This window comes from Crotalus tigris, unplaced genomic scaffold (genome assembly GCF_016545835.1).
Source record: "Crotalus tigris isolate CLP2741 ecotype Arizona unplaced genomic scaffold, ASM1654583v1 scf7180000023617.9722795, whole genome shotgun sequence".
Classification (NCBI taxonomy): domain Eukaryota; kingdom Metazoa; phylum Chordata; class Lepidosauria; order Squamata; family Viperidae; genus Crotalus; species Crotalus tigris.
In genome coordinates this window covers 8,336,184-8,408,272 of record NW_024100081.1, presented here as the reverse complement: position 1 = coordinate 8,408,272, position 72,089 = coordinate 8,336,184, and the positions used below count along the sequence as shown (strand labels likewise).

General features: G+C 38.5%; 1 protein-coding gene across 1 annotated transcript; it reads left to right on the top strand.

Annotated features, from left to right (window-relative positions):
- Window positions 1–54,630: 54,630 nt before the first annotated feature.
- Window positions 54,631–70,155, top strand: TSPAN1 (tetraspanin 1). Its single transcript, XM_039319917.1, has 8 exons — window positions 54,631–54,767; window positions 56,716–56,780; window positions 63,326–63,532; window positions 64,804–64,878; window positions 66,698–66,796; window positions 67,331–67,477; window positions 67,765–67,848; window positions 69,371–70,155. Exons 2-8 carry the CDS (start codon window positions 56,724–56,726, stop codon window positions 69,422–69,424), a joined length of 723 nt encoding a protein of 240 aa, XP_039175851.1. The 5' UTR covers window positions 54,631–54,767; window positions 56,716–56,723; the 3' UTR covers window positions 69,425–70,155.
- The last annotated feature ends 1,934 nt before the right edge of the window (window positions 70,156–72,089 follow it).

The following is a 72,089-nucleotide window of genomic DNA, read 5'->3' as shown; positions in this document are numbered from 1 at the left end:
CCAATGTCCCATGATCATGTGATCAAATTTTATGATGATTTTGCCCAAGAAAACCCCATTTACTTTCAGTTTTTGGCAAACCCAGCCCTACAGAGAACAATGGGTTTGCCCTTATCACTGCCATATTCACTTAATGACAGGAGCATATGCACTAATGACTTCTGCATTTGCATGATCAATCCATGTTACCACTATCATGACAGATGACCATACTGTAATAGACAGGCTCTGTTATGATTGTATGTGGTGGACTACTACATTTCCTTTGGCATGGCATGGAGCTCAGGAATGGAGCATCAGTTGCAGCATGGATTGACTCACATTATTATTATTATTATTATTGTTGTTGTTGTTGTTGTTTGTCAGCCAGATGTCGAGACTGGATTTGGCATTTTATCCAGCTATATTGAGTCCTTTTTAAGGACCTGCAATAGGCAGATATTATTTGATGGTGTTAAAGGATATAAACTATTCTAAGTAATGCTGCCTTTTGCAATTGGCTGATGTTGATTTTGTCAATACTGATGGTGCTACAGAGGTTTTGAAATTGTATCCAATTTTAAGGTACCTATTACTATTGGTACTATTTTTGCTTTCTTTCACCACAGACATTCCAGTTCTATTTGCAGGTGTTTGTATTTTGTGATTTTTCTCCAGTTCTTTCTCTTCTGTTCTGCTGTTTTCAGGTACTGCTGTGTCTACTATTCAGACATTTTTGTTTTTCTTATCAAGAATTGATAAAGGTAGGGTTAATGTGGCAGGTACTTGTTTGACTGAATTTTAAAAACCGGCACACTCCAGAATTACTCTGAGTAACTCATAATTTGACAGGCAGAATAACTTTTTTTAAAAGGGGGAAAGCGCAGATAAATAAACAAGTAAAACTAGAGGACAAGATTGCAAAACTGGCCAATAGAAACACACAACGTGCATATGGTCAGCTAGGTCTCCAAAGTTGGCAGAAGCGAAGACAGTCGACAAACCTGCTTCAAACTACATTCAGGTCCTGAGGAATAGATGCATTACCAGTACAAGTGCCTAAATTAAGCGATCTGATTGCAAGCTGTAGGAAAAGAAAGTTAACTGCAAAAAATGGTCACCTTTCAAAGCCAGGAATTACTATGTCTGCAATAGCTGAAATGAATTGTTGCCATTTTTAACTGTAGAGTCGGAAACTGGATATCTTGTTCTGGTTTTGCTTTGGGATTAAAATAAAGAGAGTTGGGGAATCTGAAGCCATTCTTGGGAGAGCCATCTTTCTTGACCTACAGACCGATACATAGGGGAGCTTTCCATGTAACATTCATGGCATCTCCTGCAACTGAAGCTGACATAATGCTACTTAAATTGACAGAAAGCAAATTTCTCCCAATGCCAGGTCCACCCCAAGGATCTTATGGACCTGACTGAAATTGCTTCCAAGAATGACAAGGAGAAAGCATGAGTCATATGTGGTGCTTGGCCCCATTGTGTCTGAGAGATGAAACCAAGGCGTACCCATGTATTTACCCTTCACTCACCATCACCAAATATAACAGATGAGCTCATGGCTTTGATGCTCTCGAGTTTTATTTACACGGAAGGTATAAATAAAAAAGCTGGCATTTAGACACACAGACACCATGCATTTCAGAGTGAGCTAACCCAAGTGGACAAAACTGTGGAGTGAATAAACAACAACAGGTACCAAAGGAAAAAAAATATCCACCAGCCTCTACAGAGAGTTTCCATTACCAGGAGCAAAGGTGAATCTACTAATACAGATTTGCAACAGCACCCAGACATATCTTGGCTGTGTGAATGATTTGTTGCCTGGAAAATGATGTAATTTTCAGTTAGAGCTCCTCATAAAAACAAGTATAATTCGCTGAAACACTTTTAAGTGAAACTATGTTTTTATCCTGTAACCATTATGCATCTTACAACCAACACTCTGGGCAGTAATTTTCTTAATACAAAAATATAAAATGCAGAAAAAGAGGTAGGACACATTCAGTTTTTTCAAAACTAAAATTCTATCAGGATATCCGAGTTCATGCTTTTATGCAAAGAGATCTTGTGGTGAGTATTGTAACTTTGGACAAATTATAACAATCTCCTCTATAGAGTTATGATGGTATTACTTCCAAACCTATTTCAGTATTTTGATCTGATGGAGGTATATATAGTGTTGCTGAAGGAGAAAATCCCTATAGAGACTAGGGACAATTGAAAAATCTGCTTTATGAGTTTTATATGAATAAATATTTTTCATTTTTCTAACTGTATAGGAGAATTTGAAATGCATATAGTTGAAATTCATTTTTCAGAATTTGTGACAGTTTCCAATAAAAATGGACACAAAAATGCAGATATTATAGGAAAGTAAGAACAACAATGCATATACTAACAGCAATTGACTATTGAAAAATATATGCATTCTAATTGCGGAAAGTGCAATAATAAATTGAATGGGAAATTCCGTGCAATATTACACATCCTAACTTTCTCTTTTCTTTGTTAAGCACACAGCATTAGGACACATTCTGTTCAACTAATACTTTTTGCCCAATAAGAGGTACAGTGTTGCCCAATAAGTGGTTCACTATTTAAAGAGTTTCCTTTTCTTGACTTTTTACACATTTATCATAACATAATTGCAAAAATAACCATAATTATATCATTATGATTTGTAAGAGATGACTATGGATAAGGATTCCTTCAGGTCAACTCTAAATCTTTGGAACTACAAGAAGTAGTCTTGGCAACTAAATGAAAGTACCTTACCACTGCTTTTTTGTGGGTTTTTTTTATTTTGACTTTCCAATTTGAACCCTTCTCCATTTCAATAATCTTGATGAATAGTAATAATAACTCTGCTACAGCTATGAAGAGTTGTAACTTGCTTGCAATTAAATAAAGGTCCCACACAAAATTCTGTAAGACTTATCATTTTTGATGGAAATAATCTCTTGTAATCCATTTTTTTCCTGAATTATAAGGGACTTAAGCATGGAAAAAGGTTAATTCCAGTCAGTAGCAAAGTTTGATATAAGGTGTGGCTTTTAAATTTGCAATTTAAACATCTCACTCAATAATTCCTTTCAGTTTATGCTAAGATCTTGCAAAAAAAAAAGTCTTGCAAGATAAACACAAGGAAACAGGTAGCTCTGGTTTAATATGTCTTAATTATCTTTTATGTAGCTCCTTCCTTGCCAACATTAAGCAAGATGTGCCTAGATTACAATCTACAACCGACATTCTGTTGCAAGCTAATGCCCAGCCTTAACATTTAGCAATACAAAGCATCAGAACTGTTTCTTTAGAATGACTTCCAAGTCTGATTTTCAAGTCTATTTTCCTTACCAATGTAGTGAGAATGCAAAAACTAATAAATAATTTGTTCTTGGTAAAATGTGATAAATTTAGTTATTTCATAGCATACTTTATCTATTCAAAGTATGTTCTGGTGTCCCTCAGGTGAGAAATAGCTGATGTTAAAATTTTCAAATCATAGTCCAGCAGAAATGTTTGTGTCTTTTTTGAGTTGTCAACTACACAACAAATTAGGTAACAATCAATAGGGAGGGACTTTGCTTTATATGTGCCATAGACTTCCTTCACAGTATAATTGATGCAAACTTAGCACAAAGTCATTCTATTGCCGAGTGGGCTGGCTTTTCTTAGCCTATCACTATGGCTGTATTACAGAATTCTCTGCCCGGCCACAGCGCCTAGCAGAGCCAATAGGAATGTGCCCTTGCAGCTCAAAAGACAATGACCTACCAGATCTCTTCTTAATCCTTAAAGAGCCATGACCTATTTCTTGCAAACACAAGCCTGTTTCTAGGCAGATTGCTAAGTATTGCAAGAAAGAGGTCAGCACAAAGCTGTATCAGATCCACCGACAGTTGCCCAACAGGCTGCTTCATTCTGAATACCAATTTTCACTTCAAAAGGCCTGTTGACAAGAAACAGGGCTCTTATATTTTGGCTCTGGCTGCATTTGTGGTATAATAAAGGTAATGGATCGTGCAGGTGGTTTTTCCTACTGTGGGACTTTCAGTATGTTTTTCTCTCTTCATATATTTTAGCTGTTTAAAACTACATTGAAAGGATTAAATAGAATACATTTTCTCATGGGATTTTTGTACAAATATTCAAAGGTGACCAACATTTTTGAAAATATAAAGTCAATTATGACCCAGATCTTATCTGGAGACCTACAGAGAAAATGTGACAAAACTTTTTTATATTAGGAAAACCAAGGGGTAGTTTTCAGTGGCATGCAAAATTATATAATATCCCCTGATTAGGAATAGATGACCTTATTTTCTTTGAATATGGTGGACTAATACTCCCATTAATCTAAACATCAAGAATTGTGGTCACTATGGTTTAAAATGCAAGATGTTAAATTGCTGGCCTTGACTTAATGTTAACAGGAAACTCTTCAAGTGGAAAATTCTCTTCAAATATATTTTTAAAAAGTTTGGTTGCTGCTTCTGCCTGAACTTGGAAATAAGATATTCATAGCTAGATCACTTCCTACCCTGAAAATGATATGCTTTCCTCAAAGCAAGAAATCTAGACAACAGCTGCCATTTAGGTTGTCACTTCCTCTTTGCCCAGATATAATCAGACTTAACAAATCATTTGTGCAGTGGGCAACCTCTGCCCTTAGACTAGGTCTAAAATGCAAGACCCATAGTTGCAATACCACACCTAATTCTGGGAATTGTTGGCTTCTTCCCATCTCTCAGATGAAGCATTTAATTATGCATCTTACTGCTCTTATAGATAAATGACTAGAAATATTAGAAAAGCTCCCCATTTACCTCCCCCAAAAGAGAAAAATCTGTTTTAAAAATGGTTGCTCCTACCTATGTTTATTCACTCTGCAACAATAAGAAAAGGATGAGGGGAAATGCATTAAGCTGCACAGAATCTCTCCTTTTATTCTCCATTCCAAATACACACCTACTTTTCCTTGATTGATTCAAGAAGATCCGGCAATGAAGAAGATTCAGTTGCTCCATCACCCCAAGACCAGGAACAAGAGGCTTGAGTTAGGATTGCAATAAATTCAAACTTCCTTGTTTTCAATGGGATGCTTTGCTATGCCTAGGGACAAGACATTGTTTTTACACTATATTGTTGTTTCTTCATTGATTATTGAAACAAAACAGAGTTCTCAGAACTCTGTTCTGCTCTGGATGCTCAAATAAATATCCATTTACTGCTGATTCACTGAGCAAAATACTCTTAATAAACAGATTTCCTTTAGGTAGATTGCCTGCATCTACAAGCAAAAGTATTCCTTAATCTCTGGACATGAAAGTTGACTAGAAAAGCAGAGAACCTAGTTTCAAAAGTAGTATCTTTTAATTTTAGATTTAGAGAATTTTTGTTGTTGTTGTTGTTAATTGCGAAGTCGTGTCCGACCCATCGCGACCCCATGGACAACATTCCTCCAGATCTTCCTGTCCTCTACCATTTTCTGGAGTCCATTTAAGTTCACACCTACTGCTTCAGTGACTCCATCCAGCCATCTCATTCTCTGTCGTCCCCTTCTTCTATTGCCCTCAATCTTTCCCAGCATTAGGCCCTTCTCCAGTGAGTCCTTCCTTCTCATTAGGTGGCCAAAGTATTTGAGTTTCAACTTCAGGATCTGGCCTTCTAAAGAGCAGTCGGGGTTGATCTCTTCTAGGACTGACCGGTTTGAACGCCTTGCAGTCCAAGGGACTCGCAGGAGTCTTCTCCAGCACCATAGTTCAAAGGCCTCAATTCTTTGGCGCTCAGCCTTTCTTATGTCCAACTTTCACAGCCATACATTGCAACTGGGAAAACCATGGCCTGGACTATACGCACTTTTGTTGGCAGGGTGATGTCTCTGCTTTTTAGTATGCTGTCTAGATTTGCCATAGCTTTCCTCCCCAGGAGCAAGCGTCTTTTAATTTCTTGGCTGCAGTCCCCATCTGAGGTGATCTTGGAGCCCAGAAAAATAAAATCTGTCACTACCTCCATTTCTTCTTTTAGTTCACTGATTCCTAAGATGTTGATGTTCAGTCTTGTCATCTCTTTTTTGACTATGTCTAGCTTGCCTTGATTCATGGATCTTACATTCCAGGTTCCTATGGAGAAAAAATCTTTACAGCATCGGACTTTCCTTTCACCACCAGATATATCCACAGCTGAGCGTCCTTTCGGCTTTGGCCCAGTCGCTTCATTCTTTCTGGCGCTACTAGTACTAGCCCTCTGCTCTTCCCCAGTAGCATATTGGACACCTTCCGACCTGAGGGCTCATCTTCCAGTGTCATATCTTTTTGCCTTTTAGTACTGTCCATGGGGTTTTCATGGCAAAGATACTGGAGTGGTTTGCCATTTCCTTCTCCAGTGGATCACATTTTGTCAGAACTCTCTGCTATGACCTGTCCGTCTTGGGTGGCCCTGCACGGCATAGCTTATAGCTTCATTGAGTTACACATGCCCCTTCGCCACGACAAGGCAGTAATCCATAAAGGGGTATAGAATTTTGGTACTGTATTAAATTTCATGCAAGCTCAAAAAACATAGATGGATTTTTCTAACTATACATCTTACATGGGAGGTCTGCCTGAAAGCACTCAGATATCATCCAGAATTTCTCAAAATACATATGCCACCAACACAAACATGGAATATGGCTAGTTGTTTGATGCAAGTTTTGTAAATTATCCAAAAGCCAAATGAGCATTCTAAAGACACAAAGGAGCAAATGATGCAATCCATCTGGAATCGTCTTTTCTTCCTAGTTATAAGATGGCAGTTGACAAACTGAGAAAGCAAACTGCCTTAGGCTGATACTTTTGGCAAGTTCAGGTTGGGTCTGTATATTAAACTTGTCAGAACTTTAGCAAATCTATAGAGCTGGAAATGAAGCCACAGGGAAGCTTCAAGATCAGAATGCAGATAGTTTTTCACTTAATCATTTCCAAACAAGTATTTGTTAGGATGAGTGACAATTATGCTGACTCAGCCCTCACTTTGTCTTTGTTTATCTTGCAGCCTCAATCTTCAAGCAGCAAATTGTAGCAATTCTGAAACAAAATTAGTCCATGGTAACACTTGAAGGTTTCTGCCAACTTGATATGATCCCAATGGAAAGTTACTATTTCTCTCTTGGAAGCAGGATAAAAGATGGCAAATCAGGCCCAACATTTAGCTCTCATCCAGACTGAAAAACTGCATTAAATTAGTGGAAAGTAGAAAATTCATTATTCCTCCATTTCAGTTAGTGTTGTGAAAAATTCTAAAAAAAAAAAATCACCCTTTTCTCAGGAATATAACTCAGGGAAATATAACAATATCAACTTCAACTTATGTACCTCTCATGAGGTGATGTGAATGCTGCAGATATTCACCTTCATGTTAAAAAGGGAAATCTGTCTTTAATTTTGAACAGTTGCAAGCAACATGAGCTAAAGCCTATACACGTGACAAGGTTCATTAGCATTGTTAAAAGTCTTGTGAAAAATAAATGGAATCTTCAAAGGCATGCTGTGAATCTACAAAGTACCAACGGACATTAAAAATAGTAACATAGCCTTTTACTGATCTTCGTGAAATCAACAGGCTAAAATTCAAAAGCAAACCTTTTTTTCTGCTGCATCCACTAGTTATTTAGATATGAATACAGACAAAATTTAATATGATTAGTTACAAGGAAACAAAGATTGTGCAGAGTTTTTTGTTTTTTTGTTTCTTAATCTCAGCTTGACATTCAGATGAGTTGCTGAATTCTCTGCACACACAGCCCTGAGAGGCTGTTTAGGTAGTTCTGAGCCCTCATCCCAAAATATCATCTGTTGCTTAGTGCTCTGATTGGCTGTGGGAAGAAGGACCTTATTGGTGGAAAATGCAGGAGGGAGAAAAAGTAGCTAGGATAGCAGAGTCAAGATAACAGTTGCTTGTTTGTAGTAACTATGCACAGAGCATACAGGAAATGCTGAGTGAAACCCTTTCAGTCTATGCATAATCAAGACTGCATAAGGACAAGAACACATGCGCCAGACTATACTGTACAGAAATGCACGCAGTCATTTGAATAGGTATGCTTATATGTGAACCACACATACAAATTATTACTGAAAATAAAACATGAAAGTTTGACAGGTACTTCCGTCCTTATTTATATTAAGCGTCCCAACATGGACAAGTCCCTGCAGTTTTTTGGGACAAGGTTTTTCAGAAGTGGTTTGCCATTGCCTCTCCTAGGGTCGAGAGTGACTTGCCCAAGGTTACCCAGCTGTGAGCAACCCAGCTGTGAGCCACATCAAAGGAGACAGGGAAATTCAGATTATTTAAAAATGTAATGAATCAATGGCTGTAGATCAGCCTTCCGTAGCTGAGGCTTTTCGGGGCTGGCACAGTTTTGTGAGTTCCTAAGAGATCACAAAAGCATGAATGTGTAGTCTACATGGTCTCTGCATGATTACATTCACTGCAATACCGTAGTAAATCAGTTCTATAATGTGTTCAAACAAAAGAGCTGGGAATACGGGAAACTGTGATCCTAACAAATACAGGCTGGGAACTGATTGGAAAGATTTTCTTGCAGACAGAAAACAAAACACAACAACAAAACCTGCTTAAAACCCCAATGAGCACTTCAGTACCAGTTGATCAAACATTTCTTTAGCCAGGATAATTTCCTCCTCTCTTCAATGATTTTGCCAATGAGTTACAACTTATTTGGCAGTGGGTTTAGATAAAGATGTTCGAAGGCTGACAGAGTAAGGAAGATTTCCGTCCCTCCCTTCATAAAGATGTTTAGCTTCATAATGCTAGAACATTTATTCCATCTCTTTTCTGCAGACAGGATCTTAAAAGGGGGGGAGGGGTGAAACAGTCTTTGTGTTTTGTTATTAAATGTTGATATTTTTATATATACATAAAATCTGCTTGGGGATCTTTGTGGCACTCGATGCAGGATCATAGTATTCTTTGGAGAGGAAAGGAATATTTGCCACAGCAACGGAACCAGGATCTCTCTCTCTCTTGCAAGATTCCTCCTTGGTCTGATTGAGAAGCAGAATCAAAAACCTGATAAATGGGTCTGTCTGTTGAAAGGGAGCTGAAGAGTAAATTACTGTAATAGAAAACGGCTTAAGTAGCAGTGTACGGTTCAACTCCTTTTACTGCAAAATCCATAGTGTTAATTGCTTATTGACTCTTTGGTGTGGTGACATCATCACCAGCCAACCAAAGTCTCTCATGCAAATGAAATAAGAAGTAAAAAGATAGAAAGAAGCTGAGTGGCTTTACCCAAGTCATGGATGGGTCTAAGATCAGTGCTGCAGTGGGTTGCAGGCAGGAGGGGCTCTTAGGAACAGAATTTTTGTTTTACTCAAGTAGTCAAGATAAAGCAAGAAAAAGTGGTGGGGGCTGCTAGGTCCTTATTGTCTTAACTTTAGGATTCAGGAGAATTTTGGAATTTAAAGGGATTTCTAAACTAGCCATCCAGATGTGAGTCACAGAAACAGAGGACATTTTTTTTAGGCTTGGGTATCCAGCTTACATATCGCACCCAGCTGCTAATAGGATGTATCAACCATTGTACATATATTCTCTTTTTTGGTTGTATTTTTAAAAAAGAGGGGGACAGAAGAAAGATATCTTGGACACACCCTGAACATCTGTATGTCGGAAGTCCCCGCTTATCTGATGGTAAGGTAGGAGCTTTGTTAGATGTGCAGCCCAGAAAAGGCGACATTGTAATGCTTCTCCATTGCTGTGCTGCTAGACAACATGAAAGGATTGATGCCCCCTTTTCTTGCAGTAAGGTAAAAGTCACAAATTAAACCAATTTATTTATGCCTCTTTCTAAGGGTGATGCCAGGACAAAGGAATAGAAATAGAAGCTCTTAAGAAAACTTAAGGACACTTTTTTCCCCCCTGTTCTACAGTATGGTCTGCTGCTCTCTCCACCTCTGAAAGTTACGTCTGTCCCCATCTCTGTCAGCTTCCTCTTTGGCCATCCCTCCCAATTGCCTCCTTTATATCAGCTGTCAGCAAGGAACAAGGAAATTTGGTTGTCCTGGTGAGCAAATTTTAGCTCCTCACAGGTGGTCCTTGAATTACCACCACAGCTGGGACCAGAATTGAGTTGCACCAAATTTCATCACCTTCTTTGCCGTAATTGTTAAGTGAATCACTGCAGTTGTTAAGTGAGTCATTCAGCTGTTAAGTGAATCTGGCTTGCCCCATGGCCTTTGCTTGTTGGAAACTGGCTGGGAAGGTCACAAATAACAACCACATGACCCTGGGATGCTGCAACCATTGCAAATACATGCCAGTTGCCAAATGCCCAAATTTTGATCACATGACCATGGAAATGCTGCAGCAGCAGTAAGTGCAAGGACCAATTGTAAGTCATTTTTTTTCAGTGCTGTTGTATCTTGGAGGCTTTATGAGGAGCACATAAAGCAAAATAAAATTATGCGGCCAAAACTCTAAGTAAAACTTATCCCAAACACACTGTAGACATACAACTTGGCTCACTTCACAATGCCAACACCTGGAAAGCCAGGTTTTGAAGCCTTCCAGAAGGCTAGTAGGATTGGGGCCATCCAAATCTCAGGGGGATTTAGGAGTGAGTGTGAAAAATGAAATTGATTAGGCTGCATTAAGGCAAGTTATTGAAATCAGCAAAGAAGTTTTGGACATTTTAAAGATTTCTCTCTCTAGTCTGGATTTTTCAACTTGGCTTTTTTGTAAAACCGTTCCTTTTTTTTTAGAGTGTTATGATGGTGAGCAACACAAGATGGATTGGGGGCAGTAAAACAAAGAGAGAGAGAGACACACACACAGACACACACGTGTAGATTGTAAAAAGGATGGGAATTATATGCAGCTAAGCATCCTACAGTTTGATTATAAAAATGGGTAGGTGGATGAGATGGAATCATTGGAAAGTAAACACTGCAAGAGAAATGATAGCAGCTCATGCTGGACAATAACCAGGAGAGAAACGGATATGACCACAATTCTGGATAGACATGATTATACCCAAAAGCAGATAATATGATCTAGCTGTCCTGGAAAAAAGGCTGCATAGTAGCATATGGTGACCAACGGATGACCAGTTACTGAAAGCAAAGATTCATATACTTCTGCCACAAATAGTTGGCTTTGGATAATTTCTCTCAGTATTATGGTTTAATTGGGTTCTCTTTATCTAGTTTTAGAACCTGTGTTGAGAACTGATCCCTTTTTAAATCATATGTATGCAGAATTATTGAAAATTCAAAAGGATTCACCATCTGCTAAGCACCACTATATTTCACACATCTTGTTTTGTCTGAAAAAAAAAATGTTTTTAATCCGGAACAAGAAGTGATAATAGAAGACTAGTTGGGAACTGGGAACTAGTTACAAAACTAGTTACAAAACAATGGAACTAGTTACATTGGTGTGCCCAAGGAGGAACATCAGAATTGCCAGGGTGTTGATTTAAACTGCAGGTAAGGAAAGCATCTTTATCCATTTATTACCCTGTGTTTTATTACTCCTTGCTTTAATTCCATCTTTTTCTTTTATTTAATTTCCACATCTTCCTACTTATTTAGTACTTGTTCTTCCGTAAGCAGGGGCTAGAGGACACAAAGCTTTCATTTTTGCAGAAATGAACGCATGAAAGAAATGTCAGGGTAGGAAGTCAAGCTGTGCATTGTAGCAGGTTGGTTGTGGCATGCACAAACTTTAGCACGTCTCTTTCAATACACGGAGAAAAATAATGTTGTAAATATATTGCAGGGTTGTGATATGTTGTGGGTTCACTTCTTATGGCATGAATAGAGAATATGTATCAATATGCTACAGAATCTTTGTTCCTGCTTGCTAAGCTCTCCACTTTACCCAAATTGTTTTTTGTTTATTTGTTTAATATTCCTTTAACATATGGGAATGGGAAGTATCATGCAGCAAAGCACCAACCTAGAGCATAATCTTGCCAGGACTAACTGTGGCCTCCAGTTGGAATATAAAATGGGTGGCTAGACACAATGGTTTGCTTAGATATGTGCTCCCCTGTGTGTTAAAAAAAAGGCAAAGATCTGCAGGGATGATAGCAGAGACCAGGCAATTTAAGGAAGCAATTTAATTAGTCTGTCTTCTATTAAATGGACAGTTTTGTGAGGGATCATATCCATCGTGGGAACCATTTGTAAGATTACCCAGAGCCTGATTTCACAATTTAGAATATGCCCATTGGTGCCAAAAATCTAGCTGCCCTTGTTTAGGTTATGCCATTAATATGGAAATTGTGTGTGACACAAAGGACATAGAAACATTAAAACATTTGGTCTACCATAAACTTTACTCCTATTGTTCTTGTTCTTTGTAGAAACAGGGTTACAGTTGCACAGTTAGGAGCTGCAGTGTAGGGGCGTCAGATAATCCAAGCAGTAACCATTCACAGTGGCATATGATTATTTCATGAAAAGGTCAAAAAGAGCCAAGAACAGGGTCAAATAGGTCTTTAGTACTTCACCAGCCCTTGAGGCAATTCCAGACTCATGAATAAACTCTTTTCCAAGTGTGCAGCTTTATAACATAAACTGCACACTGGGAAGACTTAAACCTCTTTCTTTTCCTGGAGCTCTGCCCCAAATTAAATTAAAGTGCTACGAGCTGTTTTAAGAGCCACTACCAAAAGCTTCAAAGGTGATTTTTATCATGAATCTCTTATATAATAATCAGCTTGGTACTTAGGCTCTCAGGTATACCGCTTCTCAGGAATGTCTCAGCTTTTTTTTTTTTAAGATATATGAATTATGGCAATCACAACCCACGTCTGAATTTGGGCTTATTAGTGCAATATTTTTTTCCACTGGAACTGCAACAGTAACACAACTTTATTCAAGAGGCATATTTGGGAAAAACATCACTTTATCTAATCTGTCTTGGCTACCAATATAGCTTTTGAACACGTCAAGGTGCTACTTTCAATGTTAATTATCTCCATGAAGAAAAATTATCCTGTGGATTTTTACTAGCAGTTCTCATTCAATTTGATGGGGACTTCAAAAGAAAATAAAAATTCTGTGAAATTCTCATAGATGAAAGATTGGGGCACTTTTGCACTTATATAGGTTTGAAGTATACAACAAACATTTGTGAATGCCTACTGTTCATCATGCAATAGCTCCCAGCATTGTGCAGTTGCAGTTCTGTCTTCTCAGGCCTCACCTATATGCCATTGAGAAGTTGGGAATTCCTCTTATTGGGTTTTTTTCCAATTGGGAAGCATAGTCATCTAAGGAGGCTTCCTAGTGATTGAAAGATATGTAACAGAAAACTTTTCTGCAACTTCCAATAAGAAGCTCAAAACTTCACCAAGAGAGAGAGTTAAATGAAATTCTGAAGTAACATTACAAGCTTTCCAGAGTTGTGGGTGCTTAATCACTGGAGTTTTTCAAGAAAAGACTGGGATGATAAAGTCTCCTGCCTTGAGCGGGGAGTTGGACCAGAAGACCACTGAGGTCCTTCTAGCCCTGTGATTCTGTGACGTCTATAATACGCGTATAAGGCAGGAAAACAAAAGCCTCTATTTCAGAGGAAGAAATGTATTAAAATGACAAGATATAATTTGGCAATATTAATGAAAAGTTATAAAGAACTCGAATGTAGCATATATGGTACTAGGAAAGGGTTTTGCCTCATGATCCTACCTTCAGATGTAACAGTTACAAGAAAAAGTGGTCTATAGTATTTCCTTCCACTGAAATCTGATGCCAATCGCTTTAATCTTCTTAAAGTAAGCTATTTTTTTTAGTCAACATTTACTCTACTGCATCATTCCCTTTATATACTTTGATATGGACTATCTACTGCTATTTTTTTGCATGCAATAGATTTTGGGTGGGGAGCACATAATCTAAGTAGACTGTTTCGAATGTATTAACTATCTTTGTTTCAGGTTAAGGAAAACCAATATAGAAATTAAATCATTAAAATATTAGGCTTTTAAAGAAAACTTTTTTGTTCCATTAAATTATTTTTATTTTTTATTTTTCTTTTATCCTTCCTATATTATGTTATAAATAAGTCAAGGTAGTGAATGTATATATAATAATCCTTCCTTCTACTATTTGCCATGATAAATTCTTAATATGAGTTAGCTTAGATAACCTGATTATTTAGTACAGTGGTTCTCAACCTTTTTAATGCCGCAACCCCCAACCGGTCGTAAGTCGAGGACTAAACCAGTTGTAAGTCGAGGGCTAAACCGGTCGTGAGTCAAGGACTACCCAACCAGTCATAAGTTGAGGACTTTCCCTGCCCGGGAGCGCTGCGCATGCGTGGTGCCGCCCCCTGTGCCGGCCAAGGTGTAGCTGGCAAGCGGCAGAGACGGAGCAGGCCGACCACCGGTTGGGCCACCAGCTGGCCTAGCCCAAGGGAGGTAAGGCACCCGCCAGAAAAGGGGAAAAAAATGACGGACAGCCTTGCTTGGCGACCCCGTGAAATGGTTGATTGACCCCAAATGGGGTCGCGACCCATAGGTTGAGAACCGCTGATTTAGTATCTTCCAGCTTTATGATTCTCTACAACCAAGAATAATGGAAGAGCCTGGTGAGCAATATTGAATTATTACAGATATGAGAAGAGTATGTGGGAGATGCCTCATGCACAGATTCTCAGGAGGCACAAGCCACCTCTTCAAGAATATTCTTCAACTAGACATTCTTGGAATTCTTAGGTAGGAATATGTGGAATAGAAAATTCTGGTAGTTGAAGGTCACACATTTGTGGACAACCAGAATGAGGAAGGCACTTTGTGGATTTTCCTTCTAATGTGCAAGACATTTTGTTTGTAGTGGGACAAGCGCTGGCTTCCCCCGGTCCCTGATTCTTCTGCAAGAGCTGCCTCACCTTATCTACATAAAATGTCCAATCCTGCCCACCCCTTTTCTCCATTCCTTCTGTGTTCAAACTAAAACGTTAAACTTCAAATTGAATCTGGCCTTCCTAAGTCGAAAAAGGGGGTTGCCCTGATGTAAAAGGGGAAATATAGGATTGAAGTTGAAGAAACACCTCCTTAAACCCTTTTAGAGCCTTCACACTTCCCTATCTCCTCACAATGTGCATGCATATAATCTCTCTTTCGCTCTTCATATCCTTCAATATAATTTCTTTTCATTTGAAAAAAAAGAGGTACACATCCCTTCTTTCTCACTAAGGTATATTTTCTGTTTCCAAGGAGATGCACAGAACAGCTATTTGTTTATTTTAAATCCAATTTATTTGCAACTATTTCTCCTCCCTGTATTCGTTCCTCTACTTAGTCCAAGCCAAAAAAGGCTGTGGAAGGCAGTGCAAGCAACTGGAGCAGGCAGGGCACACCTGTACTGCTTCATAGTGGAAAATGCTACCCTATGAAGGCTATACTATCAATGAGACATTATGGAGCATTCATATGACAAAACCTATGTCATTAAAAAATAAAAAAGAAAAGGCAAACTCATTCCTTTACACTGGGACAACTCAAGATGAATATAAGTAAGCTATCTCAGCACTGTTTTGTGAAGAAACCAAGGCAGCATCATGGGGACATGTTCTCTGAGGATAGATACAGAGTTTCCTGTTGTGGTTCAGAAAAGACCAGCAAAGACAAAATAGAATCACAAAATAAACAACGTATATATATAATCCTCTCTCATATTGTTAAATCAAATCTATTTAGGGCAGCGGTTCTCAACCTATGGGTTGCGACCCCATTTGGGGTCGATCGACCACTTTTCGGGGGTCGCCAAAGGTCGCCATTTTCTCCCCTCCGGGGGCGCCGCCGCGCATGCGCGCCGTGCACGGGCCCCGCCCCATGCGCGCTGCGCCGCGCATGCACATAACGTTTGTGTGACGGGGTCACCGTCACACAAACGTTGAGAACCGCTGATTTAGGGATTGTGTTTCAAGATAGAGAAAAGGTTAACTAAAATAGATTAATTTAGCTTCCAGATGCTAAAGAAGTTGAACAACCAAAAAAGGGGAAAAAAAATGAAATAAGAAAAAAAATTAATTCCAAGCTTTTACCCCCTGGCAAATGACTCTTAAGATGCTAAGAGATTTTTGAGTTCTATAGTAATGTAATAAGTTAATGAATACAAAATCATTCTTTTGTGTTAATAGTTTTTCCAGCAGACATTTTTTTTCCAAAGAAACATCACCAAACTTAATTATTTCTCCATTTCACTGCCAACTGAAATCAGCATCAAAGTGAAAAATAAATCCAGCAAAGATGCAATGATTCTTTGAAGTATCTCTTCATTTGCTCATTGGTCTACAATACTTAAAAAAATAAAGATGAATATTGATCAGTCTTTAGAGTTCTATAAATTGTTTTAATCATGCCCGGTCAATTTCATAATATTTAGATGGGCCTATTTGCTTCCATACTTCTACCCAAGAACACTCATTTGACATTTAAAATGACTTCTGGCTGTTTTTCACCTGCGACATGCCTCATGATGAAAGATTTTTTTATCTCACAGCTAAATTTTATATATTCAAAAACCAAGGGAAACAATGCAAACCGTTACATGAATCCTGGGTGCTTTCATTCTATGATTATAACTGAGGTGGGCATTGCTTAACAAGCCACATTTACTGGTTCTCCTAATTTTCTATTTATTATTTTTTAAAAATTATATTGCTCAAAGAATTTTTCAAACTTATGAAAACTAATTAATGTTAAAAAATGTTAAAGTGACTACAATTTTGAATTGGCCTAATAAAAGTATTGCCCTAACAGAATTCTGGATTTTTAAGAGGTGTTCTTAGATGATATCATTTTAAAATAATTATTCCTTCAACTTTAAAGAGGTCCAATTAAAATCCAGTTGTACTGGATACTTGGTATAGGCACTCTTCATCTATGTTAGTGTACCACTACCATCAGCTTACCTTATTAATTGTTCATTTTTAAAAAAATCAATATTTTAATTTGCACTAAAATGTCTACTAAAAGTTTTTTTCTCTGCAGCTATATTACAAGTATAGAGAAATGAAATAGAGAAATGAAAGTTTTGATAAAATTTTTAAATAGGTTCAAATAATAATGTATGCAAAATATGGTTAAATATAAATATATTTTCAATTTCCAAGGGTTCTTGTACCAACAGTTATGAATGGCTTATAGAAGATTTAAAACAAGTAGTAAAAATCAAATAAAACATGCTTCAGTAATCATTTTACTCTTGATTTCCCGTAGTGTTTTCGTTAGTGTTAAACACTTTTTAGTCTGATTTTTAAGTTACAAAATTTCTATTACTCAACAGAAATTTTCAACAATTGAAAAATATAAATTGAGCTTAACATTTGATTGAAGGAGAAACGGAGTATTCCAAATTGCCAATTCTTACTTCAATCATGTTATACCCACCAATATGGGTAGTAAATATAAAAGTACCAATAAAGGAGAATATTGTAGCTCTGGGTCGAAATGACAGCCCTTGGCGCTCTCTGAGCTTGTTTGTTTTCTTGCAGATGTTTCATTACCCAAACGTGGTAACATCATCAGTGCTCGTAAGGAGTGATGTTTGCTGTCAGTTTATATTCTAGTGCAGGGGTAGGCAATCTTGGCTCTTTTATGACTCGTGAACTTGGCTGGCTCAGGAATTCTGGGAATTGAAGTTCATGAGTCATAAAAGAGCCAAGGTTGCCTACCCCTGTTCTAGTGGCTTGCCCTGTCAGTGTTGGTAGGGGTGGTCTTTGAGAGGCTTTGGTTGGGCTGTTCACTATTGGCTTCTTTGGCAGTTTCTTGATTGTGGTATTGTTTACCTCTTGAATGTTGGTTTGATGTTAATAAAAGTTATAAAAGTTACACATATGCTAATCTGCTATTAACTGCAATTTAACAACGTATAAGAAATACAAACAAACTAATCTGCTAACTGCAATTTCTTTTATAGGTTAACTTCAATTTCAAACAATGTTCATAATAGACAAGCAATGGTATCAGCAATGGTATCTGATTCAACCTGGAAATAACACCTTCGTACTTCAATGCCCAATCCTGTCAATCAGCAGAGTGGACTTTGACCTCTATATTCCCTCTCTGCATACTGAGGCACCACCTCAATATTTAAATAATTTCAGGCATTTTATTTTTCCCAAGAAACAAGAATCGATTACTAATAGAATCCTAGTCCATTACTGATGATCAGGAATAATTTCATTAACATCACTTTTTTAATAGAGCTACTGTAGCCGGGCAACAAAATAGAGCAACGAAAGCAAACTGTTATAATGTTCTCTTTCTCTACTTCTAGCTAATGACATCTAGATGTTTACATGACTGATACGATAAATTCTACTTTTCACTAGCTTGTTACCCCATCTGAAAAAACATAGCAAACTTGGTTATTGTTTTTCTAGTTGCCATAATATGGTACTTAGCTATGGGCTAAGCCAGGGGTTGGCAACCGTGGTTCTTTTATGACTTGTGGACTTCAACTCCCAGAATTCCTGAGCCAGCCATGCTGGCTCAATAGAAAGGTGGGGAGGAAAGAGATTCCTACTGAAAATGTTCATCCAGGTTATTTATCTCTACATCCATCTATGCCAGCATTCTGGGCCACATAGTGGCTAACTGGATGCATTTTAGAAACCCTTCAGCCTGGTCTTGAAGATGACAAGAGCCCGCATTTAAGACATGCTACCTATGATTTAGGGACAGTAAACAGCCACTGATAAGCTTAATACGTCATTGCCAAGCCAGTCCCTTTATAAAACCAAATTGACTACCATTATCATGTCTGTTTTGGAAATTTCTAGGATTTCATTCTGTATGATGAGAAAAGTATTTTCTTCTTGTTGATCCAGCATATCTGTGTGATATTTTACTTCTCTAGTGACTATAGGATAGCGATTTACTTTCTTTCAGTTCCTGTGATGTCTGTTTGATTTAACACCTATTGGGTATTATATGAACTCGTCTTTGCTGACAAACCATCTTGATTTTATCTGAGTCATAATGAAAAGATAAATTGGTCAATTGCTATGAATAAATGGGTGGTGTCTCAAAGCAATCACTGATTCAGTATTGTTTTGCAGAAAATAAAGCTACTACTGTATCTAAGGTACTGCAACAGTGTAATATTTGTTCACCATAACTTATCTGAAAATGCTTTAGCTGTGGGGAGATATTTAGAAGGTATCTGAGATCAGGAAAAATAGTACGAACATGTGAACTCCACCCAAGAATGGATGGTTCTTTGTCAGAGTTAATTTTCTTCTTATATTATATCTTACTTGTTAACTGCATCAACTATTAATATTATACTGTATGAATATATCTGACAAGCCATTTTGATGAAACTCTTTCAAACAATACTATCTCACATTTATTCGACGTTACACACTTTCTGAATGTGACAAACCTGTTCCTTTTGGTCTATTACAAACACAGGGAGTTCACAAAAATGTTTGTATCACTAATAATAAGTTACTTCCCTTACCTGAAATGGGTTTAGTTGTTCAGAACTGTACAATTTAATTACTGTAAAAGTAGATCTAGAAAGGATTGCTTTTATCCTATCGGGTAATTCTACTCTGAATGATAGCAACCATCTAACATTCCAGATAGTAAAACTTTTATATCAACTGATAATTGTCTTTTTTTAAATCTAAGAGATATCAGCAATTAATTAGAGATCTTTTCCCTGAAAAACAAACATATTAGGACTGAGTGATGATAGAGAATTTAAATTTTGAAGATCTTTCTTCCTCAGTATGAGTCTCTATATACTGCAGATTCCAATGTGCAAAAGAAAAAAACAAATTACACTCTTCTGGTTTGTCAAGAGAAAGGGCACACTTGTTAAACTGCTATTGTTAAACATTAGCTACCACCATTCCTTGCTACACATTTTACTAGTTGGGAATAATATTGTGATAAACGCCAACATCTACAGGCCCATGGCTTACCCATCCCTAATACTTAGACATGCTATGATTATTCCTAGTATCTGTAGGATTTCATCTAAAAACATCATACTAATTTCTCAACAGCAGTTTCTCATAAGATTATCTGGAAAAAAAAAAACGATTCCCAGAAAAATATACAAGTATGAGAAACAGCATGAGTAGAATTTAATAAGACACAGAATGAATGGTTGAATTAGAATTAGAACAGGCTATTCTTTGAGAAGAGCTCAAGAAAAGTTTTGTATTTGTGCTTTTAGTAAAAGAGCAAGTATGTGTGGCACAAGCATACATTTGCTTAGTGAGGAAAAGATGCAGAACAAAAGAATATTTAACAGCAATTTATTATAAAATGTTATTTGAAGAAATGGTAGAGCCATTAAAGGAACTTTTTAATAGTATTTTGTTGGGAGCAGAGGTACCTCCATCTTGGAGAAGGGCTTTTATATTGTTGATTCCAAAAGAAGATCAAGATCTTACCCAGCCTAAGAATTATAGACCTATATCTCTTTTGAATACGGATTATAAGATCTTTTTGAAAATATTGGCAAATAGGTTAATCATGTTATGAAGCAATTGATTCATAGTGATCAATCTGGATTTATAACTGGAAGATATATGAAATATAATGTAAGACAAATTATTAACTTAATTGAATACTTGGATAAGAATAATCAAATTCCTGTGGCTTTGATATTTTTGGATGCTGAGAAAGCCTTTGATCAGTTAGATTGGCAATTCTTATTGAGAGTTGTAGAGAAAATGAACTTTGGGGATAAATTCTTATATGCCCTTAAGGCTATATATCAACAACAATTGGCACAAATTATAATTAATGGTGGATTAACAGAGGCATTTAAAATTGAAAAGGGTACAAGACAGGGATGTCCATTATCGTCATTGTTATTTGTTTTAACAATGGAGATTTTATTAATTAAAATCCACGAATCAACTACAATAAAAATAAATAAGAATGATTATAGGCTGAGAACTTTTGCTGATGATTTGGTTGTGACATTATCTCAACCGATTCAATCGGTTATGCAATTGGTGGAAATTATGACCCAGTATGGGAAAGTTTCTGGTTTTAAGGTAAATAATAATAAGACTAAAATATTACCTAAAAATATGACTATGAAGGAAAAGGAAATTTTAGCTAAATCTACAGGTTTTGAAATAGTGAAAAAAGTTAAATATTTGGGTGTATATATTACAGCTTCTAATGGAAAATTGTATAAAAATAATTATGAGATACTATGGGTAAAAGTGCAAAAGGATTTAAATGATTGGAAAAAATTACAATTATCTTTGCTGGGAAGAATTTCAGCTGTTAAAATGAATGTTCTACCAAAGTTTCTTTTCTTGTTTCAAATGATACCCATTTGAATTTGGATGAATGGCAGAAGGGTATCAATAAATTTATCTGGGCAGGGAAAAAAACAAGAGTAAAGTTTAAGATTTTACAAGATCTTAAGAGGAGGGCTTAAGGCGCCTAACTTGAAATTATATTATGATGCGGTGGCCCTAACAATGATTAGTGACTGGGTTAACTTAACAAATAAAAATTTACTGTCTCTTGAGTGATGGGACTTATTATATGGATGGCACGCATATTTGATTTATAATAAAAAAGTAGATCAGGCTTTCAAATTCCATATCTTAAGAAGTGCCTTATTGCGTGTCTGGAAGAAGTACTATTATAGGTTAAATTATAAAATACCAATTTGGGGGATTCCTGGACACGCGATAGAAGGGGTATCTAGGGGTGTGAATTTGGATAAGATCTCTTATAAGGAATTACTTCTATTGGTAGGGAGTGATTGGCAATTAAAATATTTAGTTGAGCTAAAGCAAGAAAATATTATATAGTCTTGGTTTCAGTATAATCAGTTAGTGGTTAGGTGGAGTTTAGATCAAAAGGTTGGTATTACTTTAGGGGATGAGAATTTGGTAAAACAGATTAAAGATCAAAATTGGGCCCATATAAAGAGAATTTATAATGTTTTAATAGAATTGGATTCTGAAATGGATCTAATTAAAGATTGTATGGTAAAGTGGGCTCAAAATATTCAGGAACCGATCCCGTTGGATACATGGGAGATAATTTGGATTAGAAATGTAAAATTTACACAGGCTCAAAGTTTAAGCTGTCTTGTACGTATTCCAATTTACAGCCCAAATGTTGGAGATGTGGTAGCTTGGATGCAACCTATTTTCATATTTGGTGGACTTGTAGAAATATAAAAGCTTTTTGGATTAAAATTTGGTGGAACATTCAAAAGATTTTTTTTAAAAAAATAAAGTTTACCCCTCAATTATTTTTGTTGGGTATTATTGTAGATCTTGATGTTAAAGAAACTAATTTGATGTTGAACTTAATAACAGCAGCAAGGTTATTGGTAGGGCAATATTGGAAGAAAGAGTCCTTGCCTACTATAGAAGAATGGACGCTTAAGGTGTCAAATTTAGCAGAAATGGCAAAAATTTCTGCCTATTTGAAGGATCATACACAAGAAAGATATATTTTGGTTTGGAGAAGATGGATAGATTATATTCAGAATAAATATGGGATTAAAAAGTTTCATCTAGTTTATGAGTAAATTTTAGATTAGTACTGATAGTATAATAACTCATTTTAGATTTGGTATTACTATGGTTTAATTAATATTGACTTGTTTATATTATTCTTTTTGTTTTAATTTGCTTATATTTATCTTAAATGGGAGTTAAAGTATTTTATGGATTTGGTTACTTATATAGTTGGGTAATGTTAATTAGAATTTGATTATTAATTTGTAACCCTGTACTCAGCTCTGGGAAGTGGGGGGAGGTGCTGGCTCAGGAATTCTGGGAGTTGAAGTCCACGAGTCATAAAAGAGCCAAGGTTGCCTACCCCTGGTATAAGTGATAAGTGGAAAATCTTTTTCCCATTATTTGTAGAAAATTGGAGTAACAATCAATAAAGTAAAATCTTGCGAGAATCACAAATGGTCAATCTGACCATTGCCCTTGCCTGACAATTTATGTTTGTATTGCCCTCAGAGAGGTTTCAATCATATTAGACAGTACGTTGTGGGCTTACTTTTGTACCGAAAAGCAACCCAAGAGCATCTTATTAAATTGCTTATGTCTGGAAAACTGGTCAGCTTATCTCCATCTAGGAGAAGAGACAGTATTTAGAGACAACATGCTGATGAAGTCTGTCCCTGCTGTGCCCCCAAGAGGCAAACATGAATACGGTTTCCATCCTTCAGCATTCAATCTAATTTTACATCATCTTTCTGCTTGCCAGGCCCTGGATGTCATTATCACATTAAAGCTTTCATTTTCTTCAGCAAGTTCAATCTGGGATTTTTGCAAATTACATTGTCCCCCTGTGAAGCTTGAATGCCTCTGAAGTCATGTCAAAGGAAGCCAAGACTTGTATTGCTGTAACCCAAAGTCAAGTGCCATCAAGTAAAGTTTTAAGATGTGCACGTTCTTAAACTGTCACCTGGAGGGGAATTAAGTTTTAGTATTCAAATACCGTACACATCAAATTTAAGAAATGGGCATAAAGTCTTAATTTTTCTTCTAGTATTTACATATTTTTAATATCCCAACATATATGGATTTTTTTCTTGGCCAAATTATTCTGTTAGAATATGATTCTATTGGATCATGATAGTAGATATTGTTCAGTACAGAAAATTGATTTATTTTTATATCTTTTACATGTTTTGAAGTCCTACTTTCAGCTGGTATGAAGTTCATGATTGTACCCTTTTACACTTGGACAATTATTTAGCCAAGGAAGACTGAATCAGAAGATTTTATTGCTTGGGATGGTAATGCAAAATTAACTAATTTAATCATCCATAACTGATTGCCCTAAACCACTAATCTATAACACATTATATACTGGCAGAAATTCTGAAATTGAATCATGTTCATCATCAGGAGAGAAGATAAATAGAAAGGTTTCAACACTTCCCCCCCCAAAACAATTTTTTTTTAAAAAATCAGAAGACTTTTGATACCACCCCATTTTTCTTAGTATTATCAGAGCTGTGTCAGTGATTCTTTTTCTTTTTTAGAACAGCTTCTGTATAGTGCTCCAGAACGATGGGTCATTGTAGAGGAAACTAATGTCTTCCAGGCAGCCAACAGATTGTTGGCTATTGCTGCAGCAGAAAAATAGAGGAACTGGAGCAGGGCGGGGGGGGGGGGGGAGGAAGGGAAATGCTATGCTGTTACTACTGTTGAACAATTCTAGCAACAGAATCTGAGAAGACAGCAGAATCTCTCTTCCCACTGAAGCATATTTGACAGAAGGAGACATCCAATTTGTTGCATACAAATGAGGTGGAAAATCTGAGGGAGACTGCATCACTCTACTCTTCATACAACTAAACTACTGCTAGGCTCCCATATCCCATTATCAACTGCAGCATAGCCTATTTGGTTTTTGACTTAGGGCAACATGTGAATGACGGCTTTGTATTTCAGTGTTATATATAACTAGGATTCTATTATTTGTTTATGGTTTGGTGTGATGGGTGAACCCCGATCATGAAGTTAATTGTAATGTTGATAATACTTAGTAGCAAGAATTATAACAATTATAAGAAAAGTAGTTGGATATAACCGTGGTGGCACAGTGGTTAGAATGCAGTATTGCAGGCTGACTTTTGCCTACAGCCACAAGTTCAATCCTGACTCAACATTTTATCCTTCCAAGGTTGGAAAAATGAGGAACCAGATTGTTGTACAATATGCTCACTCTATAAATTACTTAGAGAGTGCTGTAAAGCATAAAGAAGTGGTATATAAGTCTAAGTACGATTGTTATTGCTATAAAATGTAAAGAAAATATTAGGGAACACAACATTATTGGCTTTAGCATATATGAGCATGCAACTTCCCATTTCCTATGGCTGTCAGAAATTGCACTACTTACGTACCCGGAATTTTATAACCACTTTTCCCATTTTGAAAGGAAGACAGCTTCTCCTTGTTGCTTAGTAGTGGAAATCAGTTTTTAGAATTTGTCTCACACATGTTGATTGTTGCAAACATGATGAATGCTATATTTGTTTGTTTATTTGTTCAATTTCTATGGCCAACTACCTCAGTCAAAGATATTACACATGCATGTGAACTGTTATTTTATTTATGTTTCTACTATCAGTACTTTAGACATGAAAATGTATGGCAATTCTGCAGATATCATTATTACCTACTAGTGTAAACATCTTTTCTGACTTCTTTCACATGGAAGATCTTAGAGAATTACAACTGCACTCAATAGAGGATAGAGAAGACCTCAGTAATTACTATAATCCATAAACTAGGGAGGCTGTAAGGCAATCTCTTTCACACAAGAGTCTCACTAGGTACTATTAACTTGTTCCACATTTAGGTGTCAAGAGGTTTGGGGGCAGATAACAGCCATGTTTCTCAGAAGGCAACCTCTTCCTTAGAGAAGAATTAAAATAATTATGTTACAAATAATGTTAATGCCATTTCATAACACAAAAGGTAATTCCTTGGGACTTGGGAGAAGGTGCATGAAAGTGTAGGTACAAGTAGCTGACAGGAAAAATAACCACAGCCCAACTGATCAGGTTAATAGCTTTTATTGAAACATAAATAGTCTCTAGTAAGTCTATTATGGCGAATCAAGTAGAACAGCGGTCTCCAACCTTGGCAACTTTAAGATTTGTGGACTTCAACTCCCAGAATTCTGGGAGTTGAAGTCCACAAGTTTTAAAATTGCCAAGATGGAGGATCCCTGAAGTAGAACATCTGATACTCAACTAGGCAAAGTTTCTTGATTTAACCAGAAGTACAGAGATATAAGCTGAAATAGTGCAGAGCAGTCTCCAAGTAGGATTATCTCCAAGAGCTAAGCAACAAGCCTACTTATGACAACACTTCATGCTGATCACTAGGGAAAGTTTTGCACTGAATGGAGAGCCTTCTACAAACTCAGGTGTTTTGTACCAATATATAAACAACTAGCAATTAAATAAACAACACTGATTTAAATATACGTTAACCTTGATGCGATCCTCTGCCATTGTTGTTGCAATTGATAATTGATAGTGAAGTTGAAGGAATTATCTTTTTTTCAAAATTGTTGTAAGCTACTCAGGGGTAGCCCCATTGTGAGATGGGCAGCAAATAAATTCAATAAATAAATAAATAAAATTTCAAATATAAAGAGATATCACTTGTATTCTCCCATTTCATAAAATCTCTTGGTTGATTATGATGTGTCTAATTTAAAAGAGCAACTATCTGATAGTAAACCTTGAGTTTTGCTCAGCTTGTAAAAGTAAATAAAGAATTGTAAAACTGAAACCTCCATGAAAATGTACATGTGGAATAAGATATGGATATACAAGTCTTTTTATGACTCCACGAGGGCTCCATCTGAGACCTCTTCTGACTTTCTAAACAATGCAATTTTCTTCCATTTATTTTGTCCACTACTGCCTCATCCATTGTGACATCAAATCAAAATGCATCTGCAAAATGCCCACTGATATTTAAACCACCAGTTCTGACACCAAGCCCAGTACATTGCACTACTTATACTGTTGCAAAATTCTACCTGAATTCCAGATATTTAGCCAAGTTCTGTTTTGCAACAGAATTCCAATTTTGTTTGACCCAAGATGTTGATTCAAGGGTCCTGTACACATAGCAAGAAAAGTGTTAACCGCAAGTCCATCCAGCCACAAAATGCTCTGTTTATATTGTTAGATGAATGCATGTGTGAGCCTCCATTTGAAGCAGACTGAATGAAGAGAGGTCTGAATGTATAGGAATGAACAAAAGAGGCTTTTACAATCTGTGAGTCCAAATTCAAGTGCAAGCTGTCTTTAACCACACTTTTCACTGAACACTTTTATTGTCCCTCTAAATACCCACAATACAATTCTGCTCCATTTGATATATTTAGTGTCCTTATTTAATGAGGTCAAAATTCACTGGATTCATCCAAGTTCAGTGTAATTAGTTTAGTTGCCTTGCATATCAAACTGGAGATCAGCTGCCACATTCAGCACAACTTCATTGAACCATATTCAGCTTTATTAATGGAATGAAGAGTCCCAAGGTAATATTCTGCAGCTGAAGTGATTCCTGTGACTGTGTTACTCCGAAGGCACTTAGGTGTTGGTCATCTGAATTGGGGCTTATCACAAACCACCACCAAGCTACAGGCTGTCAAGAACACCCCTAGGGCTCAGAGGTGCAAGTTTCATGGATGACTTCTTTGCACAACACATTTCCATAACCCCATGGCTTCAAAACAGTACCAACTTTAGAAAAAAGTAACTTTGTTTTCACTTGAAGTCTATGCTGATATTCAGATATTCAAATAACATTTAAAAGTCTGATATAAATAAAAAGGTGTTTCTTCTAAAAATGTTTCTTTTACGTGTCATGGAGAGATCAAAAAGCAATCAATAAATTTCGGCAACATACAGTATCAGCTAGCTTATGCTAAGCATTAGAAAAATGTTTTAAATTTTGGGGGAATAATGGCCCTGTTTCTTAATACACAATCACAAGAGTTTATGATTCTTAGAATCCATTTCAGGAAAACAGAGCCTCTGTAAGATGTGACTATTAAATTGCTCTACAGCAGGGGTCCCCAAACCCCCGGTCTGTGGACCGGCACCAGGCTGCAGCATGTCAGAAACTGGGCCACACAAATAAGCAAAATCTCATCTATGGGGTGCAGGTAGCACACAAAACCACATCCCCTCTGGGCCATGGAAAAACCTCTCTCCACAGACCCGGTCCCTGTGCCCAAAAGGTTGGATGTCACTGCTCTCAACTTTTTCTTCAACACAGATTTCCTTTAAATACCTTTTGTGGCCACAGACCATGGCCACGGACCCCCAAGACTTAATTCATAACATTTCTTCAAGGCTTTGCAGACCCCCTGTGATGACATCACGCCCACCCGCTGGGGCCTATAGACCAAAAATTCAGAACTGCTGCTCTAGAGTCCTACCATACCTTCAAAATTATTGAGAGAAGCAGAGGATAAAAAATTCTTAACAACTGAGTGTAACTTGGTCTATTAAAAGAAATAATAGAGGAGGGCTCTTCAAACTCTTCTGGGAGTTGAAGTCCACAAGTCATAAAAGGGCCAAGTTTGAAGACTCCTGTAATAGAGGAATGCTCACTCACTCTTACAAACAAGTGACTTTATGAAAATCTTGCTTCAGGAGTAAGTCAATTTTAATATGGAAACTTCTTGTGTATAAAGTGCTCCTTCAGCACAAGGAGCTCCTAAAATAACTGCTAAAACTAAAGCTTGGGATCCTGATTTGGAGGTTTGCAAAAGACCGATCCGGCCTGACCGGATCTTGCATGACTTGGCTTGCAGGCTAGTGCCTCACTCTCCACTTGAATATGAGAAGGTTTCACTGCTGCATCGGTGTGTGCCTTACAGAGACAATGAAATATCTCAGTTTCTGAGCTCTGCTGAGGATAGATGAGCTCATGTTTCTTTATATAGATATCCCGTCAGATTTCTCTCCATAGCAACATGTTCTGGCATGACAGCCTCTGGGGCTGCGCTGTCAAAAAGCTTGGCTGCTGAGGCTTGATTCTGCATCCTCCCTATCATTGCAAACAACCTCCACTCAACAGCAACAAAACAGAGAAGAATTAGCACAGGTGAAGAAGGGGGGGGAGGGAGAGAGAGAGAGAGAGAGAGAGAGAGAGAGAGAGAGAGAGAAGGGGGGGTGTTAGAAGACTGCTTCAGTGCTTCATATTGCCCATGACACAATCTGCCAACAGAACAGATGATTATCATGCCTTATGCCATAGTGCCCTCTGTTGTTCAATACTCAAAATACTTCCTAAATGTCTATATAGGGCAGTGATGGCAAATCTTTTAGAGACTGAGTGCCCAAACCGCAACCCCAAACCCACTAATGCATCATCGAGTGCCGGGTGGGTGTGGCCCATTGGGTGGGCATGGCCCATTGAGTGGGCGTGGCTGCGGTAGTAACGGCAGACTGGGTGGGACTAAAAAGTTCAATCAATCAATTCCAACTTTGCAAGATCTTTTTTTTTTCCTTCGAGAAGATAAAATTGACTGATTGAGCCTTTTTTTTTTTTTTGCACACGGTGGTGGAGGCCTAAAGCAAAAAGGTTTTATAAAACCCAGCTGAAGACCTAGGACTGGGGCAACGGAGCGCGTGCCCAGAGAGGGCTCTGAGTGCCACCTCTGGCACCCATGCCAAAGGTTTGCCACCACTGATATAGGGTGTGTATACCCCCTCCAGATAATTAACAATATAGGCACATGCACACTATATATACTGTACATCCATGTATGAAGGCAGAAGAAAAAAGCTAGCCAGAAAAAGTACTAGACAATTTATTTTGTGAAAAAATAAAAGTCACTGAACTCGAATCATAAATATATTAATGCAATATATATAAGCCATGACTGAAATGACACAAATGCCAGGAGCCCAATACAAGTCTGATCTAGAGAGGATTGCACAAGTATTAGAAAGAGGCATTTCCCAAAGCCCAAATAAAGCACACCTCTTCAATGCATCAAGTAGCCCTGGCTTTTGAAAGCTCATATGTTGCTTTCCTCATGGGTGTCAATGCACTAATGGTCCTAGGGGATATGTTACCTTTGCAGGCACCTGCAGATATCCCGAGACAACTTTTGAAGCACTTTGAACCAACCCTACAAGATGCTGCTACTTAAACATTTTGAAAAGCGTTGCACAGTCTAGTATGAAAAAAAAAAAAACACCAATATTACATCCAAGCTACAGTTCAAATCACCTTTCTATTTAATTCCTAAAGGTCCTCATTCAGAAAAACTCCTAAGGCCAAAACATCTGACAGTCAGTTGTCTTGCAGGGAGGAAAGAAATTCATCAACCCTTTAATGTGCTGCTTTTGTGCCAGCTTCTGTCTTAACAGTGAGATAGCATGTGCACAGTACTAAGGGAGAAAAAAAAAGCTACTGAGAGGTGCCAGGAGAGAATCAGGCCCACTCAAAACTAAGATTGGAGTTTCTTTTCATTTAGTTTCAATAAATAAATATTCCCCTTCCGAACCCTCCCCTCCCCAGTTTATAAAACTGCATAGACAACGTTTACCTCTCAGAAGCTTCTGCTTGAGTTAAAGATCGCCAGAAAAAAGGGGGAGGAAATGGGTAAGTAGCTACATTATCCAAACTTGTAAACACAACGGAAGGAAAACTATATGATTTTCTTACCAAACGCAAGAAAATTTACAGTAAATTAATATAATTGTGGATTGGGGGAAAGGGAGTATTGACAAATGTATTTCAAACTGTGTACATTTGCTCCAATTTTCATCAGGTCTAATTTTGTTTATTTAATTTATATATTTATTACATTTATATGCCACCCATCTCACTACCAAGTAACTCTGTGTCTATGGAGATTCTCAGTCATCCAGGTCGTGATTGTCCAATTGGCAAAGCCCAGTTGCCTTTTGGGGGGAAAAAGTACTTTGGGGACTACCAAGTAACTCTTTTTCTACATTTCCATGAGTTTTCAAGCTTTACACCAGTGATTTTTGTCCACAAAAGCAAAATATTTTTAAAAATCCAAAATACCAACAGAATAATAGAGTTGGAAGGGACCTTGGAGGTCTTCTAGTCCAAGGCTCCCTTCACAAGGAGGAGATCCCATACTATTTCAAAGCGTTGCCCAATCTCTTCTTTAAAAACTTTCAGTGATGGAGCACCCATAACTTCTGGAGGCAAATTGATCCACTGATTAATTGTTCTAACATTGCTTCTTTTTCTGCCTTCAGGTTCTTTGGAGAATAGTTGACACGCTCTTCTTTGTGGCAGCCCCTCAGATATTAGACAAGCTTCAATATGCCTGTGGATTCTTTTCTTGCCATATCAAGAGTTCTGCTCAAGATTCCTTGTGAGAACCCTCCAAGATTCAGGACCTGAGGCAAGACCCTTAGCTGGGTTGAAGGGAGATGATTAAGCGATAAAGCACCAACAGGGGAGATTACCCTTAGCTACACCCTCAGGCTGATCAGGTTCCTATACCCACAAATTGCATGGTTTGTCTTAATAGGCTACTTTGGGAGGACCAAGGAACAAATAGAGGCCGAGCAAAGAGGCAATCAAGATGCCATCAAAGGGTCTCCCAACTCCTCCATCCAGGGAGATCACTTTATTTCAGGGGAAATACTTCTTGTGCTCAAGGCTAGAATTAAGTAACTAAGATGGTGTGTAGTGTGGCCTTTGGAAAAGAAATAACAAGGAAAAGAGTTACTGTATTCACAGTGAGTTGGTACTGTCTGAGGAGGGGAAATTGAAGGGCGTACATCTTTTCTGCACACACGGAATGCGTAAATATCCCATTTACTAATAGCAAAATCATTGTCATTTCATGTAGCCATATGATACAAATGACAGGCGAGAGGCAAGTACTATAGGCTTGAGGAAATTCTGAAGTTTGAAGACCTAAATTATTAAATATGTTATAAATAATTAAAAGGCAAAAGCTTCCAAACAGCTAAATCATGATCAAGAATAGTGAATGGCACAGAAGGCTCCTGGTGCCTGACCAGGGGCTAAAATGAGATTAGAATATACTTTAAAAGAGTCTAGCCAGTGGCTGACTTACAGCCTCCATACTGCTCAAATCCCAGCTATCCCTGCATGATTCCCCCCCCCCCATGAGAGGCACCGTCCGTCACGCTTTTTCTGCTCTTTCCCTTAGGAAGAGGAACCTCAAAGCAACGGTCACCTATAGAACGAAGAGAACCATGTTTTCCAGTTCAAAGGCTTTCCTTCATTGGTTCACTGTCCCTTCCTGGGATTTTAAAGCTCAGCTCAGACACCAAGACCTTGATACTTCCTCATGAGGAACACCTCCTAACTTAATTGGATTGGCAGTTTTTGCAAATTAAAGAAAGTAGCTCTTTTTGCAGTAGTTCTTGCTCACAATTTTTAGGGCCCACCAACAAACTCCGCACCAATTGCTTACTGGCCCGGATCACGGGGATTAGTAATTCTTTTGCCCAGTTCTTTCTTCGCTTCAGCTTCTTCTGTTTCCCACTTCTTTGAGTTTAACAGCCTGCCAGCATCAAAATCTCAGTTCTTCACTTTTGCTCTGGTTATCCTTAGGCTGACTACTTCCCTTGCAATCCATAAACATCAGTGTCCAAGGCTGATATTGCCTCTTGCCTCTCACATCTTATTGCATTTCTTTTAGGCCAGTTTCTTCTCCATTCCCCTTTCTCAAGCTCTTTACAACAGTCCTGTAGCCCAATTTACTGTTCCATGGTAACAATTTGCCCTTCTGCTAGCCATTGCCTGGGTCCTGTCGATGTCTTTTCTGCTTTGCCACAAAGCAAAAATAACCAGCCTCTCCTGAAAGCCTAGGGCAGTGTTTCCCAAACTTGACAATTTTAAGGCCTGAGGACTTCAACTCCCAGAATTCCACAGCCAGCAATGCTGGCTGTGGAATTCTGGGAGTTGAAGTCCACATGCCTTAAAATTGTCAGGTTTGGGAAACACTGGCCTAGGACTACCCTTAGCAACTGGGAAGGCCAGTGAGTGGGGCCAAATCATGTGCTCAGGTGATGGTAAGAACTTTATTCTAACGACATTTTAAAGCTAAAATTAGAGTAGTCGAAATATTAAATGCCAAATGTTAAAATGTTGGTGACATTTTCATGGGGCATTTTTCACTCTGAAGAGAAGAAAAACTGCAATACAAAATTATTCAAATTGATAAACCATTTTAGAAGACACCTCTGTCTTCCCTATTCTCAAAACTGTATTAGAGAAATTGAAAATATTAATTCAGCCAGCTTGCAAAAGTAACCTCAAGATTTCAAGGAAAATCATGCTTTTTTTATCATCCCCCTATATTCCAAGGCTGGCTCAGGACTTTTAGCTACAGTATCTGAGTTAGACAAAATGGCATAAGACTTAACACACTGCCAGTAGTATAATTTGAGGCTCCAATTCAAACCAGGTTGGGATACAATAGTAGATTTGTATAAGAAACCTGTCTGGTGCGTGGAAGTGTCTATGTGCTGATTCTAGGGTGACACTTGAGGGGTGTGTGTGTGTGTGTGTAGGTATGTCTATGGTGTTTATTCTTGTGAAGATGCAGTTTTGTTGGGAGACCTAATTTAATTAACTCTATTTTTGTTTGCAGGCCTTATCCTTTGATATGTGTATTAGGGCTGGGTAACTTATTGGGGGGTTTGAGGAAGTTTTCTAATTTTACTTGATTAACTTACTAGTTTCAACTTGACTCTCAATTATCTAGTGGAGAACACTGATTTTCAGTCCATTGGGATTCTATTAACATTTTAAGGGAAGATGGAAAAAGTATAAAGCAGTGGTGGCGAACCTATGGCACACGTGCCAGAGGCGGCACTCGGAGCCCTCTCTGTGGGCACGTGTGCCATGCCCCGGAGATGGCAACCGTCCTCTTCAACCAGCCGCCCGCTAACTTGCCGAGGTCCCACGGGGCCGGATGCATCCCAGCACCCATGCCTTTGCTGGCCTTTGTGTGGGGGGGCTGATGGTGTCAGGCAGCAGCTGCCCCGGCCCCTGCCTCACCTTGCCCTGCTGCATGGCACCCCACCCTGCCTCGCCTCAACCTGCAGAACCAGCTTCCTTCCCACTGCCTCACCAGCCAGAGACCACTGGATTTCCCCCAACCCTGCCCAGCTCCTACAGGCGTCCCTCCCTAGGAGCAACATCGAGCTGGCCATGCCCACCCTGGCCACGCCCACCATTTGCCATGACCACTGTAGCCATGCCCACCCGGTAGGTCATACCCACCTGGCGGGCCACGCCTACCCAGCAGCCATGCCCACCCGGCACCCGGCAATACATAAGTGGGTTTTGAATTGAAGTTTGGGCACTCGATCTCTAAAAGGTTCGCCATCACTGGTATAAAGAATACAATATATTTTGATATAAAACTTCTCACAACACATATTGAAGTGGCCCTTGCTATAAGAGACAGATCATCAATATATCTGAAAAAGCAGGATAATCCAGGCAGGCCCTCAAGATTCATGTCTCTTCCATGTGTCATATTTTATTTTGCTTAATAGTAGAGACAACCCTGCTAGTCCCTACTGTTCAGACATCAGAAAGAAGAGGAAGGCCATGCCAGGTCTCTCAAAACCTTTTCCAGCTTTGAAGTTACTGAGAACTGTCAAACACAGAGTTCCCCAACCTTTTCTGGTTGTCGACCCAGAAGGGTAGAGGGAGGGAAAGAGGAGATGGTTTGGGGGTAGGGGCAGGTGTGTTCCATTGTTCATGCGTATGGGGCCGTAAGCACCTGTGAGCCCTGCACAAGTGGGGCAGTGCACGCACACGCACAAGCCAGCCCCTCACATGGCCCAGTTGCAAATAGGCCATGGACCATTGGGGACTCCTGGTCAAGCAGACAGAGACACCACTATGAACCCACAAGCCTCTCAATCACACCCGTCCCTGACTGTGCCGGTCAGTATTATTTCTGCTAACCACTATAACACAAAACTCAGTAAGACTTTTTGATTTAACAAAAGCCATTCCTGGTAAAAGCAGCAAGTAAAAGGAAACTGATAGATTGCTAGTGATGTTCCAAGTCCCAAAGTTGCTACTCCATTCTTGCTTAAGATGTTGTAGAGCAGTTTGCTCCCTCCCAGCACCTTCTTTATCAGCTGGAATTCAACTCCTACAACGCTGGAGCCAGCAGAGCCAGTGATCAAGGGAGCTGTTTAAAGAGTTGAATTTCAACAGTTCTGGAGGGCAAAGAGCTCGAGAGGGTTGCTGCAGAGGGTGGTGCATTGCCAGTTGTTAATTTTGGTGCAGAACTGCCTGATAATTCAAGTGGGCAACCTAAAATGTGAGCCCAGAAGTGATCAAATGCAGTTCTTCTGCTCCTTCTGCTTTATGCCTGCAGTGCAGCCTTCCAACATGAATTCCTTATTTTTGATTGGTACTCCCATCTTTATCAGCTAGCTTTGCTAACACAAAAAAATGATAGGAACTTTACAATTTCTAATCATCATTGATGCTTGATTTATGGAATGGAAAATGTTCTTGAGCCATACCATCCTCACAAGTTTTCCCCATAATTTCATGCCGTTCCTAGTCCATATTCATTGGCAACTTAAAATTTATATTCTAAAATCTTCCTTAGGTAAGCATTTCAATGCGTTAATATAGCTTTTTGGAGAAGTAGTTTGCTTCTTCTTACAACTGAGAAAAAGTGACTAGTCACAAAGTGACCTGCTTGGCTTTGTGCTCAAGGCAGAATTAAACTTGTTTCTTCCTGATTTCTAGCCTGGTGCCTTAAGCCAGAGGTCTCCAGCCTCCCTCAGTTGATGGACCACAGGGAAAGGGAGGAGAAAGCATTTTACACATGCGTGCATGCGCACACAAAAACTTGGCTCTGTAAAGTAGTATCGCTGGGCACAACTTGGTTAAACTTTCCCCAAGGGGGACGCAAAATGGGGCAGTGCGAGCGTCCACATGATACTCACTAGCACCACCCCATTTTCGCCACGCGGGGCTAGCACCGCCCAATTGTTGCCACGTGGTGCCCCTTTGTTGCTGTGCAGTGCCCTGTTGTCACCGTGGCAGTGGCGCTAGCATGAGTGGGGTTGAGTGCCACACACAGGTCCATGCCCTGGCCAGCCTGTTCCACAGCCAGCAGGTCACGGCCCGGCAGGTCATGGCCGCGGCACACAGTTTGGGGACCCCTGCCTTAAGCCACTGCATAAACCTGGCTCTCTAATATCAGTCATTCACTTGTTCAAAATATGGCCGATATTCTGATCAGTATAAACTGCATAATAATATTCTGGGGAAAGTTTAACCAAGTTGTGCCCAGCGATACTACTTTACAGAGCCAAATTAACTGCAAATGCTGGAACTAAATGGAGAGTTGATGTAGAAAAGTGAAGTGCTCTGACTCGATGTCACCAATCAAAGCTTCACCTGCCCTCTTCACTTCAGCTGAAATGTCTTCTGCATATGAACATACCTTGCTTTGTAAAGGCACATTGAAAGAGCCTTTTGGCAAAGGCTCAATTGAAGCCAGACTCTCTTTGAGGCTTCACGCGCAGCTCTAACCATTAAACTCTGGGCTGCTCACTAGTTGAAGAGATAATTGCACATGGGAATTCATAAAGATCGATTTGTCCAGCATCTCTGCTTCTCTTTGGTTAAAAGCAAGCCAAAGGAGCAAAAGGCGTGACAGTTGAAGATCCCAGTACATTACTATCCCTGCTCTCTTTATGCTGATGTTCAAAGTGTTACACAGGCTGGATAGAATATCCAGGAGTCAAAGCACCGCTTCCTCTGAAGGGTAACAAATTATAAGCTGTGCACATACAATTAAGTGTCCCTATCCTCTCCCATTAATGTTTGGATATGCACACTATGTTCTCAACAAGGACAAGCTGATTTGTAAAAATGATGATATATATGCTGATTTGTGAATTTAAAATGAAGAATGTTAAAAAAGGAAAAATAGCATCAACAGAACTTTGATAGTTCCCCCCCCCTAAGAATTCTACCAGTCTCATTACAAGCAGCAGAGCTTGTTTAGGGAGATTTAAGTGTGTGGCAAATTCCATATGTCCAGCCCCCCCCCCTATTAAGAACAGAGAGACCAACAGAGACAATTTAACTCCCATGCTTCTTATTCCAGCAGACTGGTTGCTATGACAGTTGTTTGCAGTAGCATCTTTATCTTCTGCATGGCTTCATTTGCCGTGGAGGTTTAGCACTGCCCATCTTTTAAAATAACATAAGCTGAGTTACTGTTTCCAATCATTAGTAGAAATGTAAAGAGAAAGCAATGTGGCTTTTAACTCAGTAGCTGAGAACTACTAGTTGCCATAAAAATAACATCTGTGAGAAACTAAAGTGTTTTACTATTTCCTAACATTCATAATGTACAGAAACGAGAAGCAGCATGCTAATATTTAATAAATAAACATAAAATAAATTCTAGTCAAAGAGGATCAGTATGGCTGGCAATCTCCAAAACAGAATTGCATTTCAAAAATAAATCTTTAATGATGCTGCAACACTTAAATTAAGAGAAAAATAAATTATATTCTGCTACCATGAGGGTTACTTTTCAAAATTTGCACAAACTTTATCAAATGCTTTTGTCAGGTTATGTATGCATCACACTGAAATAAAACATTCTGACTAGTTTCAGGTTTAATTCTATAAGCTTATGGATTCTGATCAATATGTTGTGCTCTTTTCCCAAAAATGTATTCTAAATTCTCATCATTTACTTGCATTTCTGTTTTTTTTTTTCAGAAAAATATATACAAGGGAGAGACAAGCAATGTTTGAAGTTGCAGTCTAGAAATCTTAGTGATCATGAAACAAAACTGGGTCAATTCTAATGAACAGTGGAGGAAAGACATAGGAATATCTCACGCAGCTCCAGAGAGAAGAATATCCTATTGGTAGAGTAAAGCCTATCTTGAAGTAGAATTGTCTTCAAATAACTTGGTAGGGGAAATAAGATTTATCATTTTTCTCCTTTGCACAAAGGAAATATGACAAGACAAGTGCAAGAAAGGGAAAAGTTTTGGTCAACTCTTTTTTTAGTCTTTCTACTGATGAGGAACAATGGTCAACTCAATGAGGAGAAGAAAAGTTTGAGGAGGCCAATAATAAAGACACTCATATGGTAGCCTAAGAGTGCTACAGATTTTACAAGAGGCAAAAGTACATACCTAAAGCAATCCTTTGTAATATATGTTTAAAATGTTAAAAATATTATCTTTATCTGGGATAATATGATAACAATTTGCCATTGAAGAATTTATCCAAATATGGATTCCTTTTAATGACATTCTTGAAAGAGGTTTGGGATTTGTGGAAAGTTACAGAGGAGATCTACACACATTTTAAATATCTACTTTCCTAAAACTGTCATATTTCCCAAATGGAAGCAATTTAGTATGAAAGAAATAAAATCTGTGCAGGCATACATTCTGTCACCAAAGAATCTTGGCTCTTTCCCAGGACCACAGAGACAATGGTATAGACAACAACCTAAAGTGCTTCCCTGATATTTCCATGAAAATTCTTCAAGGAAATACTTTCACTACTGTATAACAACCACAGCTACAGTAGCCAAGAAGTATGTGGAATGAGAAATAGGAAAACATTTCATGCTCTCTTCTAGAGAAAGACTTAATTGGATATTAACACAAATATTATTTCCTAAGACTATATTTCTTCTTGCTACATTGGACATTTATAAAGGTCTTTCCTGAAATTGCTTTTGTTTACTTTGCAATTTTGTGACTCAAATGAGACTTAGACTGTTCCCCAACAACACTCAAATTAGAGCAATCTCTCTTATTTTCTCTATATGAAAATCAAAAGTTTTCATCAGCAGTAGCTTTGTCAGTTTGGAATAAGCCCATCTGGCTGCTGAATATAATTTGTTGGTTTAAATCTCCAGAGAGCTAGCAAAAACTTCTTGTAGTCTCTGGGCTACATTCTCCTATTAAATTTTCCTGAAATGTTATCAAAGTCAATTAAAATATAGCCCAAGAACTTTTCCTCCAGTTTAATTAAACAGACCATTTTAAGCCTAATGTGCTTCACAAAACAGATGCTTTAGAGGCTGCATAAAAACTAGAAAGCACATGTTCCTAATTCATTAATAATTATTTGGCACCCTGCATCTGCCCGAGGATTGGTAGGAATAATCAATTCACATAAATAAAAAAGATGCAGTCATAAAATACATTCACCACCTTTTCCCAGGTCAAACAAAGATCAGGCTAATAACATTTCTTGGTGCAACACTGACAATAGCTATAAACTGCTTGGGAACTATTACTAGGGCAACAAATACCTCAACTCAATTCCATTCTGCAATAATGATAATGTAATCAGGTTTTTAAATGAAGGATAATATGCAACAATGTTGCTCATAAGCCATAAAGGGAATGGGAACACTCACTGACAGTAAGAGTTCTGAAAACTGTCGCCAGTTAATGAAGCAGTTCGACTCAACACTGTGAAGTATCAAGTTGAGAAAATAGCCATAATACCAGACTGAACTCTCCAGGAAGATGCCACAATATGACATTCACAAATGCAGATCCACAAGGAATTTAATATAATTCTTCCTTACACAATGAATATCTGAATACTCAGATAATACTGGCTGATTTTTTTAAAAAAAGCATGTGAAAGTGGCTGAAATAGCATTGCTCAAAGGCTTATTTCAGGGGACTTCAAACTTGGCCCTTTTATGACTTGTGGACTTCAACTCCAGAATTCCTCAGCCAGCTTTGCTGGGAATTGAAGTCCACGTCATAAAAAGGCCAAGTTTGAAGACCCCTGGCTTATTTCTTTGCAGTCCTAAGTGAAGCAATTGGGAGAGGAAACAATTTGGAGAGGCAAGAGTTTGCAAGAAAAACAAACTATGGCAGTAACTGAATTTAAAAAATAAAAGCAGAGCCCAGCTTTATGACTGGAAAAGATCTAGCATTACAGTTTTCTAAGGTTCCTGATGGATGCATTGCATCAGATGCAATGAACTTTAGCATCGATCATTTTAGTTCAGCCTGGCACAATTTCTTAAACAGCTTGTATTTTCTTAGCCAAGCCAAAGGAATGCAGCACTTGACTTGGAAAGAGAATCCATCTATTTGAGACCTGTGAACTTTACTGTTTTTGCTGGTGTTGTAAGAAATAATAGAAACAAAACAAGTGTTGTCTAGAAGTGGTAAGGCTTGGTATTTACAAATGTAAATGACAGAGAAGGCAAGGAGGATAAAGATTTAAGTTGCATTCACAGGCAAGGTAAAAAGTATAATTTTAAAAAAACCAGAAGATTGAAAGGAAAGGTAAAAGTGCTGTTGTTAGCAACTGGATGAGGGGAAGCAAAACATAGAGACACAGAAACAGCAACAAGCAGATGAAGAAAATTATCTTTCTCTCTTTACATCACCAAACTATCTGCCAATATTAGCGAAGAAACGTCTCTCTCTCTTCCTGGTCCTGCCTCCTGCTTTGGGATAGCAGCTTGGTAATTCCTACAAGGATGTGATTGGCTGATGACTTCGTACTGGATACCAATGAGAGAGGGGGACAACAGCAAAGCTTATCCAATCACCGTGCTTAATATGCTCTGCACATCCTAAATCAGGATGCCACCATGGCAGCAAAATAGAACAGATGGTTGGAGGAAAGATAGCGACTGAAATGGGAACAGCACATTTGAGACTGTATAGTAGTGCCTTGAGGAAGGCTGAAGAGTTTTTAAATACAGGGATAGACAAAGACAGGCAGAGAGAGAGAGAGAGAGAGAGAGAGAGAGAGAGAGAGAGATTCTGCTGTATTTACTAATATGTAAAAAAAAAAAAATACTGGCAAAACAGTTTTCAGTAACAAAAAAGGGTTTCCAGTATAGATTTGACCTTTCCTTAACAAGGCATTTGTGGTCTAGAATAACTCAGGCATTCATTTTTATTCTTTTTGTGCTGAATCGCCCATTTGGTCCCAAGAGATTTAAGCTGACACTTTAGAGTCTGACTCTCACCCTTTTCAAATTCATTGTCTCTCAGAATAGTTCTCTGTATATTTCAATTTACAATTATAGAAAGCAACTTTTGATTCCATGTTATTGAAATGTTGCATCAGAAACAATACCTATTTTATACTAAAACTACACGGAACAAGTTACATACATGCATTAGTATATGATTTGAAGCAGAATGCATATGAGCATATATAAGATTAAAGGAGAGAAAATACCCACATATGCCATGGTCTCAAGAGAAATGTGTTAGCTTTTTCTCTATGACCCAGCTGCACAAGTCTTCAGATCAGGGAATACTGCTCGTTCAGACAGCTGTTTATTCATTCCATTTAGCCAATTCTGAATATTTTCCTGCTTTGATTTTGGGCCAGAAAGTTGACCTAGAACAATTATTCAAAGCAAATTTCTGTTGCCAAATATTTCTTCAACTGATGTCTCACTAAAGAGCAACAGCAGTTCTCGCCAGTTGGCACACATTAAGAAATTGCTTCTGATACTGTAAAGCATAAGCACAAATCCAAAAAAGATTTTTCTTCACAAAGATGAGTTTGCAAAGTTCAGTCCAACAGAATCTGTTACTTCTCTTCCCCCCCCCCCGAAATATTTCTGCTCTTTTATTAGATGGATGCTACAGCTCTCTCTATGGAGGCCAGCGATTTAACAATCTTTAATTAGGTAGAAGCTTCATAAAAACACTATTGAAAGCTGTTAGCAAAACCTGCAAACCTTGGTGATGTTCAATTGATTACTTATCCATTTGAGTGCCAAACAAACTACAGTAAGTACCCACCACTATTGTAATATTGCATCTGTACCAACTAATACCAGACTTACTGCTAGCTGGTCAAGTACTGCAAAGAAGTTGCTGAGGAAGGTTGTAAGGTATGAACATGTGATTGATTCTTGTCTCTAATAATAATAATAATAAAAAAATCTGAGCTACAGAATTAATTTGGATGGATATGTTTATTTGGAGATCTCCTGCATCTTACTTTCACTAGTTATCGTGGCAAACTAGTGTGTATTTATTGTTTGATCTGATTTATATTGCCATCCAAATTACAAAGCATCTCTAGCAACTTACAATTATCAAAAGGAGCTAAAAACAAAATACAATTAAATGCCAAGACTAAAAAACAGGAAACTATTGCCAATCATACAAAAATCTAATCAACAGCTTTCTATCTAGATGAGGTCATCCCAACTGGCCCAGTGTTTGGGGAAGAAGCAGGGATGGGGATATACAAATCTTGGGTGGGATGTTGTTCCAGGCAAGAGACACTTAACAGAGAGGGTATACTTCTTGGGTCCCACCATGGACATTGCATGCCCATCCTACCAGGCCTCATGGAGACAGACAGCCTTTCAAATAGCTGAGACCTATGCTATGAGTGATAAATGGCACTGTGAAGGTTCTAGGGAGCCGGTGCAGCTCACAAGACAATAATGTTACACAGGTGATCTGAGATGCACCCATAAAAACTTGTGCCAATTATACTGGACCAATTGCAACAATGTGTGGCTAGCAGTTAGGGTTATGAGAATGAAGTTCAAAATACCTGGAAGTTAGCAGATTACCCAACTCTGATATAGCATATACCAACAATATATACCGGTCATTATGTCAATCTGCAGAGTATACATTAGAAAGACAGCAAAAAGAATTCTGTTGTGATCTGAACAAAGAAACTATATAATCATACTATGCATATGCACAATAAATGCCACATTTGAATTTACATGGAGGCAGAAAGAGGTGGAAAGAATAGGGGCTTATCAGCATAAGATTAGACTTTTTGACTTGGAAAAAGGAGCTTCACTGATATCCAAGTAAAAATAGACAGGAAGTAAACTGTTAACTGTCTGCAGTTAATTCAATAATCATACTCAAAGTAAAAAGTACAGTTAAAAGACATCTGCTTTTAACTGACAGTTTTTAGCTATATGAACACTTAGCATGTGGCTTGCAGATTAAGAATTATAGAATTTTAAAGCACTCTCTACTGAAGGCAGCGAATCTTTGAACTATATAGCACTTTCTCTTGGATCACAACTACTATAGTGAACAAAATATGGACTATTCTGACAGATACACTTTTGTCTGAAATAAGATTAAATCGGTTAAAGATTATTTAAAATGCAGGAAGCTTGATTAATTGCAAATAAAACAAGTCTTTATTGCACTCATTTTTAACATGTTAATAGCTGCTTGAGAATATTAATTCCTCTCTGTTGCCTTGAATAAAGGCATATGAAAAATATTCCTAAGTAATTTCTTAAACTGTAGCTTGCTGAAGAAAAATTGGCCTGTAATTTCCACAGGTGGTGTCAAAAATGTAAAAAGGGAGATGCTGCATTGCATCGTATGTATCTACTAGAACTCTCATTCAACGAAATAATACAGCTGGTGCAGTATCTCTATTCTGAGTACATTCCCCACCAATCAATCCATACAGTAGCATTAATCTATGCAACAACAGCCTGAAAATCTGCAGAGGTGCCCTGGTAGTACATACATACAACACAATGCATTAAAAACATTTACACATAATATGAATTAAACCATCATGTACATGTTACCAACATTTTACATGTTTATAAAACAATAGCATATAAATCCGAGGTGAACAATCTAAATAGTCTTAATGTTGTACATATGTTGGTCCTGAAAACCTGGGAGATGACTTCCAAAGACTTCTAAAAGTTGCTTACTAAATTAAAATGTTTTATATGTCAGAGTGAGAAATTATTACATCAATAAAAACAGAATTGCCATTCAATGTAAACAAAACCAAATTAATGTTTCATGCCCAAATATCAAGTGCTGATAGCCAAAGCACTCCCCAATCACTCACCTTAATGTATAGTGGGAATGGCAACATGGGTTAAACTAGCTATTTTAAGTATCTACTGATCTAACGGAGTAAAGGCACATAGGTTCCTCATGCATATTATCTGTCTGGCAGGCTGTCTGAATATGGGCCTAGCACTCTTTAGAATAAGCACTTAAACCAAGTATCCAAAAATAGCCTGGATAACAAGACACAAGTACAGAGAACAATGAGCAAGTCTCATATTTGACTACTTCTGCCACAGAATAACAGTTTTTCCAGCAGCATCTGGAAACAACCCATGGAGTAGAGAAAATGACATAGGAACCAGCAAGAGTGTGTTCCCCCCAAAAAAGTAAAAAAAAAAAAAAATTCTTGAAAGTGTGGTTGTATGGAACACTTTGTTGGCAGAAACAGCAGAAAATATAAAATACACTGAATAATAAAAGTAGCAGCACACAGCTGGTGGAATCCAGCTCTCTTTCCCAGTTTTTAAAATCACTTTCTGGGTAAAACAAAAATAATATAGTACTAATAAGTACATCTGCATAATGCCGATCAGATATTACACAGGCAAAGTGTTGAGTCCGTGGCGGGAAAACAGACACGAGAAGCAGCTGGAGTTCTCAGTTTCATTTATTCAGCGTTCAGCTTACATGAAGATGGCTTCAGCCTCGCCCAAACGCCTCGCAGCCTCTTATATAGGCAACTCCCGGGTAAATGGGTTACTTTTCCCGCGCCAGCACCCGCGCATGCGCACGGCGCTGGCGACAGCCTGTCTGGTCCCGGGCAGCTTTGCACCTGCCCGGGACTGCCTGCAAACGCCCGAGCCGTTTGCAAAGGCTCGGGACATAACACCCCTTTCCCCCGGGCTAAAACTACTACCAACATACAACATTTATTTTATATGACATTTTGCTTCCCAGGGCTCCCACTGATTACTGGCTTTTGCCTTGCCAGCAATGTTATGTAATCTTCTAGATACTTAGGAGATTTCTTTGCTCTCTGTGACCTTCTTAGCTCTGGGTTACTGGCATAAGTCCCCTGACTGGAGGGAGGCGTGAGCCTGTTCTCTCTATTGTGTCCTGGTGTCTTCCAAGGACTGTGCCCCGATGCCTGGCCTGCTTGCTTGCCCACCGGGCTCGTCAGGCCAGGGCTTCTGTTACTTTGTGACCTGGTTGACCTACCTAGCTGTAGACCCTCAGGCCCCTTGAAGTGATAGCCGCTGCTGGGCGTCTCTGTAGAACCTCCTAGGTCAGTCCAAGACCTGTCAGGAGGCTGTCCATTCCCTGAACCCCATTCTGTGTTCGGGCTCGTGTGGGTTTCTGTACTTTCCCAAAACTCAGGTGTTCCCTGATTTGTGCTAGGGTTGTTGTAGTCGGGACTTGGTTCCTCGACTACTCTGTGTATGTTTGACCCCCTGTAGGATTTGGGGTAAGGTCAGGCCAACCTTGGGAATTGTGTGCCAGTTCTCTTGCGGGGAATGATTTGTTGGGATGCCCCCGGGTATCCTCCATTGCTGGAGTGCTGTGTGATGTGTGTGGAAAGTGAGTATGCCCCCGGGGTGACTCCCTGGCTGGAGTAGGCGTGAGTGCCTGTTGTGTGGGTAAGCTCCATGACTTTCTTTTCGGAGCAATTGCAGAACCTTGGGACGAGCCGTTTGTGGCTCCCTCAGTGGAGATGGGCAGTAGCTCTTGCCCTTCCCTTTGCTCCAAAGGGTCCCCCTCCCCCCCTGGAAAAGACCCAGGAGTCTCAGCAGAAAAGTCTCGCCTAGAGCGAAGTTGGTCGATGTGCCGACGCAGGACACGACCGTTGTCCAGGGCAACCTCGTAGGAGAGAGGACCTGTGATCCTGGACACAGAAGCGGGGACCCATGTATGACCAGGCCCGTAATTGCGAGCCCAAACCGGGGCACCCACAAGTAGTTGTCTAGGTGCCCTAGGATGTGAGGTAGATGAAGGCAGTCTGTCCGGATGCAACCGGTCAAGTCTAGTAGTAAGTTGGCGCCCCCAACGAAGTTCAGCTGGACTTCTCCCTGTAGAAGTGGACGGTGTGGTGCGATAAGAAAGGAGAAAGTCAGCCAACCTGTGATGCCAGTCCCCGTAGGTGAGTCTCTTCAAGGCGTCCTTTGCGATGCGCACCATGCGTTCAGCCATACCGTTGGTGGACGGGTGAAAAGGCGCAGACGTGGCATGACGAATCAGGTTTGCCTGTAAGAAAGCTTGGAATTCGGAGGAGGTGAATTGAGGGCCGTTGTCGGACACAATGACATCTGGCAGCCCGTGTGCAGCAAAAATCCCCCTCAGTACCTGAATAGTCTTTGCAGTGGTGGTGGATGAGACAGGCACAACCTCAAGCCATTTTGAATGGCTGTCAACAAGGACCAAGAAGAACTGGCCCTGAAAGGGCCCAGCGTAGTCAATGTGCACCCTAGACCATGGGGACTGTGTTTCCTCCCATCTATGCACAGGAGCTTGGGGCATCTCTGGGCGAGATCGTTGGCACAGGTGGCATGCGTGTACCTTAGCCTCAATATCTTTATCTAAACCAGGCCACCACAAGTGGCTGCGTGCAAGAGCCTTCATACGAACAATGCCAGGATGACCCTCGTGGAGGGATTCTAAGACCCTAGTCCTCATTGAGGTGGGAATGACAACTCTGTTTCCCCAAAGCAGACAACCCTGAGAAAGGGACAGTTCGTTTCTTTTGGACCAGAAACTCTGAAACTCAGGACTAGGGCAGTGCTCAGGCCACCCGGACAGGACCCAGGAGCGGACACGTGAAAGTGTGTGATCTGTACCTGTTTCAGCGGTAACATCCCTGGCACTAAGAGGGAGCTCGGGCAAGGCTTGGATTGATAGAATGTTGACAGCTGGCGCGGGGTCAGCTTCTACTACTGGCAGAGGCAATCTACTTTTTAAAGCAAAAGGGACCCTTCTTGCTTTAATCCTAATGGGAGTGACAGTGGGGTCTAGCTTTAAGGACACAGGTGGTCCTTTGAATGTGCCCAGCTGGGGGCTGAAAACGTCTGCAAATTCTGTGCAGACTTCCTGTAGGTCGAGTGTTTGTAAGCTATTGAGTCCTGTGACGTGTATCCCCAGGGCCTCAAACCAATCGAGTCCTATGAGACTCGTTCGTTCACCCCCTACTACTAATAAGTCTAGTGGACCTTCAAAACTCTTGTATTGCACGTTAAGGGTGGCCTCCCCCTTAACACACACTCTTGAGTTCTGAAAATCTGTTAATACAATATCAGAAGGCCTTAACTTGGCCTTAGACCCACTTCTGGAACAAATCTTCCTAAATGTATGCAATGAAATGATGGACAGGGCAGACCCTGTGTCTAGTTCCATAGATAATGGAACCCCTTGTAGCTTCACGTTGAGTGACAGCTTTTTCTTCATGGGCTTGTGTGTGCCTGTTCTACAGATGCTTCTTCGCGAAGCGCAAAAACCTACCCTATTCTGGCTGGGGAATCTGGTACCCTTCAGGCGTTCTTCTTGGGGTTGTGCCTTTCATCGGCCCAGGCACACAGCTGCAATATGCCCTTGTTTACCGCATGCCCGGCAGGTAGCGGAGCGGAACTTGCAGTCGGTTCTCCTGTGGCGACCTCCACAGCCGATGCACTTGAGCGGAGCCGAAGAGCTTCCCTTCTGGTTTTCTTCCCTCGCGGGGTGTAGACGGTCGACTTCCTCGTCCGGATCCTCCTCGGAGTTTCGTCGGACGTCTTCCTGGTGCACGGACGCACCCTCTGCACTGTTTCTGATCGGCCGCATGTTTTTGACGGCGCCGCCTGCTGCTTCTTCTGCGGTGACTTCCCTTAAGGCGTCTTGGAAGGATAATTCTTCCTTTGCGAAAAGTCTCTGTTGTAGCTCGCGATGCCTTAACCCGCACACGAATCGGTCCCTCAGTCGTTCCTCGAGGTCCTTGAACTCGCAGGGCTTGGCGGCCTTCCGTAACGCGGCGATGTATTCCTTGGCTGACTCACCGGACCGTTGATCTCTTTGTTCGAAGGTGTGGCGCCATGAGATAACGGACACCCTGGGGTTGAAGTGCTCCTTCAGCAGCTTCTTCAGGTCTGCGTAGCTTACAGACTCTACTGGGACAGGTGCTGCAAGGTTTTCTGCGATTTCGAAGGCGTCTTGGCCGCAAACGCAAAGCAGGGTGGCCGCCTTCAAGCTATCTTCCCTCACTTGGTTTGCCTTGAAGTAGTTCTCCATTCTGGATACGTAGGACTCCCACCGCTCTGGATGTGAGACGTCGAATTCCGAAAGCCTTCCGATTTTCGCCATCTTCGGATCTTCCGGAGACGGGTCTATCAGCCAGCCTACCCCCGAATGCGCACCGGATTGGCGGGCAGCTGCCGAGTCGACGCCGTTCCTCTTTCGCCGCTCAGGACTCCTTGGGTAAGCTTACACTTCTTCCTTTCCAGGTAGTGCAAGGCAATCCCATCCTCGTCACCAGTGTTGAGTCCGTGGCGGGAAAACAGACACGAGAAGCAGCTGGAGTTCTCAGTTTCATTTATTCAGCGTTCAGCTTACATGAAGATGGCTTCAGCCTCGCCCAAACGCCTCGCAGCCTCTTATATAGGCAACTCCCGGGTAAATGGGTTACTTTTCCCGCGCCAGCACCCGCGCATGCGCACGGTGCTGGCGACAGCCTGTCTGGTCCCGGGCAGCTTTGCACCTGCCCGGGACTGCCTGCAAACGCCCGAGCCGTTTGCAAAGGCTCGGGACATAACACAAAGGATTACAAAGTCTTATCTCTTTTGCAGCTGAAGCCAAAATGGTCACGGAGGGTAACAGTTCCCGGAAATCAGGGCGAGAAGTAAATCTGGAGTAGTTTAAAATAGCCATGAGAAACTGGACAGGTCCTAATATCTGACTATATCCTCACCCATATCACTAAAGACTAAACTGTGTACATGAGAGAAAAAAATGCATTGGGAGAAGAAGGGAACCACTATTTTAAAACTGAAACAGCTAAAAACAGCTGGTTTAATTGTGGACAGGTGACGAGAAGAAGACATTAGAAAGAGATTTCATGAAAAACTCTTTCACTGATGTTCATACTGTTGTTCATGAGATGCAAGGATAAGGCCAATGAATCATCTTTGATCTTATTGGTCCCTATTGAATTCATCAACCACTTCAGTGGAGAGGGGTACTTTCCAATTTAAAAAAAAACAAACAAACAGCTGTATTTATCTAGATGACTTACCAGTGTCCATATTGTTATCTTGCACATAAAGTAAATAGGTTTGGGCTGAATAATTGACCGAGTAAGCATTCTGTCCCTATCTCTGGACTGAATTATCAAGTGGCCTGCAAACAACATGTTCAGAAAGAACATATGTACTGCATAGACTAAAAATTGCTTCAAGAAAACCTCCCTTTAGTAGCAGTAGGGAAATTTCTTGGTAAAGTTTCCTTTCCTTTCTTTCTCAGCTGATGCACAGATAATAAGAGCAATGCTTGAAAAAGCCATATGGGCTGAAGTATATTAGACTTACCGAATTAGAAGTCACAGCCCCTTCTGGTCACTACAGGAAATGCTGCTACAGTTCTGAAAGTTACCATATTAAATATATAAAAATATTTAAACAAATGAATTTACCCCATCAGTGACTCAAAGGCTTCCTGTTGTATGGTGAGGCCTACATTTCAGCCTAGAATCCATAATCCTCACAAGACCCTGATATTCTGCACAGTGCCTAAGAAATCCCTTCATTCCTTACCATGTTCGTTGAAGCCCTTCAGATAGCTTTAGGGATTCACATGATAGTCTCACATACAATCTCTCTGTTGTCTCCAGGGCAAAAAGGCAGGTCTTCCTTATTGCCCTTCTTATGCTCATAGAGAGCCCAGCACTACAGCCTATTTACTAAGGCCATGGGAAGAGAATTAAGAGGCCTCCAAATTATATGTTTCACTTGCCAGCTCTGTGTATTATCACTGGAACAGATTCAGACAGACGATAAAAAGAAACTGCAATATAATATTTAACTTGCAAGCCAAAAAGCAAAAAAAAAAAAAAAAAAAAAAGCCTTTTAAGCTTCTAATTCCAACTTCTGATGACATCATTTTCTTTGGCACACACACCGTGTATCCTTTTCCAAAGGCTGTCAATTTACACACCTCTTTGCAAGACCTCAAATAGTTCATCAGCAATCAGTGTACCAAAGAAGTGTCTGTCCAGTCAGCAGATTACAATTCAGTACCTACAAATTAAGTGAATTTGGGGTTGAAGCCATCTTTGCATTTTTAATGATTTCTCAACAGATTAGGAAACGAATATACCTCTCAGAGAAAGTTGCAGGAACCAATATAATAATCCTGAAGGACAAAACTATCCGGAATGTATTTTTTATTTCCTCAGAAAGCAACTCAGCTTCTGCTTTCATTAATCTTGCTTATTTAACCTGACAAAAAATTATATAATTTGTACACTGCTAGACAATGAGATGAGTGGTATATAAATTTAATACAAATTACAACAGTGACAAAAAGAGGGAAATGCTCAAGAATAAAACATGAAGAAATTGGAAGCAGCTGTATGTTTGTTTGTTTTTTAAAAAAAACCCTAAATAAGGGAAAGGAGAGGAGAGACACAGAAGCCATTAATTTTATATATATATATATATATATATATATATATATATATATATATATATATATATTTAAAGAAAACTCATTAAATAAGGGTTAGACCAGGCATGTCAAACTCATGACATCACATGACGTTGCATAACATATCGCGACTTTTTCCCCATTGCTGGCAATGGGGTGGGCACAGTTTTGGCATGACGCTTCCGGCCCGTGGGCCGGCAGTTTGACATGCCTGGGTTAGACCAATGTTTCTCAACTTTGGAAACATTAAAATATGTGGATTTCAGTTCCCTCTGCTGGCTGGAGAATTTTGAGAGTTGAAGTCCCCACATCATAAAAATTGCCAAGGCTGAATCACTGGGTTTGACTAATGTAGAAGGTGTTACTGTTTGGTCCTGAAGTTTCTGCATCCTGGTTCATCACATTGGTTGTTAAGCAGCATGCAGGGACATACTATACTATTTGTCCTGCTGAGCACCAAGATATGCATTAAGATGTTATATTAGCCATGATGTTGGTGTGGAAAATGCTACACTTACAGGCATTCCTCAAAGGCTGTCATTATTCAGTTCAGGTAGCTCAGGGGTGTCAAACTCGCAACGTCATGTGATGTGTCGCGACCTATCGCAACTTTTTTGCCATTGCCGGCAATGGGGTGGGTGCAATTTCGCTATGATGCATCTGGCCCGCGGGCCGGCAGTTTGACACCCCTGGGGTAGCTGTTACAGGCTAGGGAGGGCTGCAAATGTGACGTGAAGGAGTACCTGAGTGCTACTCTAATTCATTTACATAGCAAAAGTCTAAATGCTGTTTGAATTTTGTAGTGCCTGCAATTCAAGTCTCAAAAAAACAAAACAAAACAATTCAATTCAAACTAAAAAAAAATGTATATTTTTACTTTCAAGTGAGCAAAGACAATGTTGTAGCACTATGTAACACTCACTTCAAAACTATGGTAAAGAATAGAGTAAATGTACTTCTGAGTTAAAATGCATAACACTTAGTGCTCGATTTCCAAATGGCAGGTTTATTGTTTTCCTTTAGAATCCTGTTTGTCATATCTTCATAAAAATATGGGATGAAACCAGGGAATGTAGGCTTGAGCTTCTGGGGGAAGAATAACTAGGGATTATTTGTCAAAAACTTTATTGTGCCCTTTGGGTTCCTACCTTTCCCATATGTTTAGAACCAAAATTTAAGAACTCTTGTTGGTAAGGGGTGGCTTTTTCTAGATAGAAAGGAAGAGAACACTCAATGGTGTAAGATGCAAGATGACATCTACCCCGACTTTGGCTGAGGTTTTACATTCCCAATCTAAATTTACCCATCAGACCTAGCCTTGTTGGCATATTAGACTTGGTTTGGTACAAACCCAGTTTTTTTGTGATTTGTAAAGCATGGTTTATAGTTTAGCATTTTGTGTGAAACTCCCCAATTATGATTTAATAACATCTGATTAAGCAAACCATGCATTAATTCATTGTATCACATTGTGGACATCTCTCTTTAGCCCTAGTTTCTTCCCATTAGGGCTGTCCCAGGAAAGATTCCTTTTTATTTATTGCCCTAGCAGATTAAAGTAAAGCTTCTAAAATATTTATTTATCAAACTGAATTTTGAACTGTATTATTTCTGAGAAATACACAGAGTCACAAGACTCTTCTCAGGGGTGTTCTACTCAATAACTAGATTTATTTGATTGATTGACTGATCATGTCTTTACTATAGCTGAGGAAGTAGGCTATTTTAAAAAACCCAAGACAAATTGCATAGCTCACAGCACTCTTCCAAAGGATGGAACAGTTTGAAAGTTCATGCTTTGAATTGCTCCATGATTTGTGCAATCATTTTTATGTATTAAACTACAATTGGCTGAAGAAGATCACAAAAAGTGATCATATGACCCTGGACACTGCAATTGTCAACTATGCTGCATGCATAAAACTAGAGTCATTTGCAATATTCTTGTATAAAGCTCAACAAAGACAATCATTCAGATAAAAGCCACCTGGGCTTGGACTGCTATCAAATGGCTCGGTCTATGACCAGGATTTCATCTTCTACCCAAATGGCTGCAAACAGGACGAAAAATTGTAAAGAAAAAGTAGTAGAATCTGCCTAAATTTTGCAGCCCATGTCCTATCTATATACTATATTGGGCTGGGAGAGAATGGGAAAATTTGACCTCTAGATGGCAGCATATTTTTTAAAAAATCAAAAGACTAGTAATAGTTGTGTCAAAAGATGCATATACTTTTTTTTTTTTAAAAAAAATCAGGTGCAAGTTAATAGGGATTTCTTCAAATCTTGGTTAGAAGAGGTCATATCTGACTCAGCAAGGTAACTAATTAAAACCAGAGATGAGACATTTTCCCCCAGGACGAACCAAGGTTGCTATTTAGACAGGCCAATCCTCCTGGCAGTCTCCCAACCTCAATGATCAATGGCAGCAAAACATTGGGTATTCTTTATCTTCATGAGAGGTCTGGCATATAAAAAGCAAGAGATTGCCTTTCATCCTTTTCATAGATTTTTTTCCCTTTAATTTGGAGAAAGACACTTTCTGCACTTGCTAAGGCCATACAATTTAAGTTTTTTCCTGAATAAATTATAGATTGATGTGCTCTCCTTTCTCCATGCAATACTTGGTATCTGGATCTTAAAACCTGTATGGGGATTTTAAAAAGATATGCATTATGCTGAAACCCTTCAAGGTGATTGTTTAAAATCTGTCAGTGTTAATATTCTTCAAAAAGTCCAGCATTCGTGTTATTTTCAATCCACTTTTAATAATAATAAAAAAATGAAGCTGTTGCAGGTGACCTGAAAGCTACAGACGACGAATTCATTATAAAAAGTCCCTGGAAGTCAGAGACCAGAAAGCAGATGATATGCCTATAGGCTGATCTCACCTCTGATTGTCACTTAGCTGTGCCGCAACAGACTAATTGGTGAAACATGTCAGATTGCACCCATGGCAAAGTTTGTGTTGGAATGGGAAGGAAACAGTAGCACTGGTCCAGTGAATTTTAAAACAAGAATGACAACTTAAGACTTAGCAAACTGTTTTCAGATACAATGGTGATGAAAAAGTATTTGGGACCAGTTCTTGTATTTATGTCCCTTCCAGGTCTGTGAAGGAAAGGAAAGTTAAACATGGTTTCATTTAGTGACCACTTCACTTAAGATTGAGTTTCTAGTCCTGATTGTTGTCACTAAATGATCTAACCGAATAGGCTGGGAATCAAATAAGACAGTGTCACGAAGAGGAGCAGAAGAAAGTGTATCTTGTGTATATTTGTGCTGCAATTAGATGCAAGCAAAAAAAGCTCTAATAATCAAAAGTCAACATGTAGCTATTCCACATATTTCCCCTGAGTATTTTTTTTTTTTTGCCTCAAGGAAAACAAGATAAAATGAAAAGAAGAAAGAGATAATAAGGATAAAAATGATGTCTGAATCTTCCATAAATTTACATTATTGGAAACATGGCAATTACTCAATCATTGGCTCATCTGGAAATAATCTCAGGAAAGAAAAATGTCATTTATTTCAAGACTTGAAGAAAAACCCTGCCAGTTGGAAAAGAACCCAACAAGAGATCCTGTGGTTTATTTTTCAATTTATTTTTAATGCAGTTAAAAGTGGGAAAAGAACCAGATGTTGGTTCCAGATTCTTCTCTCTTTAGGACCACAGTCTAAGAAAAATAACCACTGAGCAAGACATCCAGAGCTGAGCTGGTCTGATCCAACTATCAATCCTGTCCTCAACTTTCTCCCTTATCTTAGGCCACTTCATAGGGACATCTCAACCAAACTGAAGAGTTACCTCAGACCCAGCAGGGAGAATCGTCTCCTGTCCCCATTTGTCATCTGAAGGCAGAAGGCAGATCCAGCTTCATCCAGCCTATATTCCAAAATACCATTAATCATCCTTGATGAGTGCAAATCTTCTCCTTCTGGTCACCAGCAGCTATGATGTAACCCATACAAAAATCTTAGCTGCCAAGAGAATCCTTGGCTATTTGAGTTGTGATCCCAGAAGAAAGATAGAAGCCACCAAAATGGCTGCTGTACCATGTATCCTGTAAAGAGTAACACATGCCTACTTTCCTCTCACCCAAAATTTGTAAGAACTTTTTTTTTTTGCCAAACATTTCTTTATTTTGGAATTGGTTTTCACATGAAGGGAACGTGCATATAGATTAAGCTGAGCTGAATGTTGTTTGATCCCTTGGAGTTTTGGGGATTGGAAGCCGCAGTGTTATGACTGGATGTAAGACAGCAGCATTAAATGGCCAGCCGGACTGCACAAACCAGTCCATCCTGCAAAGCTGCCTGGGTCTCTCCTATTATCTCTACTATTGGAAGGCAAGCGATATTGTGGCATTGGTTGTACTTTTTTCTGCATGTACAGAGACATGTCTACTTCCAACTACTTTGTCTCCAACTCCTTCATGCACAGTCTTGCATTACACACATAGACACAATTATTCAAACTACCTGTAAAGCTAAATAAACATTCACCTATAACCACAAGGGTGCAGTAAAGAATAAAGGAAAATGGATCAGTAGTCCTATGCTGTTTCTTTTAAAAAAAAAGAAAGAAAGAAAAAAGAAATACATTGCTGAGGTGTGGCCTTACTTAGCTCATACAGAGATTTGATTGGCTTGAAAGGGTGATTCTTCTAATAGGCTGAAACAATTTCTTCATATTACTTAAGAGTTGACTGCTTTGTCAAGTGTAAAGATAGTGAGACTTATTAGGGTTGATTTTGGAGTTAGTTGGTGTCCTTAAAGGTAAGTTCCCTGTGTATTTATGAACTTATAACAAAGGATCTTTGTTGGTAAGGATTCTTGCGTATTTGAAAAAGAAGATTGTTGTGCATAAGAATTAGCCTCAGTTTTCAATTTGACCTTAGTAAAAGGAAGTGAGGATTATTTAATGTTTGTTCCTTTATTCTGTTGTTTTTAACTGCCTTTTATTTGTGCTATTTACTCTGATATTGTTTATAATTTCTGTTTTTAGTTTTATTATTGTTACGATATTAGTAAATCAGTTCTAAAAGTTTAAAAATCAGCTCTGGAATATCTTCTTCTTTTGAAGTAAAACCAAGGCTACTGAAGTTGAAGATGTAGGGGCAACAGATCCTTTTTAGACTGATGCGGCCAGACCACTTTGTCACTTCCACTAATATAACAGGAGATTTAACTTGTGAGAAAAGGTTGACATGATAGTTTGAAAAAAATATCTTTAGTGCTTAGTAAACAGCGTGTTGTCTGGGTTCATATATTTGAAAAAGCAATCAATAATAAATTTCTAAAATCCCATGATCAATATATTAATTAATTCCTTGATCTTCCCTTCCTCCAATGTTATTCTCCTTTGAGGTTGACATGATAGTTGATCAGCAACTGAATATGAATCAATAATGCATTGTTGCTGTTGGTGTAAAAAGTAAAATGTTGTTTTAGATTTTATAATTATAGTTTTTAGGTCATAGAAAAATTGTTTGATTTGATTTGAGTAGTTCTGTTTTATTTCTGTGCTGGCCAGATACTGCCTTTAGTACTGCACCAGTCAAACAAACTGGAACAGGTTCAAGGAAGGGCAACGAGGAGGATCAGGAGACTAGAAATTAAGTCCTAAAAACAGAGATTGGTGGAATTGGGAAAATTTAGCCTTAAAATAAGAAGATACAGATGATGTAATAGTATTTGAAAAAAGGCAAAACCTGCTCTTATGAATTCTAGATTTAAGTTACTAGAAAAGGGATTCCAACTAAATATTGGAAGGAAAAAAAATGAATAATAAGAACAATTCAGTGAAGATCAAGAGGAGGCTAGACGAGAGTCTTCTGGGAATACTTTAATCTGGATTTCTGCAAGAAGTGAGAGCTGATCTCTTTTCAATTCTGATACTGCCAGGGCTGCCCTGGAACAATGGCATCGACTGCCTTCTGCTATGAAAGCCATTAGGTCAGTGTTTCTCAACCTTGACAATTTTAAGGCATGTGGACTTCAACTCCCAGAATTCCACAGCCAGCAATTGCTGGCTGTGGAATTCTGGGAGTTGAAGTCCACATGCCTTAAAATTGTCAAGGTTGAGAAACACTGCATTAGGTGGAGGAAAAAAGACTAGTGGATAAAGTTTGCTGGGTTTTTCTTATTATTTCCTTTTAATTTATCATATCTTTCTAGTGCTCTACAGAATGTGATACTTCCCTCTAAATGGATTATTGGTCATAAGAGTGTCTAAAAATATTTTAATCTAGACCAGAGTTCCATGTGTTGGAGCTCAGCTTCTGTAATTTTGGTCAATGTAGCTCCAGTCAGAAGTGATGTGAATTAATGGGACACTGGCCTTTTAAGCCAACACTCATTCTTGCTTTTAGATCAGGAGTGTCATGGGCCGGATGCATCATGGCGAAACCGCGGGGCAATGGCAAAAAAGTCACGATACATCGCGACATATCACGTGACATTGCGAGTTTGACACCCCTGTTTTAGCTCAAACCACAATTCTCTTACCCAAATATTGCCCAACAATCTCCATATTAATAATAAAATTCAGAATATGCTTTTACCCTCAAAAAAAAAAACCTTTTGAACATCCCACGGAGACTTGGTAAATTACCAAACCATAAGTTGAAATGTGAGTCCACCTATTGAATATTGGTTGGGTTTAGTTCTCTAAAAGTTTCTTGACTGCTGTTTGTTAAGTTCTTCATTATTTGTTTTTTTACAGCTATCAAAATGAGCTGCTTTTCATTCCTGAAGGTCATGATGATTTTGTTTAACCTGGCCATATTTGTGAGTACTTACCTCTTTTTTCTGTAAATAAGCAGTGAGGTGCTTTGCATTCTTGCAATGGAATGAGTGGTTACGAGAAACGTTTTCACCTTCTTTTACCTCTGTGTCTGTATGTTTAATAGATATGAAAAAAACATATGTCAAACTGAAACTCAAAGTCAAAGCAAATCTGAGTAAACATATTTAGAATTCTAGTGAAGGACAGATTAGACCATCAAGTTTAGTATTCTCTACAAGAGCATATCAGGCAGATATCAGCTTACATTATTAACATGTTTATGGTAAGTTGTGTCTTTATCTTACAATTAATCTCTGGTGATCACATGCTGTAGTAACCTTTGCCAACATGGTTCTACCAGTCAACTATGAAGGATTTAATAGCAACGAATGCAGCATGTGAATAATCATTGGGTACAATGTGGTAGGAGATGGTCACAACTACAATATAAGTATAATCACTGGTTAGCAATAGCAACTTTCTCGGGTGCAGGTTGGAGACAGTCCTTGGGAAAGAACACATACACATATGGAAGTATTAGTGTCCAAATTTCCTCTCCCTGAGTCACGATTCTACTATTGTTTTGTCTATTTGGCTCATAAATTCATGGTAAACAGTTCTAGAAACTACATTAGATGATCTGCTGGTCTTTTCATGCCTTAAAAACAGTAACTGTGAGAGGGACCTTGGAGTCCTAGTGGACGATCACTTAAATATGAGCCAGCAGTGTGCAGCAGCAGCCAAAAAAGCCAATACAATCCTGGGTTGTATAAACAGAGGCACAGAATCAAGATCACACGAGGTATGAGTACCGCTTTATAAAACCCTAGTAAGACCACACCTGGAATACTGCAGCCAGTTTTGGTCACCATATCACAAAAAAGATGTTGAGAGTTTGGAAAAAAATCAGAGAAGAGCAACTAAGATGGTCAAAGGCCTGGAGACTAAAACTTACAAAGAACAGGGTAGGACTTGGGTTTGGCTAGTATAAAAAAAAGAAGAAACAGGAGAGACATGATAGCAGTATTCCAGTACTTGAGAGGTTGCCACAGAGAGGAAGGGGTCAAACTATTCTCCAAAGCACCAGAGGGCAGGACAAGAACCAATGGTTGGAAACTGATCAAAGAAAGAAGCAACCTGGAATTAAGGAGAAACTTCTTGACAGGGAGGACAATTAACCAGTGGAACAGCTTGCCCCCAGAAATCGTGGGTGCTCCATCACTGGAGATTTTTAAGAAGAGGCTAGACAGTCACTTGTCTGAGATGGTATACTATAAGTTCTCCTGCTTGAACAGGGGGCTGGACTAGAAGACCTCCAAGGTCCCTTCCAGCTCTATTTTATTCTATTCTTTGTATGTTATGGTTTCTAGTGACTTGCATCATATATTCAGTGAAGTTGAGGTTTGCCTGCAAAGATTGGTTGTAGTTACGTCAGCTCACAGATTAAAATAATTCAAAATAACATGAAACAGTAATTTAATAATATGGTTGGCTTGTAGGGAATTTTTTTCTGTATCTCTGTTTTCTGTGGCTGCTATACCTGTAGAACAATTAGAATTGGTGCTGTGCAGTTTTTAGGCTGCATTACAGGTAGTCCTTTTGAGGAAATATGCTTTTCTGCAAAGAAAGGCCAAGCCTCAAATTGACAATGGATAACTTAAGTGCAACTGTGGTTCAAGACAAAGGTAGTCATTAAAATCTATTCATGTTTCTCAGACAAACTGAGTCAGTTTTATGGTTTCTGTGGGTGTGGCTTTGATGTCATACTTGTTCTGTAAATGTTATTTCAAAAAGCAGTGCAGCCGTCTTTCTCCATCCTGGCTAATGTCCTCAAGGAAGTCTTGAATGTCAACTTGAACTGATACCTTTAGCATACAGCTAGTTTCAAACCTTGAAGAAAGAGCGGTTGCTCATACAGCTGTTGCCAAACATCCCGTGGCTGTATTCGGAGTAAACTTTGTGAGGTGGCCCAGATATATACAGTGGAGACCGATGAGATCACAAAGACTGTAAGAACCATAACAAGGGTGTGCTATATTTAACAGGCCAGGAGTCACAAGAGACCTTCTTTGGAAGGACTTGTATCCCATGTATGGGCGAAGTGTGATGTGTTTAAAGTTTTTCTTGGTTTTTTACAGGGTGTTTTGAAGGGAGGCCAGTTAGAAACATTATTGAGCTATTTTTAGGATCTACATCAGAGTGACCTTGCTTCAGATGGTGAAATATTGAGCCTCAAAGGGTACCACTGGTTGGTTTTTTTAGCAGTAGTAAAAAAGATTCAGGGGGGGGAGGCGGCGGAGGGTGGAATCATATGTGGTAGTTGATGACTGGTTTCATAAATTGCATTACACCAAAACCATACCAATCACATCAAAGCATAGCTCAATAACTGGAGCACCACTTGAACACCATCGCCATTGACAAATTCAACATCAGTCAATTGCAAACGGTGTCTTTACTCAAAACAGTTTACATCTGGCAACATCTGTAACATCATCAAACATCCACATCTGCCTATCCCAGGTCCTTGGAAAGAACTTGATAGGTAGCCAAAAACGTCAAATCCAGTCTGTGCGACAAACCATAATAATTTAATAAACCTGTATGCTGTCCTACTTTAAATAACTTTTGAGTGTCTCACAACAATCTAACAATAAAGTACAATAAAACCAATAAAACACCCAAAAAAGATAAAACATGTGGTATCGGGTTTAGTGTTAAGTATGAACAGGTCATTATGATTTGGTTAATAACTATGGTTAAACAAGCTAAGGTTTTTTTGTGCTATACAACCTATGGAGTAAAGGTCAGACTATTAGACTCTGTCTTGGTTCAAACCAGATCTCTCCTTTTACATATTATGATCAGTTGGCTTGACTAAATCTGTTGAATCAAAGCGCTCCTTTGGAAATGTGATATATATGCAACTGTCATTTGCACGTCTCGCATATGCAGCTGCAACATATTTGCATTTTTTGTAGAAGCCTGCCCTTAGTCTCTTATTCTATGATGTTATTCAAAGTGTGGCACTCATTTTGTGCCCCTCCTCTCCCCAGTAACTCCCTCTCCCTGTGTCTCTTTTCCCTGTTTTTATCTGTGCAACCTGTGGGCCTACAGCCTAGTTCTAATTTTATATGTTCTGAAATTAGACCTCTGACTTTTAATGATCTGCCTTTTGGGGGGGAAGCTGGACAGAAAAGTGTCAGGAATAGAAAGAATGAAAAGAAAATACACTGAAAAGTGAGAAGAAAGATAATGTCAGAAAGAGGGAATAGCTTCACCACTTTATTTCATCCCATCTCAGATTGTCATACAGTCCCTTAATAGAGATTTTCTGGGTGGGAAATGTAACTACAGTCTTCTTTATGTACACCCTATGTTCATTACACAAAAAGCAGCCTCCAAAATATAAAATAACATTAATCTACAATGCAAGGTTGCAGTCTAATTCTCCTTTGAAAAATTAGGATCACTGGAATTATTTACCTTTTTTTTTTTAAATAAAGGTCAGTTCCTTGAAATAGGGCTTTTATAAGGATGAAGGTGTAAAGTCCCAGAGAAACAAAAATGACACTTTAAAAATATTAATTTTGAACAATAGTGGACACTTTCTGTTTTGCCCCTTGTTTTTAGGAAGATGTTAATACTGCCTGGTCAACTTTCCTAAAATCCTGGATTCTGAATTACTTTTATAAGGCAATGCTCACTTCTTTCCCAGAGAAGCTCTGTGTATACAACCCTTTCAGCAATTAGTGTATTAGCTCATGCTGTTTATTAAATAATAATAAATAATAATTCTGAGAGGTCAAATGAATCTGGCAGAAACTTTTGTTAGCAACTTGGGTTCAGATTCTCTAAATCTGTTCTACAAATCTGGGAAGTAACTTCTCATCCCAAAGACCTCATGTATTCAGCCTGGCACTAATGTTTAGATATGGGTTGTGGCTGCCTTGCCCTTTTGTTTGAAAGCAAATAAAACTGGCACCTGTGTTCAAGGACAATTGCTTTGACCTCTTTAGGAATGTTTGTGAATTATGTTACAGGCATTGTTCACTTAAAAAGGAATATTTACAGGGTTGAAATGCTTGGTAGCTTCTGATAACACCTCCTTGTTTAAAGAAAGGCTGGGAGATTTGCAACAATTCTTCCTGTGTGCTACTACAATAGAATCACAGTCCCAAAGATGATTTTTAAAGGGCAACTGGACATTCTTTGTTTTTCCTTTTTCCTTGAAGATGTTTTGCTTCTCATCCAAGAAGCTTCTTCAGTTTTGACTGAATGGTAGAGAATGGAAGGATTTATATTCCTTGCAGTCATCTTGTTGTTAGCAGTCTCTCTGAGAGTCCTTGAGGCCACTTGAAGATTTATCTGTGCTCTCAGGGTCACCTGAATAGTATAAATGGGTGTGGAAACTTTTTGGAACTGCTGACAACTGTGTTGTAAACAAGAGATAGATGGTGTTGTATTCCCCCCCCCCCAGTTGAGAGAGGATTGATCAGTTTCAATGTAGATGGCCTCTTTGACCCATCTTTCAAACCAGTGGTCCTCTCTGTCCACAATGTGGACTTTGCTGTCTTCAAAACTATGACTTTGTCATACAGCTGAATCTTGTCCTGATGGGATTGTTCTCCTCTGTGTGCCATGCATCTGTGAAGTGGTTGGTTTGTTTCTCCAATGTACATGTACATTGTCTCACAGCTTTGTACTGCATATATTATATGGCTCAGGACAACCATGACCTGGATGACGGAGAATCTCCGTAGACAATAGCATCACAGTTTGTTGAATGCGAAGGACTATAAAATTACCTGGGGGAGAAATAGATTGATCAGGGAAGATGGAGTTTCTATGTATTTTAGGGCAATGCAGAAGAGTAAGATTTGGCATTATATCAATTGCAACTTCATCTTCTGTATAATGGTTAAATCTATATAACTTCCTTAAATAGAAATGAATTTAATATAATCATACAGGACTGATGATATTTAGTGCTGTACTAAATGTGTTAACTATGTTAAAGCATATGTGTTTGAGTCCTAATTATTTTTTTTTTATAAAATCACAAGTAGGGAAGTATCTCCAGTTTGTAGGACATGGAAATAAATCAGGATTCCAGAGTAGGTCATGATCTAGCTTATTTTCAAAATTAACGAATTTTATCTTTTAACTTTTTAAACACTTTTAAAAACTAATTTACTTTTTATACTATATAGGATATAAATGTGATGCTTTAAAAAGCTGCCCAGGAAAAGATTGCAAAATGTTTTAAAGAAAAAAAAATGTAGTTCTCATAAGGATTATGTCAAAATGCAGTCTAGAACGTAGATGTGAAGCTGTGGGGCTGTGATTATAGCTAGATACAATTTTAGTTCAACTGTGTATGTGGGGACTAGACCATAAGATCAGTTGCTAAAAATATTTGATGGGTCCCAGGAGGCAAGCCTTCTCTGCTATGGTGGCCACCTTATGAAACTTTCTCCCTTCCGGAAACCAGGTTAGCTCCATCCCTATTAACATTCTGGAAGCTCCTCATAATACAGGTAGTTCTCGACTTACGACTACGACTGAGCCCCCAATTTTTCTTGCTAAGTAAAACAATTGTTAAGTGAATTTTATGACCTTTCTTGGTTAAGGGAAACACTGCAGTTCAGTTAGTATCACAGTCATTAAGAGAATCTGGCTTCCCCATTGACTTTGCTTGTCAGGGGATCACATGACTCCAGGACATTGCAACCATCATAAATATGATTTAGTTGCTGAGCATCTGAATTTTGATCCTGTGGCCATGGGGACGCTGCAACAGTCGTAAGAGTGGAAAACAGTTATAAGTGATTTTTTTTTCAGTACTGTTGTAACTTCAAATGGTCACTAAATGAACTGTTGTAAGTTGAGGACTACCTGTCCTTTAAGATCACTCCATTATCAATACAGTACTGATATATCATTATATATTATTATCATCAATGTATCATTCTATCTTATGGTTTCTATATTTTAATTTTTATTGATTTTTTTTTTAAAAAATAATGATTGCTTTATACTTTTATATCGATTGTTGTATGCCACCCAGAGTTGCTCCTGGGAAAATGAGCAGCCATATAAATTTGATAAATAAATACAATTCATAGTTTTACGGCTATGGTGATATTTAAGATGATATTTTGGCTTGCCATCATATCTTTCTCATATTGCCATTTGTGATATGAGAAATTTCTAATTAGAAACAGTTATTTCTGGTGAATAATACTTATTCTTGATGAAATCACTCTACCGGTTACATGCAATGATTAGCAGGAACTTGAAAAACTTGTGTTTGACTGTGGATTTGCTGGAGCTGGGGAACTGAAGCTTCCAAGCACTTGCCTGAAGACCATAGAGTAAGGTCATGTGAAGTCTTTTCAATATGGTGAATCACATGTGATACATGCAGAGCTGAAGGATAACAGTTCTGCATGTACGGATGTGCATGTACGCCTTTGCTATCTTCACTTGAAAATATATTTCTTTCTTTCTTTTTTTCTTTCTTTTTTTCTTTCTTTTTTTCTAGCTTGGCGGAGCAACGCTTCTGGGCATCGGGATCTGGGTTACTGTTGACAGTAAATCCTTCCTCAGTACATTTGGTGCTATATCTGCCAGTGTCCTCCAATTTGTGCATGTTGGTTACCTCCTCATTGCCATTGGAGCTGTTCTGTTCCTGCTGGGTTTCCTAGGATGCTGTGGAGCTCAGAAAGAGAGCAAGTGCCTTCTGATCATGGTAAATTCTGCAAAGGATTTTCACTGTTTATTGGTACTAAAGCATGATAAAGGCATTATTGAAAGCTATTCACTGAGGTCAGTTTTTTTTTTTAAAGAAAGAGATCCAAAGTCACTAATTCAGATATATTAGGGATAGAATTTCTACTTTTTTGATAGTAATAAGTTGTATATGTGTTTTTTTTAAAAAGTTCATTTCTTGATTTCTTATTTTTTAATATAAATAACAAGTTGATGTTTTTGAATACAGTGTTTCCTTATTTGTGATTATATTTTGGGGTCATAAAATAAGTTATTTAATTTTTTAACAAGTGCACATTCCAGCTATTGCTGGTAAATGCTGATTTCTATTTCCCTGTTAGATAACTTAACAAGGAAATAAGGCCTGGTTCAAACAACATACTAAATCATAACTGTTTTGCCAAGTGTCAGGGCAGTGATCGGTTGCCCAGGCAATTGGTTGTTTAGGACTCAGAGACAATGGACACCCGAGTAAATAAAGGGATTTTAAGCCTGATTATTAACTCAAGCAAACATAACAGCATAACACAAAAAGCATACATAACAAGCAAGATTATACCCAAGTCTCTCAGAAGCTATCAGGAGCTCTTTAATAACCACATCAGTTTTGTGCAGAACATCCCAAATAAGCAACAACTCCAAGATTTTTATCAAAACCTGACACCATGACTTCATGGCCCAGGTATGGCCAGGACACTACAAAATATGACTTTTGTTGGCGGGGGGGGGGGAAATGATTCTGGGGTGGAAATCAAGAGTCTGAGACTTTCACAGCAAGAAAAACTTTGAAGCTACATGAAGATTCCCACCTCCCTTCTCCTTTATTTAGTAAACAAGAGCAACCTCCCCCCCCAAGCAGCTTAGCTCAGAATGAGTTCTAAAGAATTTTCTTAATATGAAGGAGAAATCAAAATTATGTTACTAAACTCATTAAAATAACAATGGTCTTTCACACTTAGGCTGATACCAAGTTCTTCTGAAAAATCTAGGAAATCCAAACGAGAAGATGCGGTGAAAGTAAAAGAAAGAATATGAAGAGGGAGCTTGAGTTTCATATGAGAAACCCCATATGAAATGGGCTAGTTCCCATTAAAATCTGCTCTTAACAATCTTTCAGACTGGGAAAGCTCCTTATAAGCAGCTACCCTTTCAAAGATGGAACACACTTGGCCAAGAGCATCCAATGCTTCATTTTTGTATCAATACTTTGTAGAATAACCAAACTTATTACTGTATTGTCCCTCTCCCTAGTTCTTCAGCATTATCCTGGTCATCTTCATAATTGAAATTGCTGGTGCAGTGGTAGCTTTGGTCTACACATCACTTGTAAGTATTATGGAGTAGAAGAGATAAATTATCAGTAGTTTGTGGAGAGTAATTTCAGGATCTCAGATAAATACTGATATTCTGCTTAGTGTACCCTAAATGTTAGATTACCAATGAGGTTAAGGTACCTTACTTTTTAGCTTTTGTGTAATAATGGTCTGCCCTTGTCAAGGAGAAATGTGCACAACTTAAGAATGATTTTTTTTTCAAAGTTTCACACCTTAGTTTTTCTGATATCATACGTCTGCTTCGTGCCCAAAGATGCAATGAGACATGACTGCACTGGCTCAAGTGCTCAGGAATAAAAATGGAAAGTAGCCTACGCTGATGTCCCTATCATAAGAAAAGAGGGACATCTCACTTTCTCTTAGTAATCTTCTCTCAGCCTGATTCCTGATCCAAGCTTTGTATATAGGTATATGGCAGGGGTCTTCAAACTTGACCCTTTTATGACTCATGGACTTCAACTCCCAGAATTCCTCAGCCAGCCTGCCTGGCTGAGGAATTCTGCCTGGCTGAGGAATTCTGGGAGTTGAAGTCCATGAGTCATAAAAGGGCCAAGTATGAAGACTCCTAGTATATAGGGATGGTGAGACAGAAAGTTTATTAAATCCAGTGGGGCACAAGCAAGATTGTGTTGCATAATTTGAACAAGTGTCTCCTCGCATTGTAAAAGATATTTAATACTATGTATCCCGATAGCAATTCTTGAGAAATGTTCTACATAGCCTATCTGTGTAGAGAAGGATAACTATTCTCTGTTTGACAAAGCACTGATCTGTGAAATATCAAGCAGACACTTGATATTGTGGTTTGCTCTTTACCTTCTTTTTAAAATTTAAAAGTGTCTTGCTTTATTGCCCCTTTTTTTGCCAATCACCATGATATGGGCAGTAACAAAACCAATTGTAGTACAGACTTGAATTCTTTGCTGCAGAACTACATCTTTGTAAGTCCAAACACTCTCATCTGGGATGCCTAAGGGATTATGAGTAGTCTTGTTTCTTCAGTATCTGCTGCATTCTTCTGTAATGTTAAAAGGAGATTGAAATGATAAAAAAGTGACATATATATGAATGGAAGCTCAATAGTGAATGACAAAATGACATAGAGATGAATGGAATCGCCTTAAGAAGCTCATCACTGAATGACAATAGTGCAAAGAAAATAGATATTTCCAGATGTCTCAGAACTTCGTTTTTTATTGGTAGGAGAGGGCTAGGCAACCTGATGCCCATTAGCCCCAGTGTAACCATGGTTAATTTGCTTGACACCTGTCAGACTTCCTGAGTACTTGGCATTACTTTTAAAATATTTTTTCACTGAAACAGAATAACTGAAGCAGGTATACTGCAATGTCTCAACCTTTAACATCATTTTAAACAAACATCAACAACAACAACAAAAACCATACCACTACCTCTGGCTGGTTCCCACATAGACTCAATAAATATTTTCAGAAAATAAAATTGGTGAATGGCTGCATATTTTGTGTCTATTGATGCCCAAGATAAGCAAAGATGCTAGAATGCCTCAAAAAGGTTGGTGGGGAGCTATCTCGCTACACGAATGCCCATTATTATGGAAGACATTGTGTGACAGTACCAATGATATTTCCCCCCAATTCCAAATGTGTCTAGCAGCCCATAAAGGGCATCTATTCCTACATAAAGTACCTACAGAAGGTGAAGTAAGGGGAAGTAGAATATTAATAATTCCACAGATGCTGAGATGAAAGAATGGCCTTGCATCTTTAATGATAAGGAAAGCTTATTTATATGTTCTCATTTGTTTTGTATAATTCCTTTTTTCTTTTCAGGCGGAGACTCTACTGCAAGCAACAGTGGCAAAATTACTAAAAGATGACTACGGGAAACCTAACCCACTTACTGAAGCATGGAATATTACAATGAATGAAGTAAGTTGGTATTCCAGTCTCTATATGATGTGCAAGATTTTTTTATGAGAAAACGTAGAAGCATCCCTTAGGCTTAAGCAGAAACGATGTTGCTTTTTTACAGCTGCCAGTCAGTTTTGCCTCAAAGTTGGAAGATTGTCTTCATCTCAGTAACTTAATAGTTGTGTCATATTTTATTGAGGGTCATCTTAATACTTCTAATGTTGGCTTATAAACAGAAAGACATTAATATAAAAGAAAAGGTAGTTACAGTAGGATTCTTAGCAGGTAAGGAATTTTTATTGAAGACTGTATGGTTAAATAGAATAAATAAATAACAGAATAACAGCATTGGAAAGGATTTTGGACTTCTTCTAGTCCAGGGGTAGGCAACCTCGGCTCTTTTATGACTTGTGGAGTGGACTTCAACTCCCAGAATTCTGGGAGTTGAAGTCCACGAGTCATAAAAGAGCCGAGGTTGCCTACCCCTGTATCTAGTCCAACCCCCTGTGAGTGAATGTGAACTCTAATCTTAATATATGTTTTTCTCCTTAGCTGAAGTGCTGTGGTTTATCAAATTACACAGACTTTAATGACTCCTATTTCTACAAGGAAAAAAAAAATTATCCAGAGCAATGCTGCAACTCTTCCATTCCTGACACTTTCTGCAATGAAACTGTAGCTGGAAACTTGGAGGTGAAGGTATGGAAACATACCTATTCTGGAGAAAAATGGGCCGGGGCTTTCAGTGGAGTGACCTTTAATGATCTAGCACCCAGATTCTATACTTGGCATTTTTTACACAGTGTTTTAAAAATTTGGATCTAAAAAAAAGTTCAGGACTTCACTCTTCTACAAAGAGCTGTGATGAGCACCAGCCAAATTCAGTGGCACCTTTGAACTCTTTCCAGGCACATGGGGTTGGGAATTTTTGGAGGTTAACTAGTTCATTTTCAATTTATCTGAACTTTTGTTCGTTTTCATTCCAGGGCTGCTTCCCTCAGATGCTGTCTGAAATTCGTAAGAATGCAGCTGTAGTGGGTGGAGTTGCAGCTGGAATTGGGGCCTTAGAGGTATGTTGATTGAACTTTGTAAGAACCCACCTGGGGTTTCATTGATGGGCCTTAAAGAGATAGCCTCTTCTTTAATGAGATCTTGTCATATATATGCACCCAGTGATAGCAGGCATCCATGGGCGTCTTCAGGTGGAGTGAGAAAGGTCAAGAGGGCAGCCGTGAGCAGGACATGTAAAAAGAGACAAGGATTTGAGCATGTGCTGTATCTTCCCTGCTGATGCTCTTGTACACACAGATACAAGACAGGTTGCATGCAGTGGCTCTTTCAGTCCTCAGAGTTTACCATCTAAGAAAGATAGATACTTGGGTCTGAAAGAACTACTACTACTAGTAGTAGTAGTAATAAAGAATAGTATCTTTAAATATTCTAATTTGAATCCTGCTATGTGGGAAATAGGTAATCAGTGCTTTCTAGTCATTAAGGTCTAGATTTCACACTAATGCCGATAGGATGTATGGGAATTGTAGTTCAAAGAATATCAAGTGTCCTACTCTGCCATGTGCTATTAAAAGGTAATAATGAAGAATTATGTTCACTCTAAGATTCTAAATAAATGATTATTACTTAAGTTTCACACTGTTAAACATATCAGATAGGCCACTCGTACAATAAGTACAAACGAACTGTACTACAGGTAGTCCTCAACTTACAACAGTTCATTTAGTGACCGTACGAAGTTACAATAGCACTGAAAAAAGTGACTTATGGCCTTTTTTTACACGTATGACCATTGCAGCATCTCCACAGTCACATGATCAAAATTCAGATGCTTGAGAGCTGGTTCCTATTTAAGGTGGTTGCAGTCTCCCAGCATCATGTGATCCCCCTTTTACGATCTTCTGACAAGCACAATCAAGATTCCTTTAATGCCTGTTAAGATTCACTTAATAACTGTGTTACTAACTTAACAACTGCAGTGGTTCATTTAATAATTGTGGCAAGAAAGGTCATAAAATGGGGCAAAACTCCTTTAAAAAAATGTCTCGCTTAGCAACAGAAATTTTGAGCTCAGTTGTAGTTGTAAGTCAAGGACCACCTGTACTGAAAAGCAGCCAATCTCCCTTTTCCCTTGCAGGAGAGGCTGCCTTAGCATAGGTAGTGCTGATGGTAAAATAATCCAAGAATTTGGGAGCTGTTCTTCATTTCTATGGTAGACTTGGCCTTCAGTGACTGCATAATGCTAAATCTTGATGCTTTTTAACATTGTAAACTGGGCTGACATAGTTCAAACATAGAGTTAAGCCATAGTTGGATGCTTTGTAAATCATATTAAACCCAAAATAACCAAATCCTATATAGCCTAGAAAGTAACTACTGTAATAGCTAGGGGGGGTCCCATGTATCTATTGCAGGGTGGTGTTTTGGTGATTAATTTTTAATTTTATAATGGAGCTAGATCTTATTTAAAATATTACTACTTCTTCAAGAAGATAACGGGAACTGTTGTCTTCTGGTTGAGTTCTGTGCTAATGGAAAGAGTATAAAACTCACTTTTTATCTCATTTCCTTCTTTCTCAGATTGGAGCAATGACAGTGGCAATGTACCTTTACTGCAAAATAGATGAAAAGTGACTGGGATAGGATTACCTTCCCACAAGCCAAGCCTATGACTCAACACTTTCTTAACCTGTATCTACAACAATTAAATGTTTCATGGGCCTGAAGTCTGAATATATAATTAACCAATTGACTCTACCTAGATGGAATCTTTAGCATGTATATAAATGAAATTGTGAAAAGTAGTGTGATAGGAAAACTGTATTAACATAAAGGCTCTTTGTACTGAAAGCCAGAAATGGGAAAAGACAAAAGTATACCTGGAAACATTTCTGCCTTCTAAAAATGGCCTTTTCCAATATATGCAGTGTGACGTTTTCGGCTAGCTTTGATATTGGTCACCCTGGGTTGCAGAAAATCTCTCTCAAGAATAAATGATCCAGAATGGAACAATTTGTTTGAAAAGTTCAGGATTAATTGAAATACCCATGTATGATCAATGGGGAATCAAGATCGTTTTTGTTCTTGACATAAATTAATAGATGGGCAATTGTTGTAACCTGCTGGGGAAAAACATGGCTGTAAAAATTGATAGGAAAGAGAATGACTTTCTTTGAGGACTTGGAAGCTTTTTGCCTTTCTGTTCCCCAGCACTGGTTGTATGCAACTTGCTAAGGACTGAAAGGGTGTCTGATTGAGCTGGCTATGTGTGAAAGGAGTTTCCTTTGTACTTAATTCAATTGTAAATGATGTAGTCCTCTATTTTTTTATTCTGTGTGAATAAAATTTAATTTATAATAATATAACTACAGTCATATTATTTGCACCTGGATTGGACTATTGTAATAAAATGTAACTTTTAATTACATCTTGTGGAACTGGATATCTTGCAGCAAAGAGCCCCAATAGAAATAGGTAAGACTAGGTATAATTGTATGGGCATTTGGCTTATGCCCTTTAGATTATTTACATTCTGATACTTGTGAATATTCCAGCTGATGGATAAAAGCCAAGTGTGAATAACTAGCTCTGTAGATAAAATCATCCTTTGCTGGGAGAATAATAGTTCTTTGAGGATGCCACAAACTGGAACTGATTTTATTTTTTGGCAAGGTTTCTTAACTTCAAGATTGAGTATTAGTAAAATGAGAATTTCAGTATAAATAATCTGATTAATAAAAAATCCCACATTATATTCTAATTAAAGTTAAAAAGTAAAAATGAGAGATGAAATTAAAAATATGAATGATAAGATAGGTAATATACAACAAACAATGATGGAAAATGAACAAAGAATTCAAAAAGTTGAAACAAAAATGGAGCTTGTTGATTGTAAAATAGAAGGGATGATACAGAAATCTGATCAGGCAAATAGGGAATTGACTGAATCTATTGCTTTTCTGGAAGTAAAAAGAGACATGGATGAAACATATAGAGTATACACAAATTATGCACGAAGGCATAGATTGGCGAGAGAGGTTCATATAAGGTTTACTAGAAGATCAATAAGGGATGAAATATATAAAAAAAACGAGAGATGAATCAATAATGTATAAGGGTAAAGAAATAATTGTATTAAAACAAATACCACGTAGTATACGAAATCAGAGACGAGAATACCAATTTTTAACGACTCAATTAATTAAATATAAAGTCAAGTCTCGTTGGTTAATACCTGAAGGAATATTTTTAACTTGGCAGGAGAAAAAATACAAGATAGATACACTTGAGAAAGCACAGGACTTTTATGAGAGTTACTTTTCACAAGGAGAAGAACAAGAAAGTAGGGAAGAGCCAGAGAATAAAAGTTATGATGAAGATCTATTAGAGGAAGTAGATTGAGAGCGAGAAATACAAAAGTTACAAGAAAGAGAAAGGTTAGAAAGAGAAGTAAAAGGAAGACTTATAGAGACAAGAAGTACAAAACAAAATAAAAACAAAAAAATAGGTCAAGTTAAAAATGGGAGACATAATTAAGCTCTTTTCTATAATATCAAGAAAAAGAGTTTAGACGTTTTACAATTTAAGAAAATTGGATGTAGATGTGATGTATCTTTAGGAGGTTTACATAAAATAGGATTATAGAAAATTACTAGAGAAAGTAAAATTTAGAAACATTATACACAATATAAGCATAAAACAAGAAAGGAGGAATTATTATATATGTCAAAGAAAAATAAAATTAAATAAATATACTTGGATGAAAAGGGGTGAATTTTAATGTTGGAAATAGTATTGGAGTAGAAACAGTATATGCACTAAATAATATGAGAATATTAGTATGATCACCATGCTTAGATGGAATTCCGGTCGAGTCTTATAAAAAATATGAGTCTTACTACAATGAATAATGTTGGATTCCTAGTAAGCAGTAGAATATGAAAGAAGGAAAATGTAAATAAGAAACAATGGGGCAATAAGGACAAATATTTCAAAAAAGAAAGAGGGGGAAAATGTAAAGAATAGAAGAGTACTGTTACAAACTGCTGTTAACAAAAAAGGATATATTACGTGTGTATGTGTGTAATGTTTGATGTGTTTTGTTTTGTTGGTTTAAAATAATAAAAATTGGAAAAAAAAATAACGTTAAAAAGTAATTAGTAGGTATTATGAGCGCTTTCATTATACAGTTTTTAACATAGAACTCTTCCTTGCCTATATTGTATTAACATTCAAGAAGCATCAGCAAGTAGTTGTCAACATATTTCCTTTATGAGGATAATAGCATATCTGAACAATG

Coding starts and splice junctions, on each gene's coding strand:
- TSPAN1 (XM_039319917.1), top strand. CDS start 56,724: ATGAGCTGCTTTTCATTCCTGAAGGTCATGATGATTTTGTTTAACCTG. Junction 56,781..63,325: donor TGTTTAACCTGGCCATATTT/GTGAGTACTTAC, acceptor CTTTTTTTCTAG/CTTGGCGGAGCAACGCTTCT. Junction 67,849..69,370: donor CTGGAATTGGGGCCTTAGAG/GTATGTTGATTG, acceptor CTTCTTTCTCAG/ATTGGAGCAATGACAGTGGC.